This window comes from Mytilus trossulus, chromosome 1, assembly GCF_036588685.1.
Source record: "Mytilus trossulus isolate FHL-02 chromosome 1, PNRI_Mtr1.1.1.hap1, whole genome shotgun sequence".
Classification (NCBI taxonomy): domain Eukaryota; kingdom Metazoa; phylum Mollusca; class Bivalvia; order Mytilida; family Mytilidae; genus Mytilus; species Mytilus trossulus.
Window position 1 is genome coordinate 105119578 of NC_086373.1, and position 72089 is coordinate 105191666.

Consider the following 72089-nt stretch of genomic DNA (forward strand, 5'->3'; position numbering starts at 1 on the left):
GTTACATTTGAGAATTATTTCAAAACTAAAAAATCATACAAATTTGACATTTTTAAACTGATTATTATTTGTTGTAATTCAAAAACCCTATTAAGAGCTTTGGTCACATAGAAAACACATATCATGATCCAGTTTTCCTCAAGTTTCCCTAAGTTTACAGAGTTATGGTTCTTGATTGATTAGAAAATAATAAGAAAGTGCACTTTTATATGTCATTTCCTTGCAATACCATTCAACCAATGCCTATCAAATCTTAATATGTTGTTATTGACGAAAAAAATTTTGGTTGCATTCCATTTTTTCAGATTGATGAAAAAACAAAGATTGTTCCTGCCATTTAGGAGTCATGGTCCATAATTGCTTTAACAATGACACATGTACATGTATGAAAACCTTAGATTGCAAAATGAAAATGACTTCAAAGTGGCTTTCTGACAACTGTAAAATCTATGTTACTTTAATTACATTTCAAGAAATGTTTACAATATAAGTACTGAGAATTGTTTACTTAGGTAAATTCTTTTCTTCAGAGTTCATCAGGAAAAAACAAAATATCTATACAAATAGATATAGGAAGATGTGGTGTGAGTGCCAATGAGACAACTCTCCATCCAAATAACAATTTAAAAAAGTAAACCATTAAAGGTCAATGTACGGCCTTCAGCACTGAGCCTTGGCTCACACAGAACAACAAGCTATAAACTTATAAAGGGCCTCAAAATTACTAGTGTAAAACCATTCAAACGGAAAAACCAAAGTTTACATTCATGAGATACGCTGGGAAATAAAATTCATTCAGTTTAACATGTTTAAAGTAAGAATAAATACTTGAATGCTTGTTCATATATAAATAAAGGTTATACAATAATATACATGTAAATAAAATGTATATACAAAATTTTACATGTATATAAATAAAAGTAAGTCTTGGGTTAAGCATAAACTATCCTTACAAAATATTAGTAAACAATTAAACAAATAATATATGATGGATTTCATTTAAAGACATGACACAATTTAAACATTTGTCAACTATTGCATCATGTCTATATTTGGTAAATTGTAAGAGTACTTTACAAACAATGTGTATCCACTGAACCATGAAAAAAATTAATAGATGAGCAGTACTATAACAGTACTAACAGTACTATAAGTTGGCAAAAATCGCCAGGACTTGAATGCAGTGTGAGAGAGGATTATAGGGTGCATCGTTTCAGTATTCAAATTAGTTAAATGAGCTTTCTTCAAGAACCCCAATCAATACTGCTGATATGGCAATGAAAGGTGTCTTTAGATTATGTTAGTTATCTTAGATGATGTCTCATACAAAAGTTTTTACTGTTATTCAATGCATTGCATCTATTTATTTGCCAATTTTTTGGCATTTTTTAATATTCCATACATTAAAGATGTTGTGTAATTATCTGAATTCCTTGCCATCCAAGTTATTGTAAATTCAGGCTGGTAAATGACTTCAATATATATGCAAACTACCAATTTTAACAGATACAATTTGAACACAGTTCATTTCTCTATCATAAAAATAAAATATTCCTGAGAAATAAACCCTTGTTTTACAAAAATAAATAAATAAAGAGACGAGGAATGATTGATTGCCTATGAGACAACTATATAATTTGTTCATGTGCATAAAGTTCTAAATAAACATCTAAAATGTACCTGTAATATTGTTCACTGTCAATGATGATAGCAAAATAAATACAAAACATAAAGATCATAATGTGTTATAGTAAGCATGAAAAACAAAACTGGTCCTGCCAGTCTATAGGAATAACAAACTGTGGAATCATTATTATTCGTAATATACCAATTTTTGTGGGTTTCGTGGGTACAGATGAACCAGGAATTCAAATGTTCAAAGAAATACATATTTAAGATAGGCCTTGTATACAGAGATTGGCTAAACCACAAAATCAAATATCAAGGAAAATGTAAGTTTTCATCCATCCGCCAAAATTGATACCCACTAAAATAAAAGAATCCACAGTAGATTGACTGGCTTAACAATAACATAGACTGACTGGCTTAACAATATCAATAAATAAATAATTAAATAAAACTCTATAAAAATCAACAATAAATATTTATAGAAAAGAGAAGGTGGGTTAACATTTCTTCCATTTTAAGTTATGACCAACAGTCTTGCTATTCTGATCATATATATACATTGGACCCAAAACTATAACAAGTATAAGACGGTGGTAAAATAAGGTACCATGAATGACATTATGACATTTAAGTGTAAGCATTTCCTTGATATAACAGTGATTAACAATGAAACTTTTGAAGAGTTTTCAATTAATGTCTGGACATTTTAACTGCAAAAAATTTTGAATTTATAATGAAATTTTGACTACATGTATTGCAAATAATGGCTGAGTAACACAATTAAAACATGCAATCTACCATTTAAACTGTTTTGTACCAAAAGCAATTAAAGATTTTCACTGAATCCATTTACAACAAAAATAATGCAAAACGTCATAATTCATAATATGATGGGGAAGAAAAAACTGATGAGCTCATTCAGAATAATGTTTGGGTGACATGTCTTCCTGCAGACTGCCATCTTGCTACTGTTAATTTCTATTTTCTTGTCCTTTATTCTGATCTTCTTAAATCTCAAAATATATTTAAAAGGTTTTATAGTGATTTTATCTCAATCAAAATATTAGCTCAAAAATAAAAACCTTGTGACAACTGAAGTCAGTCTACAGGAGCAGGATTTTCTCATTGTGTTAAAGACCCTATGGTGGCCTTTGCCTGTATTTTTTACTCTTTGGCAGGGTTGTTGTCTCTTTGACACATTCTCTTTTCTATTCCTTATTACAGGATACAAGTAGTTTGGGTAAGGTTTCTCAATCTTAAATATATTACGATTAACAATGGATTATGAAAAAGATTGAAAACATGATATAATTGTGTCACTTTGTCCTGATTTACCCTATATAGTTAAAGTTTGACATTTTTTTTACAAGAATATTTAGCCAGTCATCATCTCATGCTGCATTTAATCTAATACATTCTTGTACATGTATACTGTGGATAAATATATTCATGGAATACCACTCATAAATAGAAACACGAATTTATATTATATTTATATTAGATGTTCATAGAAATATAAAATATATCAAGGTTGTTATGCAGACCTTGTCAAAACATTTAAATTAAATATCATCATAAAAATGTTTCCTCTCAATCCAAAAATAATGGTGTCAAACTAGATAAATGAACCCCCAGTATATACTATTCAAGATACTACTCTTGAAGTGCCTAACAAAATATATTTTCATAACTGAGTGTAGCCAACAATGGAAACTATCAGTGGTTGATATTGAGACAACTTCCATCGCTAAGGTCACAAGTAAATCATTTCAAGTCTTCAACTAGCAAAAAAACCTATCCAATTACTTCATATTTTAAATAAGGTTAATATTAACAAGCAATAGTCAATTAAATAAGTTAACAATTATCACACCTTGATTTATAATCAATTAAATAAGGTAACAATTATTACATCCATATATATATACATGTTTATAAAATTATAAAACAACATATCAGATAATTGTAGAAAACAACATATAGAGATCTAAATACTGGTTCTTGGTAAATGCTTTATGTATACAATAATCTAAAACTATACTTTAATTTTAAAGCTTGTTTCTGATCAACATAACCTTGGTCTCATTCAAGCATGATTCCAAGTGAATGATAATGTAAACAGTATTACAAAACTTTTTGTCTTTAAAACATTTTTTAAATGACTTCTCAATATAAGTTAAGTAAAAAGTTTGTGTGAAAGTTACTTCTCAGACATATGGTTGGACCCCCTTCCCCCTTTATCTTGGGTTGGAACCCTCTTTTTAAAATGGTTGGATCTGCCCCGTATTAATTACGGTACTTTTGTAGAAAATATGGTAATTTTGTAGAAAATATGGTACTTTTGTAGAAAAAAAAGACCCACAGAGTAATGTTAAGAGAATAACAATGACAACTATACAATGAAATAAAAGTGATGAGAAAACAAATCAATTAATTTTTTCTGTCTTTGTACATAAAAAAAAACCATTAAATAGGATTTTATTAGTAGAGCAATTCATCTTATGTATAATGTTCGATGGATCACTTTATGTGTTGATGATACTACATGTAGCATACATAACATCAAATTCAATACATTAAACAGTTAAGTAAGTATAAACAAGCTTCATATTCTGTGATGTTCATTGATGACACTGAAGATGTGTTTTGCTCTTCAAAAAACCAATTCCAAGCATTGAAGATAAAATTACCACTGGGCTTTTAAAGGTTTAAATGGTTTAAGAAAGTTTTGTGGACTATGATAGTACATAATCAAATATTGTTTGTGTACCATTTAAACAAAATTGTTGATCTAGTTGACAAACTTAATCAAGTCTTTGTTTTGGGACCCTTAATTACAAAGAACCATGTCAAAGATAGACCCCTTTTGTATCAAAAAGGGACCTAGATATGTATTACTAAGATCTTGTAATATTTTGACAAATAAAAAAAAGTTCTCTGATTATGCACTTTGATATGAACACAAAGGTTACACTAAAATGTCATTTTAACATAAATATAAGGTGTATGTCTGGGTAATTATTTTTTTCTACTTCCACATTATGACTGCACATCTGGTGCATTAGATTTTGTACTATTAATGTACATGTAATTATATGAAGATATTCAGGTACAATAGTTACATTTGAGAATTATTTCAAAACTAAAAAATCATACAAATTTGACATTTTTAAACTGATTATTATTTGTTGTAATTCAAAAACCCTATTAAGAGCTTTGGTCACATAGAAAACACATATCATGATCCAGTTTTCCTCAAGTTTCCCTAAGTTTACAGAGTTATGGTTCTTGATTGATTAGAAAATAATAAGAAAGTGCACTTTTATATGTCATTTCCTTGCAATACCATTCAACCAATGCCTATCAAATCTTAATATGTTGTTATTGACGAAAAAAATTTTGGTTGCATTCCATTTTTTCAGATTGATGAAAAAACAAAGATTGTTCCTGCCATTTAGGAGTCATGGTCCATAATTGCTTTAACAATGACACATGTACATGTATGAAAACCTTAGATTGCAAAATGAAAATGACTTCAAAGTGGCTTTCTGACAACTGTAAAATCTATGTTACTTTAATTACATTTCAAGAAATGTTTACAATATAAGTACTGAGAATTGTTTACTTAGGTAAATTCTTTTCTTCAGAGTTCATCAGGAAAAAACAAAATATCTATACAAATAGATATAGGAAGATGTGGTGTGAGTGCCAATGAGACAACTCTCCATCCAAATAACAATTTAAAAAAGTAAACCATTAAAGGTCAATGTACGGCCTTCAGCACTGAGCCTTGGCTCACACAGAACAACAAGCTATAAACTTATAAAGGGCCTCAAAATTACTAGTGTAAAACCATTCAAACGGAAAAACCAAAGTTTACATTCATGAGATACGCTGGGAAATAAAATTCATTCAGTTTAACATGTTTAAAGTAAGAATAAATACTTGAATGCTTGTTCATATATAAATAAAGGTTATACAATAATATACATGTAAATAAAATGTATATACAAAATTTTACATGTATATAAATAAAAGTAAGTCTTGGGTTAAGCATAAACTATCCTTACAAAATATTAGTAAACAATTAAACAAATAATATATGATGGATTTCATTTAAAGACATGACACAATTTAAACATTTGTCAACTATTGCATCATGTCTATATTTGGTAAATTGTAAGAGTACTTTACAAACAATGTGTATCCACTGAACCATGAAAAAAATTAATAGATGAGCAGTACTATAACAGTACTAACAGTACTATAAGTTGGCAAAAATCGCCAGGACTTGAATGCAGTGTGAGAGAGGATTATAGGGTGCATCGTTTCAGTATTCAAATTAGTTAAATGAGCTTTCTTCAAGAACCCCAATCAATACTGCTGATATGGCAATGAAAGGTGTCTTTAGATTATGTTAGTTATCTTAGATGATGTCTCATACAAAAGTTTTTACTGTTATTCAATGCATTGCATCTATTTATTTGCCAATTTTTTGGCATTTTTTAATATTCCATACATTAAAGATGTTGTGTAATTATCTGAATTCCTTGCCATCCAAGTTATTGTAAATTCAGGCTGGTAAATGACTTCAATATATATGCAAACTACCAATTTTAACAGATACAATTTGAACACAGTTCATTTCTCTATCATAAAAATAAAATATTCCTGAGAAATAAACCCTTGTTTTACAAAAATAAATAAATAAAGAGACGAGGAATGATTGATTGCCTATGAGACAACTATATAATTTGTTCATGTGCATAAAGTTCTAAATAAACATCTAAAATGTACCTGTAATATTGTTCACTGTCAATGATGATAGCAAAATAAATACAAAACATAAAGATCATAATGTGTTATAGTAAGCATGAAAAACAAAACTGGTCCTGCCAGTCTATAGGAATAACAAACTGTGGAATCATTATTATTCGTAATATACCAATTTTTGTGGGTTTCGTGGGTACAGATGAACCAGGAATTCAAATGTTCAAAGAAATACATATTTAAGATAGGCCTTGTATACAGAGATTGGCTAAACCACAAAATCAAATATCAAGGAAAATGTAAGTTTTCATCCATCCGCCAAAATTGATACCCACTAAAATAAAAGAATCCACAGTAGATTGACTGGCTTAACAATAACATAGACTGACTGGCTTAACAATATCAATAAATAAATAATTAAATAAAACTCTATAAAAATCAACAATAAATATTTATAGAAAAGAGAAGGTGGGTTAACATTTCTTCCATTTTAAGTTATGACCAACAGTCTTGCTATTCTGATCATATATATACATTGGACCCAAAACTATAACAAGTATAAGACGGTGGTAAAATAAGGTACCATGAATGACATTATGACATTTAAGTGTAAGCATTTCCTTGATATAACAGTGATTAACAATGAAACTTTTGAAGAGTTTTCAATTAATGTCTGGACATTTTAACTGCAAAAAATTTTGAATTTATAATGAAATTTTGACTACATGTATTGCAAATAATGGCTGAGTAACACAATTAAAACATGCAATCTACCATTTAAACTGTTTTGTACCAAAAGCAATTAAAGATTTTCACTGAATCCATTTACAACAAAAATAATGCAAAACGTCATAATTCATAATATGATGGGGAAGAAAAAAGTAAGTTTTTCATAATCCTTAATTACATGTAACAACTTTTTCTTAGTAAAATTTGTAGAATTTTGACAAGATAAAAAAAAAATCCAAATCTATTTCATCTGTTTGTAAACCTACTTTTTTAAAGGAAAAACAGTGGTTCAAAAAGCTTGACAGTAAAAATAACATTACAATACTTTATACATTGCAAATATACAATATGCTCATATTTATGTTTTGTCTGAAAAATGAGTCAACTGTACAAGTGAATCGTTGAAATAATTAAAAAACTCAATTGATTTATAATCCTTATAAACAGATGGAAAACAATAAAATGTCTAGTACTACAGGAAAAGGGGAATTCATGAACATGCTTCTACTTTACATTGTTAATTGTTTCAAATTGTTTTATTTTTTCAAATTTATTAAACCACATTTTGTAAAATGTGAATTTGTGTAGTGGTGTACAGTTGTTATAGTCCTTTATACAAAACTATTTTGTTTTGAGAATAAATTCTGATATAATGTACTCTCAATAAAAGATAACGTAATACAATGAATAAACATATCACAAAGCATACCTTTAACAATAACAAAACAATAATTCATCTAGAAGAAGAACGTCAACTCTAATGGTCCCTTGTTTGCTCATCAAAGAGCTAAAAAAAAATAATAATAACAAAATTGTATATTGACTTGGATTTGAGTTTCTTATACATGTATCGGGGAAATTTTGAACAGCCAGAAGTTGGACAGATATTTTTTTTTGTTGTAATTTGTATATTTTTGACATAAGGACAGAAAACAATCAAGCAGGATTACAAACATATACAGTTTCCAGTATGGGACAGATAGTTAGTCTCTTGGTCTTTATCCCTTTTTTTAAGTTGATAAAACATATTTTAACTATAAGACAATTGAAAAAAAAACAGAAATAGTAAACAGAAATTTCAGAATTCTGTGATGTAAAATGAAAAATAACTTTAAAAATAAGATAATTAATGAAACAAAAAACAATATATATTCAACAAAAGGCATTTGTAGAAAACTCCCCTGTTACTCCTTAAAATTTCCCCTCAAATACATTCCACTGCTCTAAACAAAATGTATAAGAGAATGGTGAATATTTATGAATTGCACATTTAGTAAATCAATAAGGGACCAACAAAGCTACAGTTCACACACTGTACTTCATTGAAATGAAAAAATAATGTCGTAAAGGAAACAGAGTTTACATATTGCTATATCATGTATATCTAATGCTGTTTACCATTATGATGAAGCTGGTGTCTTTCAGGTAAAATCTTAAATCTAACATACATATGAAAGCCCAAAACTATTATAATATTACCAAGTAAGACTAGTAAAACTGCTCCAAAAGAACCCATAAAAGTGGCATGGTATGGACTCATATCCATTTCATGTAAATCTACATATACAGCATCCAACTGATTCAAGGTTACAAATAGTATACATATATGAAAAATCTGGTGGCTGTGACCTAAAAAGTCAAACTTCCCTGGGAAGAATCGTTGTGGTATATCTGATCCAAAGAAAAACCCGGCAAACATGAACCAAATTATCTGCTGTATATGGTCATGTATACTAGAATCTGGTTCATTTAGAAAGAAATATAAGTAGATTCTATGTAGTATTGGCAATATTAAGAAGGTGTAAATACTGGCCACTGGTATTAACTGCCACAGTTTTCTGGTAAAGGGATAAGGTCTTGTGTAACGGACCTTTGAGACACTATTACAGAATGTCACCAACCATCCTAGGAATATTCCTATAGGAATGGCATAGGTATCAATCATGCCACCTTTCATGCTATTCTTGATACAGTAACTGTAATGTAGCATCACACTACCGAAACCAAACAGACCAATTCCTGCATAGTCAATCATAAATCCTGTGTAATGGACCAGCTCGGATTTGTTCGAGAAACAATGTGCAAATGTACTGCACATGTACATCACGGTCATAGTGAATAGACCTGCATACAGTGACCATTTCTTTGGATCTGTAACACCAAACTCAATAGCAAAGCCTATCACCCGGGAGATTGTAAGGAGAACCCCAATCAAATGTGTCCAAACATTCATACATTCATTGTGTTTTTGAAATAAGCTACAAGCATAGTAACTCCATGGCTGGTGTATATGTCTGAATCCTGTCTCTACATGGGGTTCATGGTACAGTAATGGTACTTCATGTTTTGTTGTGGTTGGCTTCAGACCTTTGGTCAATCTATGGATGGGCATTGTTTGGACTACAAAATAAAATAAAATATCATTTTAGGAATTTCTCTTAAAAAAATCCACTGAATGTGACATTGAAAGAAAAGAATACTGTATCATTTAGATTGTTTAATATATGACAAACACTAATATAAATGATAGATGTTTAATTTTATTTTGATGCTTTCGTTTACATAAGTTAGACAGGAACAAAGGGCTAGTCTTGATTCAGTACAGTTCATTAAATTCCGATCTGCTATATAATTTAACCATTCCTGATCTTTTCCCATGATTTTTGGTATTAGCGTTTCCTTTTGTCAATTTCATATATACTTTATTTCGATCTTCCTTTTGATTTTCACTTAAGTTTATTTTTTTGACTAGCGCTTTAACTCCTTCCAAAAATTTCCACATTTTATATTGTTGTGAAGGACGCTCACCCGAGATATTAGTTTACTTGATCAATTGTAATACCCCCCAGTACTGTGTAATTAATTTCTCAGGTAAAGTGTTTTGTAAACAAACGGAGATTGTGATGCAATCTGATTTTTATCAACAAATTTCTACTCAGATCGCTGGTGGTCCAGCTGACAAAATCTACTGGTCTGATGCACATTCAACTGGTCCCTGACTATCGGACCAGCGCTAATTTCAACCCCTGTGTGTCACTAACATATTTATGGTAATTTTACAAAGAAATTTTGACCTGAAATTACCTGCATTTATAATTCTCTTGCTTTTCATTACTTTCAATAGAAATAAATAAACAATCAGCACTTATTTTTATAATTTATAAACTTTGGACAGAAGTTTTTATGTTTGATAAATAAGTAATTGAAATTCAGTTCTCCTTCAATGTATGTCAACTTCACAAGATAGAGGTCTTTGTCTGAAGCAAACTGTCGTGTAAAAAAAGAAGAAATAATAACTGCAAATTGATATATATATAAGTCAGGCTCAGTTGAATGAAAGATTTTCAATTTTAAAGACCAAGTTCACTTGGCGATGAGTCTTTTTGCACATCATGTTCAATTAACTTTTTGATTCTTCTGGTGGTCTGCAATATGTTTGAAAACATGCTTAGTGTGTGAGACTCTCAACAAAATAAATATATGGACTGACTGTTATAATGAGTTATAAGACTCAGAGGTACATGTGTATTGAAAAAGCTAACATAAATCACACCTTGTGTAGGTTATAACCGTGGATTGAGGATAAAGTGTATTTATTAAATTTATTGGTGCTTTGTTGATAACTACATAAACAGGTCATATATTTAACTTGAAAGTATTGTCAGACTCAGCTGTCATAGCTGAGGGGTAGATCTCCCTCTTCAAGTTTATAGAGGTTGGCAGGTACATGTATGCATTCTAGTTGAAGCTCCAGTCTGGGTACCAAAGGTGTTTGGGAGGATAAAAATCACCCTTCTGATGAATTGAAATTTCCAGTGCCCAGTCAGTATCAAAACTGAGACCCTCAACACTGTAGCCAAACCTACATATCACAGAAGGCCCAGACTGCACATCCCGAGCTAGTCTAAATAATTATGACGTCTAACATCGCAGGAAGGTGTCAAAGCTAACATTTTAAAAAGCCTTGCCCTTCCAGAAGTCATAGTTATTTGGACTCTAGCGGCAAGAGCTTGTCTTTTAGATCTTTTATTAGCGTATTTAAGGCTGTAGAAAGTTTGGCCTTCAAAAGTCAACATATTCATTGACTTTATACAAAAAATTCGCCTTTTTAAAACATTGAATGTTTCACAAATAATACGCGACAACAAAGCAAAATCATTTCTTAAAACACTGTGTAGCGCTTTGGCACAACACACTGCAAAAAAAATATTTCTGATTGATGCAGTGGTATTGTCATAAATTGCACTGGAGTGATCAGTGGTACAGCAAACATCGAATTCCCTCACACAATGCTATCACACACTATATTAGTATAAGGGAATTAAGCCGGGTGGATGTTAGTATTGTTATACAAGAAGTCGATGGAACCTTGTTCTTATTTGGTACAAAAGATTCACATCTTGTCTTTTTATATTGTAAGGTTATAGTGAATCAATTTACCTTACTGCAATCGTAAAATATTGCAATACTCCCGGGCTTCACTTGAAAGCCTTCCGCATTCGCCTAGCTTTGGCAACAGGAAAATAAAATGTGTTGTAATATTGCGTCATACGAAAAAAAAGATGGCGGAATAGAAGGTTCACCTGCACAGCACTCCCAATATTTTTAGAGTTTTAGTTGTTTTAAAGCACAAAAGGTTTTACAAAAAACTGTACAGTTTCACCCTACACACTTTCTCACGCTTCGTAGTGCATTTTAGAGTTTTAACCTCCTGCAACAAATGACATTTTAAGGTTTTAAATGCGTCATGGTTGAACAATTTTTACCGGTGCTTTTATCCTAAACCTGTAGATAATCCTGTGTGTTCGCTTTTAGTGTATATATTTGACATTTATCGTTTTTAAAAACTTTTATTGATGAGCACTTCGTAAATAGCGCACTAAAAAATATATATTTATTGAGAAGTAACTTTTAAAATACAAAACCGGAAGTGTCAAACTTTTAAATATGGCGTCTCCCATTACTGTGCGGAAGACAAACAGAACGATTGTACGCAAAGAGATATTCACACCCAGTAGAAATGAAACATCGATGAAATATAAACTTAATGAAAGAACAGCATTACTTAAAAAGATAGATGCTGCGAAAAGAGATTTTGATGTTGAAATCGAACTTAAAAGAGGTACTTTGGTGATGTCGTTTACACCAGCTGCATATGAAGTATATAAAAGGGCTATAATCAAATATTATGATGAACATCAGAATAAAACATACATTAAAACTGTCAAATCTAGTAAAACTAGCAATAAGACAATTGGAAAAGCAATAGTAGAGGAATCGTTTTCAATTAGACAGAAAGAAAATATGAATATTAAATGTAGACAATGGTTTAGAATCAACATGTTCAATACTACTAGTAGAATGGATATCAATGGGCGTCAATACCAGCAATTTATTTGTGAAGACCTCCCAGAAATCATAAAGACTATAGATATGGCAAATGTGAAACAAATCAATGAAAAGATAATAGAAATATGCGAGCTTGTACTTTCAAATCAGGCAGTGACTGAATATAGTAGTAAGAACCATAATACAGAAGATAATGATTTAAAATGTGAAAACCCAAACAAGTTACAAATAATAGGTAGAAGAAAGAACATTACTACGCCTGAAATTGAAACTAATAAAACACAAAGTGAACAAGAAAATATTGACCCACAAATTAATCATATCAAATGTCCAGCATGTTTTTATGATGTCAACAATGAGGACTCTGTTGAATGTACAAAATGTTGTATGTGGTTACATAAAGAATGCAGTAATCTCACTGAAGAAGAATTTGAAAAACAATCTGAAGACACCAACCTGACATATACTTGCCCATTGTGTGAAAACTTAGAAGATATATTTATAAATGAGAGTTTTATACAGTTTGAACTAGAGAACGACCGAGAGGGAACAAACACACCTCTTAATATAACATTCAATATTGAAGAAGAAGAAGAAGAAGAAAATGTGCACATAGCTAAAAACAATAGCAATCAACAACAAGAAAATGAATCAAAAACAGAAGTACATGTATCCTATAATCAACGAGACAATCAAGAACAACTGGTAAATGATATAAATGAAGAGGAAACTAAAGTGAAAACAGTGGTGCCAGATGAACTAAATGAAAACTTACCCACTCACGTAAGCGACCATCTTTCTCATAGCCCGATAAACCTTAAACCGAGGCCAAAAAAAGGGAAAAAGAAAGAAACTATAGAATTAGAACAACAACTCACAGCTAGCAGAGCAAGAATTATCATGCTAGAGGAGCAAAACAGGGACTATGAAAATACAATCAGCCTCATTCACTGTAAATGGAAACAACAAACAACAGGCAAAGAAAAAGATGAAATTCATCAATGGCAAAATTCTGCCTTACAGGACATAAAAACTAAAGTGCAAATGCTAGAAGAATCAATATCAGCCAAGTTTACAACAATGAATATGGAATTCCAGCACAAATTAGACATTCATGAGATAAAACTAAAGCATGAACTTGAGATCAGAGATCTAAAAACTGAAATAAACATGATGAAACTTCATGATAATAGACCGAACTATGAACAACATGAGAGTAAATGTGCATGTAAAAATAACAATGAAAAATTAGTGAACAATTCTCAGCCAAGCTTACAAAATCATAAATCGTTGATAACTGAGCACAAGACAGAACCACTAATAAATCAACAAAGATATGTACAAAATATAGAAAATACTCAAAACAAGAACCAACATTATATGATGAATCAGCCACAAATGCCTGCTGCAGGACAAAATCAGTTGGGACCTATATTAACAAAGGTATTTCCATTTCAACATTCACATGTACCCATGCAAGGTCAATATCAATTGAGACCAATATTGACACAGAGATTTCCAGGGCCATATCAACAACCACAAGAAATACGTAATATTCAAGGACAAAATCTCATGCACCAAGTGAATTCTTATAGAATGAACAATCAACATAGTAGTATACAGCAAGCAAATATGCCTATGGTAAATCACTTTGGAAATGTGCGACAAAATGACCACCAAAAATACCATCAGCAAAATAAACGAGATTTCCACCAGATACCAACATTTTTAAATCAAAGTAAGATGAAAGCACCAGAAAGTATGACACTGCCAAATTTAGAGAAATTTAAAACGCAACAACCACGAGTTATTCCGACAGGAAAATATCCAAGAGAACTTCTTAAAAACAATACACACAAGTTGAAATCAAACTGTGATAGACCCAAACAGAAACATTCAGACTCAAGTGAAAGTGAGCAAAACACTAACATTCAAAGTGTAAAAGTAACTGAAAATAATGCAAACTCAGGAAATCAAGAACAAAGAGATTCTACTTCTTTTTTAGAGCACGGCCGAGCCTCAACCTCGAATCATCCGCAAAAAAGGAAATCACTATAGGTACATTAAATATACAAAATGCTAAGTCAAATGAACTTTATTTGAAACAAGTACTAAAGAGATGTGAAATTTTATGTATTCAAGAACATTGGTTATATTCATCTGAGAAACATTACCTGAATGCTGTCAGTAATATGCATGAAGTAGAGGCAAAATCAGTTGATGACAATATCGACACTTCAGATATTATATGTGGAAGAGGTTATGGGGGGGTGGCTACGTTCTGGAGAAAAGACATTGACAATGCAGTGAAATATATGCCAGATGGAAATGAACGCATAATTGTACTAACAGTGAATACGAAAGATCACCCAATATGCTTGATAAATGTTTACATGCCATCAGGAAATGAAAAATGTGATGAGAAATATAAAGATATGCTAGCTCAGCTGGAAGAGATAATTGAAAAATATCAGGAAAAATATCAAATAATGCTTTGTGGAGATTTAAATGCGTCATTGCATAGAGACAATAGATCAAGAGATATGATTTTAAAACAATTTTTAACCAACAACGAATTGGAAATGGTACACAACTATCCAATTAAACCAACATTCTATAACCATAATAAAATATCTAAATCACAGATAGATTATTTTCTTCACAAAAAAGCTGAGAAGAATATAAGGTACACAGTATCTATATCAGACATGGAGCCTCTAAATGTTTCTGACCACACAATTGTCATAGCGAAAGTTGTAGGAACATTGAATAGAAAACAACGGCAAATAACAAAAATAGTTAAACGTCCTGATTGGAGAAAATGTGATAAACAAATATACCAAGAAGCCATCACAACTAAACTGAAAGAAATAGATCTAACTGAAATTCAAACAACTTCAGAAGCAATCGAAAATTTAGAGAATATCCTACATCATGCAGGAAACCTTTCTATCCCAAAGTATAGAAAACAAACAGTTGTTACAACAAAAGGCAAAAGTATTTGGAACCAAGATATAAACAATGCTTCTCGAAAATCTAAAGAAGCCTTCTACATGTGGAAGCAAGATACGCAAAATTACGAACTCAAGAATGAAATGCAAACTGCAAAAAGACGATTAAGGAGTGCACAACGTAGGGCACATGCTTCGCAAAGAATAGCACTTACAGAAAAAATTATGAAATCAAGCCAAAGTGATAACAAACTATTTCATAAATTAATTCAAAACCAACGAAGATCTGATACTTCAAATCCTGACATTATGGTATTCAATAAAAACGCCTTAGATAACCCAGAGGAAATTTCAGATGGATGGAGGGACTATTTCTCAGAACTTTTTAATAACAACATTGAGAATGAGACTGGTGCAGAAAAACTTAACCTCGTAAAGATCCAAAATGAAATCATTGAATCTATAGAAAAAGAAAATCTACAACCAATAGAACGAGCAACTGTAGATGAGGTCCAGTCATCAATCTGTAAGATGAAAACAGGAAAGTCACCAGACGTTAATGGAATTAGCTCAGAGCATTTCAAGTATGGACCAGAAGAGATTATACCATTTATAGTATTTATCATCAATTTAATCTTTGACAATCTAGATGTGCCAGAAAAAATTAAATCTGGAACAGTTACTCCAGTATTAAAAACCGGCAAAGACAAGATGTACCCAGAAAATTACAGGGGTATAACAGTTACGAATACTTTTTCAACTGTACTTGAAAGCATATTAAAAGACAGAATTGAACCAACTCTACTTCCAAAACAAAGTAAATTACAACGTGGTTTCACAGAAAAGGCATCATCTCTAAATACAGCGTTTATTGTTACACAAACAGCAGACTGTTATAAGGAACTTTTGAGAGAACTTTTTCTACTTACCCTTGACGCCCAAAAGGCCTTTGATAAACTCAATCATGAGATACTTTTTAATAACTTATATCATGACGGAATTTGTGGTGGAATTTGGATACTTTTACGTAATCTATATAGAAATATGTCTATACAAGTGAAATGGAATAATAGTCTCTCAGGTGAAGTGAAAGTAACACAAGGTGTAAGACAAGGAGCAAAATTGTCAACAATGTTATATAAGAGATATAATAACAATATACTGAAAGCATTAGAAAGATCTGAAATTGGAGCTGAAATAGGAAACATAAAAGTAATGGCCCCAACGTGTGCTGACGACATAGCTGTATTGGCAGAAAACCAACATGAAGTACAAGCATTATTAGACATTGTTGAAAACTGTACAAAAAGAGACCTAGTAACTATAAACCCAGACAAGTCAGATTTGGTACCGATCACTAAATGTCAAAGTAACTTTTCGGTATACCTTGGAAAAGATGAGATAACCCAAAAGAGTGAAACAAAACATCTAGGACTAATACGAAATAGTAAAAACAAGCTGAACACTGAAGATCGACTAAAACTAGCAAGGAAAACTCTGTATGCTTTACTTGGACCTGGACTACATGCAAGGAAAGGCATGTCTCCAATAGTAGCCTATAAAATATGGAAAACATATGTCATACCACGAGCATTATATGGAATAGAAGTAATGAATTTCACTGAGTCAGATATCCTGAAATTAGAGCGACTACAGTTGAAAGTATGTAGACAAATTCAGGGTCTTCCAGACAGGACAGCAAATATTGCCACTTACTCACTTCTAGGAGTGGAGCCAGTCGAGGTTGTAGTAGACCGACTGATATTAACATTTCTAGGAAATCTCCTTCACAACAAAGAAACTTTAGAATTCAAAATTTTAGAAAGACAATTAAGTATGGCAAAACGCAATGGACAAAGTTACATTATTAAGGTTATTCAGAGATTAGAGAAATATGGTTTACCAGAAATCGAAACATTATTAGAGAAGGAATTAGATACTCTGAAATGGAAAAAAACAGTAAAGAAACATATAATACACTACTGGGATGTTAAGTGGCAAGAAGAGAAACAACAGAAGTCAACCTTGAAACTACTAAATATTCAGTCATATGCTATAGGAAATGCTCATCAGATATGGAAATCTGTACCAAACTGTCATATTGAGGTGAAAAAAGCTGAAGTAAAAGCCAGACTGCTTACAGGAACTTATACTTTACAAGTTAATAAAGCCAAGTTTAGTAATAATAAAGAAACAGCAAAATGTAAAATGTGCCAAAATGATACAGAAGATTTAGAACATTTTTTATTGATATGTGATAGATTAGAGGATGTACGAAGAAATCACTTGAACACTCTAAAATGCTATATAGAAAACATTAAAAAAGGAACATACGAAGATCTTGATAATAGACAACTAATGAAACTTATTCTTGACTCTACATGTGAAAGTGTGAGAACATCTATTCGCTTAAAAAAGGACAACTATACTGATATTGAACAAATAACAAGGACATTATGTTATGGACTACATGTGAGGAGAACTTATCTCCTAAAAGATGAAACATAAGAAGTAATATTATAGACAGTGTGTAAATAGACTTAAAGTATGCCAAATGAACAATGCTTTTAGTATACGCAATAGCCAAGGGTGGTGGGAAACTGTACAGTTTAACGTAAGTTGTAAATATATATATCCTTTCTTAGACTATACTTTAAAATTTATGTATCCCTTTGGGAGTGCTCCTGAGAGAGGAGGAAATTACCAGTAACAGTAACAGTCATACTCGGATACGGCGACGTTTAATTTCCGGAATTGCGTTCTAGCCATATTGATTTTACAGTTCGTTTTGTTTTTGTATTGTACAGTACACCAGTGTCCATTTGGACCACATCTTTTTTTTTTAAATCTGATATAATTCATTGGCTGTTGTTTGTTGCTGTGTAACATCATGGACTTTCTATACTAACTTAGTATAAAAAGTCCCTGGTTACATATTTGTTTTTCATTCATTTTTTGTAAATAAATTTAAAGGCTGTTAGTTTTTTCCTTTGAATTGTTTTGTATTTGTCATTTCTGGACCTTTTATAGCTGACATTGCCTTATGGACTATGCTCATTGTTGACCGTACAGAGACCTATAGTTGTTAATTCCTGTGTCAGGTTTATGTACCCTTCTGTAGCCATTTTTGTACGAACTTTTCAAACTTCAATTGTATCAAAACTACAAATATAATGAAAAATGGAGATAGGCCATTTTGTACATATTCCAAGGGGAAACTTGATGCTAAGAGTACTTTGTGGCAAATAAATCAAGATTTTTATAGAAAATCCACAGCCTTTATCCTTGTACTTTCATATTTGACAATTTGGTGACTGATAAATATAGGATTATTGCATGCAGTGCTAGCATTGATTTCCTTAAAACAAGTTTATAAATGTAGTTATTGGTTAAAACAAATATAAATATGGCCAAAATCAAGTACACCTTTTAGGGTGTGCTCGACTTTAGTGACTCAGCAAGAGGTGTTTTGGAATTTACAGGTTGCTTAGAACTTTTTGTAAAAAATAAACACTAGCACATCATAGAAAATCAAGTGAGTAATTTATGTTTCAAATTGTATAACATAAATCTCTGATAAAAGGCTGTGGATTTTCTATAAAAATCTTGATTTATTTGCCACAAAGTACTCTCTTTCTATCAAATTCAATGAAACAGTAAAAAAATAATGCTTTGCATCAAGTTTCCCCTTGGAATATGTACTAAATGGCCTATCTCTATTATTCATTATATATGTAGTTTTGATACAATTGAGGTTTTGAAAATTTGTACAAAAATGGCTACAGAAGGGTACATAAACCTTAACAATTGGTCTCTTGTGAATAGTTGTCTTAAATGTATCAAAAATTAGATTACAGCTTAGCTATAAAAATGGAAGATTTTATGGTACATGTATTACAAGAAATAATAGAACATGTACTTTTTGTAAAAATGATATAGAGGATGAGTTTCATTTCATCCTCAAATGTCCACGTCTTCAAGGTTTTAGTACAATTTATATTAAGCCATTTTGAAGGAAAAAAACGTTGATGTACAAATTCATTAGACTGATGAGTACTAACAATGTAAAAGAGTTGTGTAATTTAGGTAAATTTATATTAAGATCTTTTAAGCTTAGATCTGAAATGTTAAAATAATGTTTGTTTATAACTACAACAACTTCTGCTGTCACATAGTCTATGTATGCATATGTATTATTGATGTTGATATAATTGTATACCTATAGTTTATGTAGACTTTAGTAATAAAGATATATACATTGACAAATCAATCATACCACATCTTCTTTTTTATATTTTATTTTATTTGTAATTTGTAATTTGTAATTGTTAATTTCTGTGTCATTTGGTCTCTTGAGAAGAGTTTTCTCATTGACAATCAAACCACATCTTTTTTTATATTTTATTTATTGTTTAAAGATTCTCCCTATACATTAATGTTTTTAATGATGGTGTACAAGATTATGAAGGTTTTAGCAAATTATAAGTATTTATGTAGGTCTTGTATAGCTGATCATTTTTGCTCTTTATAGTAAATTGTTTCTGTTTACCTTTTATCATTTTAAAGATAAACAATGACGTTGCAAGCCTTACAGTGTCTGTCCATTATCATTTTAATTTTCAAAACAACTTCTTCATCATTTGGTTTCTGGTGGAGATTTGTCTCCTTGGCCATCATACCAATCCTTCTTTGTACTAGGATGACATGCTGAGTTGGATTTTAAATCTGCTAGTTCACAAGGTTAAAATTTACAGGAAGACATGTCACTCTACCCAGACACATTCTATCCACCAGAAACCAAATGACGTAGATGCCTACAACTATAGGTCACAGTAAGGGCCTTCAAAAATCCAATTCAGTATGCATGCATAATTGATTTTCCATAGGCAGTAGTGGTAACATTTTCTTAGGTAGCTCAGACCATATCCAAAACTTGGATATGTGTGATGGCTCGTTTTGAAGCTGAGACATTTTACACATCTGTGGTTTAATCTTCAGGAAACCAAGTGTGATTCATTTTTCCATAAAAAAAACACATCCTGGAAATCCTTTCATGTTGAGCTCCTTGTGGTAAAAAAATCTTTTTTTTCACACAATAATTTTTTTGAAAATTTCATACTTTGAATACATTGAATAAATCCATAGTTTTTGCACAATTATTCAATAGTCCTTTCTTTCCAAATCAATATAAATGGTTAAGCTCAGTCACTTGTTAACATGTCCTATATCACAACATAAAGATTTTGTGCTAACGCATAACTTTTGAGTTCCTCAACTAGAGGCGCATGTTCCTCAACTAGAGGCACATTAGGGATATTGACAAGCTATAAAAGGCCCTAACATGACAAAATGTAAAATAATTTAAACAAGAATGTGTCCATAGTACACGGATGCCCCACTCGCACTATCATTTTCTATGTTCAGTAGATGGTGAAGTTGGGGTCAAAACTTTAATTTTGAATTAAAATTAGAAAGATCATATCTTAGGAAACATGTGTACTAAGTTTCAAGTTGATTGGACTTTAACTTCATCAAAAACTGCCTTGACCAAAAACTTTAACCTGAACTTCACACTATCATTTTCTATGTTCAGTGGACCATAAAATTGGGGTCAAAACTATAATTTGGCATTAAAATTATAAACTATCGTAGATGGGGCATAACAATAATATCAAAAGTCTGGCTTATTACACAACAAAAAACAAAAATAAATACATTTGTATGATATGAAGCAAAAAATGACAACCACTGAATTACAGGCTCATAACTTAGGACAGGCACTCAACCTTGCCTAACTCATGGTTCATGGTTCAAAACTCAGTTGGAAAGGGTTAGACTTATCAGATCTGTGCTTAGAGCAATGAAATGTGGGGCAAAGTTTTATATGACTGCATAGGTTAAATCCTGATCATTTGGAGTAAGTATCGACACTACCATTGAATTCAATGTATTTATTTATAAATGAACAACATTTGTTAAGTTTTTAAAATGCTCCATAAATAAATTGAGTATAAGCTGATATTGGTAGAAAACCATTTATTAAATTAATTATATCAATTTTTAACCATCTAAAAATAGCACAATGCATGAACAATAATCACTAAGATATATATATCTGAATCAGAAAACTAGAGGCTCTAAAGAGCCTGTGTCGCTCACCTTGGTCTATGTTAATATTAAACATTGTACACAAATGAATTCATGAAAAAATTGTGTTTTGGTGATGTTGATGTGTTTGAAGATCTTACTTTACTTAACATTTTTGCTGCTTTCAATTATCTCTATCTATAACAGTAGTTTCTGTGGAAAATGTTAGTGAAAATCTACAAATTTTGTGAAAATTGTTAAAAAATGACTATGAAGGGCAATAACTCCTCAGGGGGTCAATTGACTATTTTGGTCATGTTGACTTATTTTTAGATCTTACTTTACTGTACATTATTGCTGTTTACAGTTTATCTCTATCTATAATAATATTCAAGATAATAACAAAAAAACAGCAAAATTTCCTCAAAATTACCAATTTAGGGGCAGCAACCTAACAACCGATGATCCAATTCATCTGAAAATTCCAGGGCAGATAGATCTTGACCTGATCAACAATTTAACCTCTGTCAGATTTGCTCTTAATGCTTTGTTTTTTAGGTTATAAGCCAAAAACTGCATTTTACCCCCATGTTCTATTTTTAGCCATGGCCGCCATCTTGGTTGGTTGGCCAAGTTACCGGACACAATTTTATACTAGATACCCCAAAGATGATTGCGGCCAAGTTTCAATTAATTTGGCCCAGTAGTTTCAGAGGAGAAGATTTTTCTAAAAGATAACTAAGATTTACGAAAAATTGTTAAAAATTTACTATAAAGGGCAATAACTCCTACAGTGGTCAACTGACCATTTTGGTCATGTTGACTTATTTGTAGATCTTACTTTGCTGAACATTATTGCTGTTTACAGTTTTTCTCTATCTATAATAATATTCATGATAAAAACCCAAAACAGCAAAATTTCCTTAAAATTACCGATTCAGGGGCAGCAACCGAACAACGGAATGTCAGATTCATCTGAAAATTTCAAGGCAGATAGATCTTAACCTGATAAATAATTTTACCTGTGACAGATTTGCTCTAAATGCTTTGGTTTTTGAGTTATAAGCCGAAAACTGCATTTTACCACTATGTTCTATTTTTAGCCATGGCTGCCATCTTGGTTGGTTTGCAGGGTCACCGGACACAATTTTCAAACTAGATACCTCAATGATGATTGTGGCCAAGTTTGGTTAAATTTGGCCCAGTAGTTTCAGAGGAGAAGTAAAAGTAAACGCAGGACGACGACCACGACGGAAGACGACAGACGACGGACGCCAAGCGATGAGAAAAGCTCACTTGGCCCTTCGGGCCAGGTGAGCTAAAAATCTAAGTAACATTTAAAAATAAAACAGCAGCTTCTCATTTGCATTTTGTATCAAAGAAAAGACATAAACAAGTGAAACTGCGAGCTACTGCTCACTGATGATACCCCCGCCACAAGTGGATAATATTAATAGTGTAAAAATATGCAAGATTCTCGCTACATTGAAGACCTGTTGGTGACCTTCTGCTGTTGTTTTTTTATTTGGTCGGGTTGTTGTCTCTTTGACACATTCCCCATTTCCATTCTCAATTTTAAGTGTTCGGTAAACAGGAAGTTGTCAAGTGATCAATCTGAAAACGCATCTTACGGTATAGCTGACTTATATAAATCCTGAAACCAAATTTCAGAAATCCTTGTATTGTAGTTCCTGAGAAAAATGTGGCGAAAATTTTCAACTTGGCTATCATGTGTAAAATCATACAAGTGTTCGGTAAACAGGAAGTTGTCAAGTGATCAATCTGAAAACGCATCACACGGTATAGCTGACTTAGATAAACCCTTAAACCAAATTTCAGAAATCTTTGTATTGTAGTTCCTGAGAAAAATGTGACGAAAATTTTCAACTTGGCTATCATGTGTAAAATCATGCAAGTGTTCGGTAAACAGGAAGTTGTCAAGTGATCAATCTGAAAAGGCATCACACGGTATAGCTGACTTAGATAAACCCTGAAACCAAATTTCAGAAATCCTTGTATTGTAGTTCCTGAGAAAAATGTGACGAAAGTTTCATGGAACGGACTGACTGACGGACGGACTGACGGACGGACGGACGGACGGACTGACGGACAGACAGAAGTAAAACAGTATACCCCACCTTTTTTAAAGGGGGGGTATAATTTTAAAGTGGGGGTATAATTACAAAGCTGAAACAGGAGGTAAATCTTAATGTTAAAAAACTCCAAACAAATAAAATTGATCAAGTATAAGCAATTCAGCGTAGCAAAATCCCCCACCATTAAATTTTTGTAGAAATCAAACAGAAATTTAATTTTGGACACTTTTGGACCCTTCTGGACCCTGGTGTGATCAAAAATTTAAAGAGTGGGCCTCAAATCCAAACTCTAAATACATTATTAGATTCATCATATTGAAATCAATCAAAGTTTAATATTAAACCATAAAATGGACCACTTGAACACACATCATAACATAAACATGTTTAACAACATGACACAACATAGCATATACATGTTTAACAACATGACACAACATAACATACACATGTTTAACAACATGACACAACATAGCATACACATGTTTAACATCATGACACAACATAACATACACATGTTTAACAACATGACACAACATAACATACACATGTTTAACAACATGACACAACATAGCATAAACATGTTTAACAACATGACACAACATAACCTAAACATGTTAAACAACATGACACAACATAGCATAAACATGTTTAACATCATGACACAACATAGCATAAACATGTTAAACAACATGACACAACATAGCATAAACATGTTTAACATCATGACACAACATAACATATACATGTTTAACAACATGACACAACATAACATACACATGTTTAACAACATGACACAACATAGCATGAACATGTTTAACATCATGACACAACATAGCATAAACATGTTTAACATCATGACACAACATAACATATACATGTTTAACAACATGACACAACATAACATACACATGTTTAACAACATGACACAACATAGCATAAACATGTTTAACATCATGACACAACATAGCATAAACATGTTAAACAACATGACACAACATAGCATATACATGTTTAACAACATGACACAACATAACATAAACATGTTAAACAACATGATTCAACATTACATATGGGTGTAAACATCCACAGCATAATTCAGTGGATGTCATTTATTGCTGTATATCATATTTTTTGTTTGTTTATTGTTTTGTATAAAAATCAGGCTGTTAATTTTTTTGTTTGAATTGTTTTACATTTGCAATTTCTAGATCTTTTATAGCTTGCTATGCTGAGTGGGTTTTTCTCATTATTGCAGACTTTACAGTGACTTATAGTTGTAACCATCTAAGCCATTTGGTCTCTGCTGGATATTGATTCCTTGTGAACTAGCACATCCAAAATTCAGTTCAGCATGCCATTCTAGTACAAAGAAGGGTTAATATTTGAATCATATTAACATGTACTGAATATGTCTTTAATTAGCCCCTGGACATAACACAGTTATCTATCATCATCAATATGGTTGCTGATCAATAAATGCCAGACCATGTATTTTTTTTTAATTTTCCAGAATTCTGATAGCAGGAAATGAATGTTTTGAATGACTTCAAGTAAATACAAGTAAATGATAATTTTTATTTTGTGTTTAATCTTTGACATTTGTCAGATCCTTTTTCTTTGTTGTTTTCAGTTTTTGCAATCCTAGATCCAAACTGTATTGCTCTCTTTGGGAATGTTGCAGTTTTGACCAGTCCTAGTTTCATGGCACATAATCGTAGCAGCAGTTTCTCCCCAACACCTCTGGGTAATGATAAATCTGCCTAGAAAAAAACAAGACATTAGTTGTTTTACATGTACATAATCAAACAATGTCCAAATATTTCTTACATACTTGTAACATTAAACTTTGAAATAAAAGTTATGAATTGGTTTAAAAATATGAAGATGTGGTATGATTGTCAATGAGATAACTCTCCACCAGAGACCCAATGACAAAGCTGACAATTATAGGTCACTTTACGGCTATATATCCTGTTATTAAGAAGATGAAGATAATATTTAATGATTTTTTTGTTGTTGCAAAGTGATAAACATTTAGGTACCCATACACTTGGTGTTTGTATCTAGAATTCATAACTTAATTACTATTTTTTGAAAAGGTATGCAACAGGTAATTATATTGGTTGTTGATGTTTCACACCCCTTGTAGCATGCATAGATGTATTGAGACAAGGAGTTACAGAAAATTTGAAATACCTTATACTGTATGGGAAGTTTTTGTAAGTAGTTAACAACATTCTCATCAATGAATGGAAACCTTGATTCTTTACCATGGTCAGTTATAATTCTGAAATATACATACATTAGCAATTAGTCTGACAGAGTGAAAGAAAGTTTTCTTGTCAATTTGCTTAATTTGAAGGCTAAAGGTAAAAATTCAAGGACCAGAAATTTGTCATAACTGACAGCTGACAGCATAAAGATAATATTATTGTGTAGTCATGCAAAGAACACTACTCTAATTGATATGTAAAGTTATTTAATTTTTTATTTTGTCATTTTAAGAGTAAAACATATTGTTAATTTATAGTACATGTTAAAAAAGTTTAACAATTGTGTTCAGTGAAACAGAAAGGAAAAGAACTCTGTATGTAGTCTATGTACTCTCAGTTTTACCTATTTTAAGATAGTTTACCTATCATCTCTTCCCAGATTTCTGGCTGATATTCTGTTTACTTCCATTTCTATTTCTTCAAGTAATCCTTCCCATCCATGCTCCCTAAAATTTTACAACAATTCTTGATCAGATAGCATCCAATAGATAAGCATTATCATTAATTTCAGAATATTCTATAAAATAGAAATCAAGATATCAATGAACTTTCACAAATCGTTCTTCCTTATTACACCTAGCCAGAAAATGTTCAATGAATACAAAAATTCAAAACTAACTTTGTGAAATTCCTACCAATCAGACTTAAGCAAAAACTTAACATTGTAATTGCTTATTAATATAGTTTAGTTTATGGACCGTGACATAGGAGATAAGACTTTGAAATAGTTTTCTAACTGATGAACTTTTAGTAATGCAACTTTATAGAAAATATGTTTAATCCATCAGAAGTACATTTAGTTTGATTCTATCAAATTGACTTTTAAAAGCAAAAATCTTAAATATTTTTGAAGAGACAAATATCCACCAGAGTTCAAATGACATGGATGTAAGTAATTATGATTAGTTTGAATACTTAGAAAATTGTTGATTGATTGATTTATTGATTGATCTTTATGCCACTGTCAGCACTCTGTCTGGACTATTAAATCTTAAAAAAATCCATAGCACCAGATAGCAGCATATAATTTCAAAAGAGAAGGTTGCAAATATTTTACTACTTGTACTCAGTTTAGACTTACATGAATTTTCCTCTATGTCTTGAATATCCAGCAAGTTGTTCATCAGCACCCATACCACATAATATAACCTACAACATAAACAAATGTTATTGAACTTCAAAAAGATTTACAACTCAGAGAAAAACAAATTTTATATTCAAGACAAGTTTTAAAATATACAAAATGTCATTTATCAAAGACAAATTTTACATCATAACAAAAATATAACTGATCCAAAAGCAGGTTTAAAAAATGTAATTGATCAAGAAAAATATTATGACATAAACTAATACAAAAAAGTTTTACATCATTATCAGAATACAGTCGTAGTGATAACACAGCCTTTATCTTACTGTATAAAACTTATGAAAACATCTTAAATTTAGAATGCCCTTGAAAGAATTTTTAGGTTAAAATTAATCAAAATTAAAAAATACTTGTGGCTATGTCTGGAGTGTCTTGTTTTTTAGCTGTAGTACCTTGATTCCCGTTCATCTAATTAGTGCTTCTGTTATTCAACTTGTAATTTCCTTACCTTAGCAGTACTTCTGTATGCCTTCCCAACCTGTTCAGTATTACCCAGAATTCCACAGCCTCTTGAAGCAAACCACACAGCACAACCAATACTATCATCTAATACACTCTCTAATGGATATAATAAATGTTGTATATGGTTTGTCCTGAAAAAGGAAATACAATTAAAGAAAAAGTTTAATAGAAGTAATCACTTTGCAAAAGTGTGAATTGATATAATAAGTAAGAGTTTGTGTGCTGAAAAGTCTTTATGCTATAAATGATTTTTAATAATACCTAACTTATAATGAAGCTTTTTTAATGTTGAAAGTCTTTGATCACAATCTTCCTACAAGAAAAATAATTTTTTTTTTTAGTTTGACTGTTTCAACAAATACATTTGATGATAAGTCTACTTTTCAAAAGCACATAATCTTTCAATATGTCTTGGTTGGGTTATGATTAAATATTGTCTTCCCCTCTGTCCAGTTATGATCATTTAGAATTATCTTTTATTTCTGTTAAGAGTGGACTTTAGACTTCAATGTCCTTTTAAGACTCAGTTCAAATATAAGATTCTTACCGTAGTTCTTGAAGCTCTTTTATGGATACATTCACCTGCAAAAAACAATCAATAATTTTCAAAATTGATCCTAGACCAAGTTTCATTTATTAGGACTATGACACAATGCACCCCATGTTTTTTTCTATAATTCTGGTTATGAGCATTCATAATTAAAATCAATTGATATGCTATGAATCTAGTAAACTAAACTTGACCAATCAGCGGCCTGCATGTGTTTTCTGCTCTTTGGTCAGGTTGTTGACACATTCCCCATTTCCATTCTCTATTTTAACTTAAACAAAAAGTTATATCTGATTCAAAACAGATAAATGGACAGTTAGACAGGTTTTATAATTGTGCTATATTTTCAAATATATAAATTATGTCTGTGCCTTCAGCTAACTGACTTCTGTAAAAAGGAAAGTAAATAATTTTATTTTCAGTCTTTTTCATCTTGACTTTATTTTCTCATATATACCTCAATAAAGTTCCACTTTCTGTTTGGATTGAGTTCCTGTAAGGCTGTATAACCTGTTACCCTGTCTGGTACCTTCCAATTGGTTGCTGTAGTTTCTGTCTTGGGCCTGTAATTAAATTTATCATAGAATTATAACTGAAGAAGAAAATGATATGGCAAACCAGGCAAAGATGCATAAAGATAGATAAGAATCCTACAAAATACTGGGAATTATTTCATATACCAAAGGAACAGCACTTTTATTGCTTTACTTCATAGTTAATGATGATAAGCTACCACTTTCTTTGACTTGAGCATCTGAAGTATGTTTTACTGCTGATTTAGAGTATAGAACTGCATGATTTCAATATCAGCAGGTTAAACACTTCAACTAGCTTTATTCAACTACTTGCATTCATTAGAACAGAAAATGTATCATTGTTTTCCTTGTATATGTACACGTTTTAATGTTGTGTGGTTTACTGTTACTTTAGGATCAAATATCATTTCGGTAAAGGTTTTAGTGTTAAAACAATAGTTAATCCTCACATATGTTCTAATGACATTGCCTGCCCAAAGTTGTGGACTTCATCAGTATTTATTTAGCATTTTTTTTTTACTCTTAACTTTTTTAAACATAGGACACATTACAGACACTTCTATTGTGTTGCATACTGTATGTCTACCTCTAGAGTCTTTGGGTTGCTACTTACTGATGTATAATCAAGGACTTCTAATATCCGTATTTTTAGATTTTAAATACCAACAAATCTGAATATCTAAGTTAGATTCTAACAATGCGAATTCCCATTGTTTACCTTTCGCCCTTCTTTTTCTGTGGAGACTTTGGCTTTTGTTCAAATGCAACATTCATTAGATCTACAGGTTCATCTTCAGGCAAACATCTGAAATATGTAAACAAAAAAATAAAAAATAAAGGAACGCAAAATTAACCAATTCATACGCCAATAATCTGAATTTATCTATACAGGCAACATTTACCAAATTATGGTGTCAATTAGATCTATACAAAACATCTAAAAGATGAACAAAATTCTGCAAAATATGGCATTATCATTTCAATTTAGGGAGAAGATAAAGGAAAAGAAGAATTAGAAAAGCACACTACACTTTTTTTTATTAATTATGCAGAAATAAAGTTTAATTCAAGGTACAGTTTATCATTAGAGCAAATGATATATCTTCTTGTTTCTTACAAGGCATTGAAATCTTTAATTAAAAGTATTTTTACTTATCAACCAGAGCAGTGATTACAGCAGAATCTATCCCTCCTGAAAATAACACAGCTACTCTAGCATTGCCAACTATCCCTGATTCTGACCATGGACTTGCAACATCAGGTGGACAGTCTTCAGTATGTTTTACATTTAATGGTAATAAATTGTCCTCAGCAGATTTACTTGAACACTTTTCACTGATGTCAGATTCTGAGTTACGAGACTTTTCTGAATGAACATGATCTATTAAACATGTTACTTTATCACAGTAACCTTCTATTTGTGTACAATCCTTATTATTACTTGAACATCTTTTTGTAACAGAAGCCTTCTGACACATTTCAGAACTTTTATCATCATAATGCAATTTTTGCTTTTCTTGACAGCAAACATCCGAGTTTCTGGTCCTTGGTAAATCCACTTGATTATATACACGTAAAGTAACAGCTTTTAACAAAACCTCCATAAGTTGATCTGATAGTTTGTTCATCAATGCATCAGTCTGTAAGACATTTTCTAGATATGATTTAGGATCTATAATATCCTCTAGTATTTCTACATTGACATTTTTCTTAGTGCCTGTAGATGTATGTGAAGAACTTGGTATGTAAGCTACTTCAGGGACAGAACTGGATTCTGCCTTAGCAGTTGCTTCATTGACAGAGCCAGATGGTTCTAATGTATCATCCTTTTTAGATATAGAACTAGAAATGCTATCCTTATCTAGTTCTGATTTAGTCATTAATTCATTAGCATCAGTGCTAATTTTTTTGCTGGGTGATCTTATACTGCAGTGTAATTGTTTATTTAATTTAGGTATTGACATAGGTACCATCTGTGCCTTGTCGAATTGGAAATCAAAATTTGGAGCTAGAGTAAATGGTATACAGAAATGACTAGGGTCAGATGACTTGACAAGGAAAGCTGTTCCTGGCCAAACAGCCTCATCTCTAGGATACATTGTCATGGTTACCACATCACTGCTTACATGCATGGAAAATAATCCAACCGATGGCACTTCTTGAAATTCCTGAAACAGAACAATTACAAGCTTTTACTCATAATGGGAAATTTTGAAATGTAACTAATATTTAACTCCTAATTCATGGTCTAGTTTTCCAATACATTGTATAGATTTTCATTCTTTGTCAATAGTAGTGTTATCTGAGAACTTTTAAGAAAATTTAGACTACAACAACTTTTGAACCCTTTCCTTGATAGTTCTTTGATGATTAGAGCTATAACAACTCCCAAGAAGACTGCTCAGCCCTAAAGGTCAGTGGACTAATAGTCCGTCATAATACCTAACACATATATCAGTGGCGGATCCAGGAATTTTCATAAGTGGGGGCCCACTGACTGACCGAAGAGGGGGCCCGCTGCAGTCACGCTTCAATGATTCCCTATATAAGCAACCAAATTTTTTCCCAAAAAGGGGGGGCCCAGGTCCCCCCCCCCTAAATCCACCTCTGTATATGTGTGATAAGACCTATATCTTTTAAATAATTTTGATTTAATCTGCATCAAAATAATAGCTTCATTAGAATTAAATATTTAAAGCACACCAACTTTAACATCATTCCTATAAAACTTTTCCATTTATAGGTTGCACTTTTTAAATATAGCTGTTTCTCAAACCAAGCCTCTTTTGGGGAGATTTAGAATATTCATAGATAATTAATTTTGTTAACATACTGGTTCTCAGTTCTGACCATTAGGTTACATCTCATAGAGTCATAACTTGGGAATGTTACCAGTAAATATACATGTGAATCTTGTTTATATTGAAAACTGTGGTAACCCTGCAGTCGAGGTAGGGGTAGCTAAGAAATTTAGTGTTAGTTTAAACTCTTAGAAGTTCGGGGCAAATAAACGTTGAAAATACATTGTATGTCACACAGCCCTATATTTTGACCTTTGAAAAAAATAGTAGTGCATATGCACTTTCCATTCTGGGATATGATTTTTTTCAAAACTTCATAGTAAAAGTGATACAGTTTTAGCCATAAAGAGAGTTCCTATGTGTCATTTTGGTCTTTTGTGGACAGTTGTTTCATTGGCAATCATACCACATCTTCTTTTTTATATATATCCTATGGGAAAATGCATTGTCAATATTTACAGAAATGCCACCTATAAGAAAACATTGAATACACCACCTACATAATCACTTATCCTGACAGATGACAACATGAACACATCATCAACTGCCCGTGGGAGGTGCCATAATAGACTTCTTCTTCCAAACATGTCTCTACCAAAATACACAGTCTGTGTGGCATTCTGAAATAAAAGTTTATCATTTTGAGCGTGATAACATATCCGGGAAAACATTTACATTAGCAGTGTAAATCAAAATTAGTTTAAAATGTCATGTTCATTTACAAATGAAATAAATGGGGAATGTGTCCTTCGGACACAGAGGATGCCCCGCCTGCATATAATGTTGTTATAAAGGGACATAACTCAAGATCTGTAAAAGTGATGCTACCCAAATTTGAACTTGATCTGAGTTTTGTGGTTATAAGCATTGTGTATATCTAAAGTTAGAGAACAGAAACGAAAAATTCAGCAATATTTCAATTTGTAAAGGGGCATTACTCTAGAACAGTGAAAGCGATGCCTCCAAAATTTGAACTTGATCTGTGATTTGTGGTAATAAGCATTGTGCATAAGTTTAATAACATTTGGTTAAGGCAAACTATAGAGAACAGAAATGAAAAATGCAGCAATATTTCCATTTGTAGAGGACCATTACTCTAGAACAGTAAAAGTGATGCAACCAAAATTCAAATTTGATTTGTGTTTTGTGGTTATAAGCATTATGTATAGGTTTCATCAAATTTGGTTAATGCAAACTTAAGTTAGAGAACGGAAACGAAAAATTCAGCAATATTTCCATTTGAAATGGAGCGTAACTCCAGAATGGTAAAAGTGACTGACGCCACCAAATTTCATACTTGGTCTGTGTTTTAAGGAAATAAGCATTGTGTATAAGTTTCATAACATTTGTTTGAGGCAAATTGAAGTAAGAGAATGGAAACCAATGAAGGTTAGTATGGACAGAAGTACAAATGGACACACAGACAGTCAAGGGTATAACTATACTAACTTAATGCCCCCTCCACTACAGGGGCAGAACAATGTCATCTGTTTTATCACTGCACAGGTTTAGGCTACATGAAACTCTAATGTGCTTTGACATTTTACTCTCTTCAAATTACCTGCCAATATATAAATGACCAGGGTCCTTCTACAGTTGCCATGGTTTTCAGTAGATGTTTTGGTGATGCATCTTTGGTTAGCAATTGAAGTAAAATATCTGTGTCATTCTGTTCTTCTCCAATCTTAAATTACAAAAATAAAATATTTCATCTTTTAAATAACAAACTTTTTTAGAATGTAATCAAATATTATATTACCAACCTAGCTTTAAGTTGTAATGTAGTGCATCATTAAGTTTATTTTTCGTCTTTAGTTGTGCAATTATTACTGTTTCTAATGGTTTTTCTTTATAAAGATTTTGTTTGGTTTTTAACTATATATATATCCAATCATATACTCACTTGTATTCCACCAAATATTTCCCCATTCCATAAAAGTAGGTCACCATTCTGATGTTGAAGAGGTTGTGATGTGAGTTGACCTCTAAGATGAAGGACATGGCCTGTCAAGGTCAATACATGTTTGTCTGATATTGTTACTTCCTTTGTGTTTGATGAGTCTGGTCCTCGGTGACAAATCTGTCCATACTCCATACAGTGCTACAATAATTGTTAATAACTTTTGTTAACATTCTCTTAGTAACAAAAATTACCAATTACATGTATGGAGGGGATGGGGGTCATGTATATAGTAATTTAAACTAAAAATTGTTTTTTTTATATACATATATATATATATCATGCTAGCTTTGATAAAATTTGTTTTATGTATGATGTAACACAGTAGTAATTTAAAGTTTTATTAATTTGTGTAAAATGTAAAGACAATGATGACACACATGTTTTTTGTATGTTAAATTTAGTCTTTTAAATGCCTTTGGTATGTAATAACAAAAGTGAATATATATATACTTATTCTGATAATGATTGAATTTATGTTGAAAGTCTTTCAAATAAACTTTTAAGTATACAATAAACTTGACATTATCAGTTATTACTGAAAATGAGGTCAAGGTAAGACTTCACCTGCTGTTTATCTACCTGTTAATGTATGCCCTTACCATAGACAAGGGGGGGGGGGGGGGATTATTTAAAATTTACATGTACCCTGGACTGTTTATCCTTTCATGTATGTTAGTCCCATTACGTTTCCACATTCGAAGTCAAAAAAACAACCATTATCATTTAAAGGGCAATAACTACAAAAAAAGAAGCTAGATCATGGTATCTGAATATACATGTTTACTCCAGTCACAATTTCTCTTTTTCTCATAATTTTTAAGATATACTAGTAAGACATTTACCCCTGTGTTCTTTTGTTAATGAAAAGAGCATCCTAATGGTCTTTTGAAGTTTGGTTTGAATTGGTTCAGTATTTTAAGAGTAAAAGAACTCTAACAAAAATTAAGACAGAGGGAGGATGGACACGAAATGGTGGCAAAAAATCATGGCCTTTTGTTGGCAAATGCATTATGAAACTATTACTATTTTTAAAACTTAATTAATTAACCTTTAGATCACTGTAATCTTTCTCATTTCTTTCTGTAAACAAACAGCATATACCACACATTTCTGTAGTTTTGTTCAACCTAAAAAAATAAAGAAAATGAAATCAGAATAATACTAATACAAATGTGTATCTCAACAAAGTGTTATATCAAGGACTAAAGCGATTACTATATATTCATAAACTGTTATCACAGAGATATGTCTCACCTTTTTGTAATTTTGATTATGCAAATGTTGAAATCAAAATAGCAACACTTTAACATCTTACTCAAGTTATGCAAATATTCAAATACTGTGTTACATGGCTAAACAATCTCCATGTAAATGAGATGCGCCAATGCTAGTACAACTGAATACCAAATTATATTGACTTATTATAAGTCGTTCCCAAACCTATATACAAACATTAACTTAAACTGTTCTACCTCAGGCATAGATAACCTTAGCTGGCAACACTTTTAGGAGTTTTGGATCTCAATGCTCTTCAAAATCATACTTTATTTGTAGTTTTTTTTATAACTTTTTTGGATTCAAGCGTCACTGATGAGTCTTTTTTAGACGAAGCACGCATCTGGCATATATATAAAATTTAGTCCTGGTATCTATGATGAGTTTATTATGTAAACTATGTAAAAGTTTCAAAGTCAATGAACCATGAAGAGGGGGTGGGGCTATATAATCTCCATGGAAAGGATACTTGCAAATGCCAATAAATTTGCATACCAAATAACATTGACTTAACATTAGCAGTTCATCTTAAACTGATCTAATCACAAACTAATACATGTAAACTAGGATAAGTTTCAAAGTCATTAGACTGTGACTGAGAGGCGAGGCCAAATATTCTCAATGGAAATGAGATGTGTCAATGCTTATACAACTGAATACCATATAAGACATATAACATTGGCCTGCCACTAATGGTTCCCCTTGAACTGACCTAATCACAAACTAATACATGATAACAAAGAAAAATTTCTAGGTCAATAGACCATGACTAAGGGGCAGAGCCAAATTATCTCCATGGAAATGAGATATATGCCAATGATTGTACAACTGCATACCAAATATCATTGGCCTACCACTTGAGGTTCCCCATAAACTGACCTAATCACAAACTAATACATGTAAAATAAGCAAAATTTTCAAAGTCAATAGACCATGACTAAGGGGACAGAGCCAAATTATCTCCATGGAAATGAGATATGCCAATGCTTATACAACTGTATACCAAATATCATTGGCCTACCACTTGTCACAAGTTGTGGTTCCTTAAATATACACTGAACTAATCAAAATCTCATACATGTAAAATAAGCAAAAGTTTCAAAGTCAATAGACCATGACTGAGGGGGCAGGGCCAATAATATCTATGAAAATGAGATGTGCCAATGCTTTACAACTGCATACCAAATATGATTGACCAACTACTTGTGGTTCACCATAAACTAGATCTAATCACAAACTAATACATTGTTGACGCTGTCACCGCCGCTGACTTCGCCGCCAGAAACATCATACCTATGTGTGATTTTACGTAATTGTGGACAAATTTGCATACTTGTGTAAATTATACGTCTATTCATAAAGATAATTATAAAAAATTCTGTCCCTTTGCCTTGTACAATTATGGCATGTTTACTGGAAAAACTATCATAGATTAACATGTTAAAATATAAGTTGATTAATCTTATGGTCAATAGTAAAAGGTATTTTATGGATAGTCAACATTCCTATGGATAGAAAAAAGGTGCCTGTGACTGTGTAGCCGAGATGCTTATTTCTGTAAAATCTTACACATGATCAGAAAGGTACAATTCATTTGCTGTTTTTAATCATAACAGTGTTCGGTTTAAATCGTCAAATAAATCACTGGGACATCTTTAAAAAGTATTGCGTTTTCTCTTTTTCCCTGCTGTTGGTTCAAATATAGAAGGGGAAAGAAACTTGTCGAGTGTGTTGGAAAATCTGTAAATCGGTGAAGTGTTAATTTAACAATTTACTAACAACCTAATAACTTTAAAGTGTCTATTTTCCACTTTATAGACAACCTGTTTCCCAAATTTTCCGTAAGTAACTGTATATCTGGAATGATTCAAGACATTTGAAATATGTTCTTTTTTAATCTATACAGTTTTTTCATTCGTTATATATCGGAGCACTCCCACTTGGGATATATGGGTTTAAAATATTCAGTTACACAGATATTTACAGTCAGGGGTGGGTGCTTAATTTAAAAAAAAAACTTTATATGACTGTGAATTTAAAAAAACAAGTGTTTTAAGTTGTGTGCTATTTACATCGTTTATAATTCTAGCTAGGTTAAAAAAAAGTGATTTTAATAACCGTTTTGATTCCCGGTTTTAAAGAGACAATGGGGGTTTTCTGCCATATGTTTAAGGTTTATGACTCCTTCTGTAGCTATTTTTGTACGAACTATTCAAACTTCAATTGCATCAAAACTACAGATATAATGAATAATAAAAAGATAAATGTTGATTTATTTGCCACAGAGTCCTCTTTTTCTATTAAATGCAATGAAACAGTAAAAATTAATGCTGTGCATCAAGTTTCCCTTTGGAATATGTACAAAATGACCTATCTCTATAATACATTATATCTGTAGTTTTTATACAATTAAAGTTAAAAAGAGTTGATACAATAATGGCTACAGAAGGGGTCATAAACCTTAATAAGTGAAATGATTAAAATATGAAAGAAAAAGGATAAAACCAAAGGATAAAAGTTAAAAAATAAGTTGACCAAACAAAACAAAAAGAGAGGGGTTGGTTTGTGTCAGTATGTTATAAGCTTATAAGACAAGATTACCAAAAATAAAATATATCAGTAACTTGATTGCAAGGTCTAAGCATACAATTAGATGTAAGCAGCTAATCTAGTTTAGCAAGCAACAGAATATGGAGTTGAGTTGGCAAGTTTGTACAAGTGATACAGTGCACCCTTTTATTTCATTGTACTTGTTTTCTGAAATCAACAAATTTCTCATCAGTTTCAGACAACTTCATACCTGAAATTCTACCTGAAAGAATGATAAGAGGCTAGCATAATCCCAATCGTTTACCTACTCGGTCATCTCGCTACGCTAGTTATTTCTTTGTGCAACTAGAATGTATCTAAAGATGATTGCCTCTCAATAAATAATTCAAAGTTTGGTGACTATGATGAACGCATCCATTCCAATTTCCATCAAACTTTATGATAAATTATATATATAAAAGACTCAGTTAAGTCTACCTCATATTTTTATTTACATCTAGAATTTGACAATGAGGGTCGGTTGACGAAAAAAACTTTACGAAACAAAGCTTCCCAATTGTGAACTTTCTGTGTCTATATAGCAACATTCCAGCAGCCTGCATGGTTTCCTTAATAGAGGGTTACTGCTTACAAAGAAGCTATTGGTCCAAGAGTTCCAAACGGTGAGGCTGACATCATTCCTTCAAAAATTCCAAAGACACCTTAACTTATTGGTTAACTGTTATGAGATATGTTTCACTAATGACTGTCAAATATGTTCCAATTGTCGTAACCACAAATGCGTCCACTTTTCATCGAACAGTTTTGCAAGTTATACTGGACTTCACAGGGTGCATCAAACTCAGATCAAATCGAATGATGTTAACTTTATGGACAAAAGATTCAAAACATTTGACTTTCATCAATTATAAAACATAAAAAATGAAAATACAAACAAGTTGATATAATGACAACACAAGAACACACAATATATAAAGTATAAATATAAATATGTCTAGCGGGGCGGCTACAGTGCAGGCGATTTGGCCAGTGTCACGATATCTCAGTAGCATGGGTTCGAATCCCGGCGAGGGAAGAACAAAAAATTGCGAAAGCACATTAACATATCTAACATTGTTGGATCGATGTTTAGACTAGTAAAATATAAATATATATATAGTATACATACAGGACTTGTTTATAGATATAAATCCGACTCGAATGATACATGATTATATCACATCTGGTGTATTCATAATAGAAGCTGCCGCTTACAACGATAGAAAATGTGTTAACTCTTATGTTTTACTGTTATACCACTGTCCCAGGTTAGGGGATGGTCCCGCTAAAATTTTGAACCCCGCCACATTATGTATGTATGCGCCTGTCCCAAGTCAGGAGCCTGTAGTTCAGTGGTTGTCGTTTGTTTATGTGTTAAATATTTGTTATTCGTTCATTTTTTTATATAAATAATGCCGTTAGTTTTCTCGTTGGAATTGTTTTACATTGTCATTTAGGATCCTTTTATAGCTGACTATGCGGGATGGGCTTTGCTCATTGTTGGAGGCCGTACAGTGACCTATAGTTGATAATTTCTGTGTCATTTTGGTTTCTTGTGGCCGTCGGAGAGTTGTCTCATTGGCAATCATACCACATCTTCTTTTTTGTTTGTTAAATAGTTATCAATGGTACCAGGATTATAATTTAGTACGCCAGTCGCGCGTTTCGTCTACATAAGACTCATCAGTGACGCTCAAATCAAAATATTTATTAAGCCAAACAAGTACAAAGTTGAAGAGCATTAAGGATCCAAAATTCCAAAAAATTGTGCCAAATACGGCTAAGGTAATCTATGCCTGGGATAAGAAAATCCTTAGTTTTTCGAAAATTCAAAGTTTTAATAACAGGAAATTTATAAAAATGACCACATTATTGATATTCATGTCACTGACACCGAAGAGTTGACTACTGGCCTGGTAAAAACCAGGGAAAGTGTTTCGGAATATATTGGATATATCTAAGCCATTCATATTTTATAAAATAATAAGTATATCTGATTACTACTCGTTCTATTGTGGTCGAAGATTTCTGTTCATTTAAGGGAAACAACTTGTTAGTAAGTGCAATCGTTGTTTTGAAGTATAGTATTGAGGTCTAGAACGGGTAAATAATACTTCTATCATGCTTGCATTTGCACCGTAGCGTTCGTTGTCAAATATCTTTTTGTTTTGTTTGTTGTCCAATATTTTGTATTTTGGTATCATCAGTTCATGGCAGTGTTTTTATACTTAATGGGTGTTTTCTCAATTTACAGACTGGTATGTAACGTACGAACTTTATTTTTCAACGATTGTCATGATGAGATTGTATTTATCATTACAATCGTCGACAGAACCGTTGAAGGAGAAGAGGTTGGTATAGAAATAACGGACTATACAAGTATGAAACTCTGCAAGTCTAAAAGACCATCCGACGACCCGAAGAACTGACTTGAACACTCACAGTGGCCTCTGGAGCTGACTGATAGACTCACGGCGACCTTTATGACTTACTGGTAGACTCCAGGTGACCTAAATGGCTCAGTGATTGAGACGCTCATGGTAACCTGTGGGGCTGATTGGGAGGGTTCTGGTGGCCTGCAGGGCCGATTGTAAGACTCCCTGCTACCCGTAAGACTGACAAAGAACATATATCTTTTTTGTATTTCCGTTTTCCTGTATTTTCTGCATAATTTGAGTTAAAAGTTTCCAAAACTTGAAAAAGGGGTCTGCAGTCAAATATGTTTTTTGATCGAAACCTCAATTTCAACACAACGTGCAATGCTTTTGTATTAAAAAAAATCTTTGTACGATCATTGAACATTATAAGCATGAGCAATTGTTAACCTAATGCCATAAGTTAACCAACGTGCTTAGTTGAAGTAGTTCCAATATTTGTATCATTTAAAAAAAAAAAGCTATGGACCTAGGTGTTGAAGAACGGATATGTGTGGTGTCTAGCCCTCAACAAGTAGTGGAATAACTCTTATGTTCAATATCACTGTATATAAGCTGAAGACCGACCGTGCGAGGGCTGTATATAGCCAGTCAAGGTCGTTAAACACTTCCAGTTGTTGTGAGCTGAAGTTTCGTTATAGTATAGATATATCTGGTCTGGTCAATACATTAAACAAGTTTTCTGTATATACCAAGGATTTGGTAGTACAAGTTGGGTGAACAAATTCATACTATAAGAGACAAAATCTGCAAACGTAGTTTGTCCGATGGCAGAACAAAGGGTTCGTTGAAATCCTTGTGTCCACGTCTTGCCTCATTTTTGAAAACACACAAATTAGAATTACATTTTTTTGTGAATAAAAGAAGAAGGGGTTAACCTAATAACACAATAACCACAATAAACCTTTAATCAACACAAGGTCTTCAATAATATAGGTTCCTATACCAGATGTCAAGCTCTCCAACACTGTTAACGATCTGATTCTTGTAATATATTTTTTGCACTATAATTCACCTTTGTTTTATGATATTGGTTGGAAGATGTAATTTCCAACCAATGCATAATTTCGTATAAGATTGAGAGTGGAAAATTTTAATAAGGATTTAAACCAGATATTTGGAAAGAGAAAATTTGAAGAAGCCGTTCCAATACCAAGAACTCCCACATTTGGATCCACGAATTACTCAACTTATTCCAAAAGAGTAATTTACTACATGTGTACTAGATGTACGTTCACTTACAGCAATGAACGTTATTCGTGAAAAACAACAAACAGCAGAAATATAGTTTCATATTGTATTACAACATAATAAGTACACAAAATCTTATAAATATAGCAAAATACATTTTCATGTTAAGGTTTCAACAATCGTTCATAACCAACTACTTTTTCCTTTTATCGAAAATACAAAAATCACCCGTTTTTCATCGAAGAAAAAGGAAATGACAACCTCAAGTATTTGTTCTTTATATTTCCGTTTGACCTTGCTTTAAAATTAACCAAAACTTGGAGGTAAACGAAATCTAGAAAAAAATCATTGGATGTTTGAATTAATACAAAGAAATGAAAACAATATCACAGAGGGAGATACTTTGAAAAACCGAAAAATGTAGGATACATGTATCACTGAAATACAACATGATTTCCATGACAACAATAAATAATCTAGAAATATATACATAACCTACTCATGAGATCATGTTGAAAACCTTATAACACAATGAAGAATGAATTTGTTCGTATTGCACTGGGTCCCAGCCCGAGATTCTAGAACATCACACAAAATAATTATACAAGTTATATTACAATAGGATTTCTGTAGATCCGTTCAATAATAAATAAATCAATCAAACAATCTCTCAAGTTTGTTTCCATTCAGCACTTTTATTCATCAACATTTTATTTCATCTTCAAAACTCAATCATACTATGTCACATATCTTTCCATTCATAATTAACATTCTTTCCATTCACAAATACTTTCTTTCCATTTATAAATACATTCTATCGAGCATACATTCACTTTATCTTTTCTCAGAAAACACACTCACACATACACACGCGCGCACTCCACACTCGTTCTTATTAAATAAGTTATCACAATGACTAGATTAACTCATCTTAAGTTGAAATATAAATCATATTTCGTATTCAATAATATAAATTAAAATAAATTAAATAAATTAAAACTAAATATTTAAAGTTAAATGTACAATCATCTTTTCCACACATTAAAAATGGACATTTTACGAGGAATCTATGCTATTCCCAAACAAAGAAGTCAAAGATTTTTATGACTGTATGTGCATGAATTATGCAGCAGCTGGCAAGGTTACTGTCGTTAATCAATAGTTTATAACGGACTTGTCGCTGTGTTGTTCAATACCGTGACTGCTTATAAATTATGAATAATATGAACAATTAAACTGGATGAAATTATAATTGTATTAAAATTTGAAAATGAAATTTTTAAAAAATATGCAAACTGATTTTTTTCTAGAATTTGGTAATTGCATCGAAAATAAAATATAACCGTAAACAATGTTTTTCCTCTCTTGAAATAATGAAAATCTTATACTGAATAAAACATGCTACATTTTGTTACCTACATGTACTGTTGTTATAATTTTTCAAAAATCTTTTGATTGTTTTTGGTAGAGGGAGAATGTCAATTTCGTTTTGTCTCTTTACACTGGACAGAATAGTAGCACGGCATCGGTCCTGTAAACTCAAGTACGCTCGACGACGAATTCCTAATGTCATCTCTGTTTTGGCCGCAGTTGACGAAACTAAAGGAAATAAGTCCTCGTCAATGTTGTTCAGTCCTGAAAAACCAACACCAAGACTTACACCGTCCTTGAAATATGTTAAAGTTCCTTCGAACCAATCAAAAAGCATTCCCAAAGTAGTAGCTTGATTTTCTGTGAAAGGTTTCGTGAATTCTTTACACTGTCCGTTATGCCAAAGAAGTCCTTTATGCGAAAGTCCCCAACTGTGTTCATCTTCTCCTAACATATTAACAAATGAATCTACATGTAATCTAGCACTTCTCGTTCCTATTCCAAACATCATACTGGTTCCGAAGATTCTCTGGGATACTTTGATTTCCCAGTAATGTCGTCCATAATTCAGTGGTACACTGCCTCGGACACCCGCCGTACCATTAGACCAGTTTGGATGGAAGTGTGCAGTTAAGTATCTTTTTCCTTGTACCTTGACTTCGTGCGATTTATCCTTTTTATTCCAGGTCCATTGTTCCTCGCATCCATCTTGGATGATTTGATGTCGAGTGCAAACCATCCTCCGGATCAATACTTGTAATGCTAACGTCACGTTAAATCAATACACTCATAATCATAAAATCTCTATCCCAATAAATCTCAATGTTTATGGTAAATATTAGCTACAAATCGTTTCAGTAGCATATAATGATCTTAAACCTTCCAGATATCGAAATCTAATGTTTTAAATTTGAACTGTCAGATCCCTCTTATAACAGCGACAGTTGTCATCGACCGTTATTTTCTCCGAGTATCACATGTCTATTGTGAACACAAAGAAAATATTCGCTACCATTCAATAATGCCGTTATCATCCCCTGGTTTAATAATCTTAATACAAACAAACTCTCGCGACGGCCACGTGCGGTGGCCCCGTCAATCGATCCCCGTGATTGGTCTACCGAGACAAAGGGTGGGCTATTGATCGTTAACAGCTGTTTGATTTCCCCTAACTTTTATGATTTGTAACACGCTTTATTATATTCATATCTCGCCATGAATTAATTAGAAATATAAAAATAAATAATATTAATTGATTGATAAAAAATTTAAACACTGCAATTAGGAAAAAAAGAAGAATAAATTGAAAAGCGATGAATTAGAAAAATATACAAATAAACATAGCATGGGAAAATTTAACTTTAATTTCGCATAATATAAAAGAAATTTTGAAATCTCATTTTTTATTCTGTGAAATAGTCTTTAAAATTGATTGTAACAAATACTTTTAAAATGAACATTGGCTTATTGTGATAGCAAAATTATGGTCATAATCTTTTCATTTATAAAAACTTTTTTTGAATATTTATTATGGAGAGAAGAAAAATATGACTTTTATTAATTAACAGAAGAAAAAAATGTATAATGAAAAGTGTAAACATTGTCGCTGATTAGATAATGTCGGGTATGACAGGAAGTGTCTACTTTATCTTGTTAATTCTACCCAGCGTGAGAGAAGACATACCACAGATGTGGTTTTCTGGAAAAGGGTAGGGGGTTAAGTGATTTGTCGTAATCCGATAAGCGTTTATTCATATTTAAACATAATGCTAAAAATACCCGATTTCATGTGTCGCTGTCACACACTTCTGATAAGCATGAGAAATCAAAATATGAATATGTAGACTAGTCCTACTCGTGTAAATGAGTGTAGTTTGTTTGAATCGATATGGCATTCAATGTGACTTGAAAAATATCACCTCTAAGCTTTGCATCTGCTTCTATCTGTCAGAGTCTACCCGCAGGAATTATGACCCAAAACTGAAATAGCCTTTAACCTCTTGACCACAGTGACCACCTCCTATAGAAAGCCAATCCGGCATCATTGCCCAATAAGTGCTTCGCGTCGAATAGCGAGCAAGGATCTCGGGCTAATATATAGAGAAACCTCCTTCTGTACATTGGTAAAGTTTAAATTATATGATATACATTAGAAATACATCACTATAATTCTTTTTTTTTTTTACCTAAAATTGCATTTTATCATGTATTAACTATTATCAAATATTTTCAACCCGTGTGATGTAGGATTTTCGGGAAATCAAAATATTTTTCCGATGTCTGATATTTCAAACATTTAAAATAAAATGGAAATTTTTTTTTTCTTTCATTTTAGAAACCATGAAAATATCAAGCATATGTCATTGCATAAGGATGTAAATATTAATAATAAAAAAAGCTAAAACCCTGCGAGTGGTTTATTGTGTTAGCTGGCATGCGGGTATAAACTGTCTGATGACAATATTACATGGGCAAGAAAGGTTGATAAATGGTATTTAAAGTGGATTAAATATTAAACACAACAAAATGAATAAATGCTTTTGTAACTTGTCATTAACATATGCAGATATTTCCAACACTTTTTCTTTCATGTCATTTTCACCTGTTTTGTTGACAATATAACAGATGTCATCTGGTCGCGTGCCGCTAACGGGACAAAAGATCCAGGTAGAGTGCTAAATATGGTAAACAGGCGTGACCTGAACGTAACACGTGCGATCGATACAGTTTACCGTTACCGAAAAGAGAATCAATAATGAAGGTATTGTCCGTTACCAATTAAAGGGCACCTGGTCTTTGTTGTATAATAGAACAAAGGTGATAAAATTAACGTTATATTTATCAAACTTAAAAATCACACAGTGACGAAAACAAACCAACTGTTATAAGTGTGTGATTTGTGTTACTGACAACAGACGTGTTTCTCACAACCTGTTAAAACTGATATTTTAAACTTCCAGATTATATTCATCTCATAACTTTATAAAGTCCATATTATTTCAAATAATAGCATTATTGATGACAAGGGTTAATTTTAACAAGTGATGTGATAAATCTGGGTCTTTTACTAGTCCCAGGAAATATCGTTTTCACCATTAAGAACTTTTGGTTTAAAAGCTTCCTTGTGAGCAGCATTCCTCTATCTGAAAGGAAATCATGATTGAAAATACAAGCCTGGGATATCGTATCAATTGGGAGATATACACTCGTATATACAGGCGCTGCTTGAATGTTGCTACATATAGACATGGAAAGTTCATAATTGGGAAGCTGAAATCATCTCTTTCGTCCTCCATATCGTCTTGTCGTATTGAAGATATAAAGCAAACTGTACTACAATTTTTTTTTTTTTACAAAAACTCTAATATTTCAATTCAATTCCGTTAATAAAGATTTGATTGACGATTTTTACCTATAATTGTTAGTGTTTGTGTCATTTTGGTCTTTTGTGGGTAGTTGTCTCATTAGCAATCATACCTCATCTTCTTTTTTATAGACATATTCGTATATCAAAGGAGTGGGTTCAGTAAGACCCCTTTTTGGCCCAAAAATATAGCAGTTTTACAAAATTGTGATAATGTAATCGTCAATCTATTTATTGAGAAGTAGAATGATTCTGCTGCATAAATATGGGCTGTTTTTGACAATACAATGCACATATATCGTGTCCTAGCATCATAAAGTCATGCTAAATTAGTGAAATCTTCACAATTTTAGCATTTTAGTAAAATTTTAGACGGTTTCTGTCTAAAATGAAAGTGGCCGCATTCGTGTTCATTCGGCATAATACTGAAATGTAAGTTGTATTTGATGATAATACGTTGATATATATAAAGGTTGAGGATGAACACGGATGCGGCCACTTTCATTTTTGACAAAAAAACATCTGAAAAGTGACGATTTTTGGCAAATTTGATAGATTTTTCATATTTAAGCTTGAATCGAAGCTTTTTTAATGACTAAATCAGTTAAAATCTTTCACAAAAAATTGAAATAGATACTTAAGTGTTTAAAAACTGTCTAAAATATTTCGTCAAATGAACTTAAAAATCGAGGCCAAAATCGGTCCTTACCGGACCTACTCCTTTGATGATTACTTTTTTTTTGCAATTTGATTTTTATCTTTTATAGTTTTTAAAATAATAGTCAAAATGATAAAAATGGTAAAATTTGCCATTGAAGGATATATCTGTTCGTGTCAGATTTTTTCTTTCTATAACGGTTTTCAAAATAATAGGCAAACTTGCATTTACCAATACGTTTTTTTTTTTTTTTGCCATGTCGGCAATCTTGGTTTGCAAGCAGTGTCATTGGGCACATTATGAACTCAGGCATTTGAAAATAGTGAAATTAATTAATGATTGAGTGTAAAAAAAATCGTTGGAAGTGAACTGGTGAATTTAAATCTCTTCATAGTTTTGATTTTTCTACCATATATGGCAACTTTGTCTCATATTCTTAATAAGAAAAAAATTATACGCCTTGTTAGTGGCATTTCAAAAGTTAAAATGCGAATATATAAGTTCAAATTATTTTAGGTCAGTTTTATTAACAACAAAGAAAAGAACTATGTCAATTGTACATGCTTTGTTACTATAAATGACTATGATTTTTACTACATTTTTGTTCGCTTTGGAAATTCCGTATATCGTCAAGTTATCGGAATTCCAATGGAGAATAACTGTGCAATACTTATTGCGGACCTGTTTCTGTATTGTTATGAGTTACAATTTATTACTAAAATTAGCAAAGACCCATCGCAACAACATCTGATACAAACAATCTGATTTAAAAGAGAGGAATTGATGCAAAATATATTAAAATCATGTCCAAACTTTGAAAATTTAAATATTGATAACAAATTAATTTGGATAATGAATAATGAGGATCCCAATGTACTATTTGCATTTTACAAATATATATATACTAAGAATTAAAGTACACCTTAATCTGCAATAACTAATTCATTATAACTCTTTAATATGAATTTGGATACCCTGTTAAGCCTGCACAGATCATAAGAATTTCAAATTCTTTGGCACCGTCCCTTGATGATCTTTGCTGGCTGGACACAGAATCTATAATCTTAAAAATATGTTTTTAAAATATATTTTCAATAATTAAGGAGCTTGACTCATCTGCATTAAGTACAAGTAGGGACTCCCCTTTAAGGACCGAATCTTGGTGCTTTCTGCAGATAAGTCATATTAAATATCCTTTATTAAATATACTTTGTTATTTGCAGTATACCTCATAGTCAAATGTGGGAGTGCTTAATTGCTTTGTTTTTATTGGGTTCTTTTTGTATTATTTTTTTTTTTTATTATTGACATTTCTCCGCACAAACTACTAATGCCTCATGTTTGTCTTTTCAAAGTGAAGATACACTTACCGGGTGCACTTGAGTCATTTTCAACATAGTTTTCATTGAATAATAATACATTGCTACTATTTTGTTGAGTGTATTTTCTGTGGTATATTATTTTATTTTATTATTTTTATAACACTTGTTACATATCTTTAACTGTGTGTGTATTGCTTATGTTATTGTTTATAATAATATTGTCTGTATCATATCCTGGGGCCCTAATTTGGTAAATAAAAATATTCTATTCTATTCTATTCTATTCTATTCTATTCTATTCAAACATTTAATAATACTGTAGATATTAGGATGATACATTGGCTCTCAATAAATTAATGACGACTTCAGTATGTAGATCTATGTACAGTTAAAAAAATTATCCTGTCGACGTTGTTTTAAATAAAGCCAATACTTACAATGAATACTGTCCTTTACATGGACATCGTACGCAAATATCAATTATTATGCAGACTTCTTATACGTTTAGGTTTTTCACATCCGATCTTTTATGGTAAAATTATAATCTTTATAAAGCACAAACATGTCTCGGCTTTACCTCAAAAGCTAAAACAACCTTTAAACAGACTTATTAAGAAGGAATATGGTTACGATACTGTATTGAGGTAATTGAAGATAGCATATTTTGACTTTAAAGGGAAACTTCGCAAAAAAATCAAAAATTGATATTATGTCCATTCTGTATAAAAATGCTCAAATTTATAAATATTAAAGTTTTATTCCGCTAGATAAGAGATCACCATCGATTTTAAATTTTGAGTATCAGTTCTCGGCCTTCCGCCATTTTGTTATCTTGTCAAAATAAAAATCACGATATGTCTATAAACCACAAAGAAACAAAACTACAGTAACCGATGTAGTCTTAATTACGTGTCGATATCTTGTCAATCGTACGGTTGTTTTATCTGACTAACTTACTTGATACGGACAATGTTCTTATTTTTTTAATAACCATATAGTCTGTTATTTTTAAACTGTTAATATTGGAATCGGTTAAAAAGTCAAAGTTCAAATCATAAATAAGTGTTGCGTGAAAATTGTTTTCGAAAATCTAATTCGTTCATAATTCTTTAAAGTAATATACTTTATTCAAATAAATTAGGATCTTCGCTCCACTGATCACCCGCATGGCTTAAGGTATTACTCCCAAAGGTATTGTGAGGGGTGTAAGGTGACACGTCCAGGTATTCAAGCGATTTCCTGTCGGGCTTGCAAGTTCATGCATCGTTTCACTTCTGTAGGTATTGATCAGTGTACACGGCCGATAACTTATAACTGAACCATCAGGTGCATGTATAATATACATCTCTGTCTTGCGTGTCCGAAAGTGATATAATATACTAGTCATTACTTAACTCATACGCTTGTTTATAAATAAAATTTCTGGTGTAAAGAATATTATTTATAAAAAAAAAAGATACAAAAAAAAAAAATCAAAAAAATTGAAGATATATACAAATATACGTATTTTTTCCAAGGGTAAATTTGGGAAAATCAGAGACATATAATTACATGTATTATATGTCTCTGGGAAAATGTAATATTTACTCGTTGTCAATAGTAAAGGACATAAAGTCACAGGACATAAAGTTACAAATTTGATAGGACGAAAAGTCACAGGACAAAAAGTCACAATTATTTTTTTGACAATTGTTTGAATATGTAAGAGAAAGATCTTGAAATATTTTCTTTTTATTACATCTATTTATTTTTCAGTGTAGGACATTGTTCATAAGCTTTGTTAAATGAAAAGTTATCAAATTTTAATCATGCAAAGGGGACATTTCTTGGCACCATGAACCCATTTAAGTACAAAGTCACTTTGACATTTTGTTTTCAGAACAATTATTTGTTCATCATTGATATTTATTGAATAAATTTTGATTACAAAGTTGCTTTATATATAAGAGTTCAAGAAAAAAACAAAAACTTTGTTTTTAAAACTATTTTTTCTTGTTTAAAGAAAAATACTCTAAAAACTGAATTGTGACTTTTTGTCCTGTGACTTTTTGTCCGTGACTTTTTGTCTGTGACTTTTTGTCCTGTGACTTTCTGTCCTACATTCGTTGGATCATTCCAGAAATGTTGATTAAAAAAATGTGCGCACTTGTCGACGTATCATTTATACGCCCGGATAGAAAGTTACGGAACTACAGCGCAATTTAAAATATATACATGTATACATTGAACATAAGAAAGAAACATACATTTTGTGCAAATTGGGGTAAAAGTTTTGTAAATAGACTAGTCCACGTATACTAACAGTATGTAATCATCCAATTCCATAGACTATTGTATACCAAAAGAAGAAGAAGAAGAGGACCAATTTTATTTAAATACAGGTCGATCTATAACTTGCTTTGGTTCATCGAAGTTATGAACATAGTAAAATCACAGATTTATATATCAATTAGATTGTTCTCGAATAAAGAAAGAAATTCGTCATCACCACAATTGTTCCGACATATGCAACTGGACGTACACTAATAACCCCCAAGGGATGTGAATATTTTCTAGGAAAGCTATGGGGTATTAAAGTTTCAAATCATTTTCGGGATTTATTTTCTTTCTTGATATTCAATGACAGCAAATTTAAAGAATAAACTGCTTTTCAGATATTTGTCCGCTTTAGGGGTATTCTTGACAGTTGAACAGACTTATAATTACATTCAAAAATAGGGAAAGATGACATTAAATTCGTTGTCTTTTGTTTTTAAACATCTTTGGTCAAATAGTTATTAAGTATTATACGTTGTGAGACGAAGACTATTTTAATAAGGATGTCCCCGATTATGATTAAATTTGGTTGACGTTTTTCACACTTGATAAAGAATATCTATTCGTAATTTTTCGATTCCATTCCAAGAAGACCTTAAATTTGCTGTCAATTTTTAAAAAACTTCTCAAGTAGAAAAATGTTTTTTCTTTATTCGTTCATATTATATTCCGCTTCGGTAGAGTTATCTTCAGTGAGTTCCAGTTATTAATTTATACGTGGCTTTTAAAAAGTCTAAATCTAAGTGTTCTCATTCATTTATTTGCCTAATAAAGACAAATAAAAATACTTTGGTAAAGCTATTTATAATTTCTAAGTTCTCCTTTTTATTACACATCAATCAAGGACAAAAGGTGTAAATCATTTCAATCGGACATATGATTTAAGTTTCCCGTCTTTAACCGAAAATTGTGTATTTCTTAGTAAATTAACTTATTTGAATTAAAATAAATAATAGCACCAAACATAATTAAATAATTCCACGGCGATCAATTTTTATTTGTCACCAACTTGAATATATATTTTAAATATGTATATTGAATGCTCCCTTGTCTTATAATTCACTGATCCGAACCTGGCAAGATGTGCCCGAGAGGCGTGGTTAAATAACGAAGTGCAAATAACAATTTACCTTTCAACAAGCCATCTACGAGTATTGCCACAGAACTTGAATACACACATCGTATCAACCAAGTCATAGCAGAGATAGTAAAAGGTCAATAAGAGTACACCAACATATTGTCTTTACAGATTATTGTACTTTACTTTGTTCACCTTATCAGTCCGAAAATATATTAATTAAAAATAAATTTATAACTTTTTGTGTTGTCTACAAAAATAATTCGAATATATACGTTTAACATAGAAAATTTATCTCATGAATATGTACAATTGAACGTCTGTGCGTTTTATCTTCTTATTATCGGATGGTTATTTAGATAAAGCGTAAGTCATCGGCGCGCTTACGATTACGTTAAAATATGATTAAAAACCAAGACTTTTAATGATTGTATTTTAAATCCCGGCATGCAAAAACCAGGAGAAAACGTCACGACCTACAGGAAGTAGTTAATATTTTTTCATTAAATTTTGAATTTCTCCTTTATTACTGCACATATAGCAATAAAACTTTGTGAATATATATATTATGTCATAATGAACATATTTAAACCATAAGTGAAAAATCGTGAATTTTCCCTTTAATATTGCTGTGTTTATTATTTCTACATTGGCCAGAGAGCCGTGGTGTAGTGGTTAGTGCATCGGACTACTAACACAAAGGTTCCTGGTTCGATTCCCGTTTGGGATGAAAATTTCAGGAACTCAATTTTCGGCTCTCCCTTGACACCATCTGCGAGTATGGTCTTGAGGAAACGACGATAGTCCGTCGGAAAGGGACGATAAATGGCTGACCCGTGTTAAAAGAGAGCCAAATCTCTTGCACGTTAAAGATACCCTTGTAGATTTCGAAAAAGAGTAGGCTAATGCCGCTACAAGGCAGCACTCGCACCCGCAAAGTGGAAAGGGATTAATATTAGTTGCAAAACTTGTTTCCCAATCCACTATAAATAAATATGTTTAAACTAAATTGGCCAGAGGTATAGGGGAGGGTTGAGTTCTCAACAAATATGTTTAACCCCGCCGCATTTTTTTTTCCCTCTGTCCTAATTCAGGAGATTAAAGCCTTTGTTAGTTTTGCGTTATTTTTAATTTTAGTTCGGTTATATAATTCTGAGTTTAATATGATGTCCATTTTCACTGACCTAGTACACTTTTTTGTTTAGGGTTAAGCTGAAGCATGGCTCCGAATGCAGGATTTTCTCTTCGTTTTGATTTGACTTGATTTTAGATTTTTTAACGCAGGAAGCCGGAATGCCTGGAGAAAAACACAGACCTTCGATAGGAAAACTAACTACTACTAAATAGTATTTCTCAGCATTGAAGACCCATTCCATTGGTGGCCTATGGCTGTTATCTACTTTTTGGTCGGGTGTTGTCTTTTTGACATATTGTCCAATTCCATTCTCAAACTAATTAAGATACCGTAATGACGATTGTGGCTAAGTTTGATTAAAATTTACTCTTCTAGATTCAAAGGATAAGACTAAAAAAAGTTGACGAACGACGTATGCCAAGTGATGAGAAAAGCGAAGATATGGAATAAAGGAATATTTAGATCAATTGTTTTAAATTCGAATGTTTTCTGGATGGTTAATGAGATGGCGTCTCGACTAAATGTTGATATATATTTATAAATTGTCTTTGTATTGCTATATGTGATTGTCCCGACTGCATATACATCCTCCATACAGGCGTTTGGTAATCAGAATGATACCAGCAATATCGATGATGAGTACTTAATTGTATATAGATAATAAGTAACAATCTTTTAGGAGTTGCTATGAAAAAATAGGTGCTAAAAATTGTCAGTAACCGAGTTTCTCAGATCTGTAAAATAGTGTTTCTTTGTTGTTGGATGTAATTGTAACTGGTCACGTCCACTTACTTTTTTTGTTATGTCCATCTTAAGAGTTTAAATCTTTTTCAGCTGATTTTTTATAGTTGTTCTTATGTTAGCGCTAACATATTAAACCGTCACATGCTGTATGTATGTGCCTGTCCAAAGTAATAGATCTGTAATTGAGTGGTTGTATTTCTTGCTGGGTTACATATTTGTTTTACCTCCATTTTTTAGCTCACCTGGCCCGAAGGGCCAAGTGAGCTTTTCTCATCACTTGGCGTCCGGCGTCCGTCGTCGTCCGTCGTCGTCGTCGTCGTCCGTCGTCGTTAACTTTTACAAAAATCTTCTCCTCTGAAACTACTGGGCCAAATCAAACCAAACTTGGCCACAATCATCATTGGGGTATCTAGTTTAAAAAATGTGTGGCGTGACCCGGTCAACCAACCAAGATGGCCGCCACGGCTAAAAATAGAACATAGGGGTAAAATGCAGTTTTTGGCTTATAACTCAAAAACCAAAGCATTTAGAGCAAATCTGACAGGGATAAAAATGTTTATCAGGTCAAGATCTATCTGCCCTAGAATTTTCAGATGAATCGGTCAATCGGTTGTTGGGTTGCTGCCCCTGAATTGGTAATTTTGAGGAAATTTTGCTGTTTTTGGTTATTATCTTGAATATTATTATAGATAGAGATAAACTGTAAACAGCAATAATGTTCAGCAAAGTAAGATCTACAAATAAGTCAACATGACCAAAATGGTCAGTTGACCCGTTTAGGAGTTATTGCCCTTTATAGTCAATTTTTAACCATTTTTGTTAATTAATCTTTTACAAAAATCTTCTCCTCTGAAACTGCTTGGCCAAATTAATCCAAACTTGGCCACAATCATCTTTGGGGTATCTAGTTTAAAAAATGTGTGGCGTGACCTGGTCAACCAACCAAGATGGCCGCCACGGCTAAAAATAGAACAAAGGGGTAAAATGCAGTTTTTGGCTTATAACTCAAAAACCAAAGCATTTTGAGGAAATCTGACATGGGATAAAAATGTTTATCAGGTCAAGATCTATCTGCCCTAAAATTTTCAGATGAATCGGTCAATCGGTTGTTGGGTTGCTGCCCCTGAATTGGTAATTTTGAGGAAATTTTGCTGTTTTTGGTTATTATCTTGAATATTATTATAGAAAAATAAACTGTAAACAGCAATAATGTTCAGCAAAGTAAGATCTACAAATAAGTCAACATGACCAAAATGGTCAGTTGACCCGTTTAGGAGTTATTGCCCTTTATAGTCAATTTTTAACCATTTTTCGTAAATTAAAGTAATCTTTTACAAAAATCTTCTCCTCTGAAACTACTTGGCCAAATTAATCCAAACTTGGCCACAATCATCTTTGGGGTATCTAGTTTAAAAAATGTGTGGCGTGACCTGGTCAACCAACCAAGATGGCCGCCACCGCTAAAAATAGAACATAGGGGTAAAATGCAGTTTTTGGCTTATAACTCAAAAACCAAAGCATTTTGAGGAAATCTGACATGGGGATAAAAATGTTTATCAGGTCAAGAACTATCTGCCCTGAAATTTTCAGATGAATCGGTCAATCGGTTGTTGGGTTGCTGCCCCTGAATTGGTAATTTTGAGGAAATTTTGCTGTTTTTGGTTATTATCTTGAATATTATTATAGATAGAGATAAATTGTAAACAGCAATAATGTTCAGCAAAGTAAGATCTACAAATAAGTCAACATGACCAAAATGGTCAGTTGACCCCTTTAGGAGTTATTGCCCTTTATAGTCAATCTTTAACCATTTTTCATAAATCTAAGTAATCTTTTACAAAATCTCCACTGAAACTACTAGGCCACAATCATCTTTGGGGTATCTAGTTTGAAAAATGTGTCCGATGACCTGGCCATTCAACCAAGATGGCCGCCACGGCTAAAAATAGAACATAGGGGTAAAATGCAGTTTTTTGCTTATAACTATGAAACCAAAGCATCTAGAGCAAATCTGACAAGAAGTTAAATTGTTAATCAAGTCAATATCTATCTGCCCTGAATTTTTCAGATGAATTGGACAACTGGTTGTTGGGTTGCTGCCCTCCAATTGGTAATTTTTAAAGAGATTTTGCCGTTTTTGGTTATCTTGAATACTATTATAGATAGCGATAAACTGTAAACAGCAATAATGTTCAGCAAAGTAAGATCTACAAATAAATCAACATGACCTAAATGGTCAATTGACCCCTTAAGGAGTTATTGCCCTTTATAGTCAATTTTTAACAATTTTCATTAATTTGGTAAATTTATGTAAATTTTTACCAAATATAGTTCTCTGTTACTAATGGGCAAAGTTCATGATAGATATAATTGTAAGAAGCAAAATCGTTCAGTAAAGTAAGAACTTCAAACACATCACCATCACCAAAATACAATTTTGTCATGAATCCATTTGTGTCCTTTGTTTAATATGCACATAGACCAAGGTGAGCGACACAGGCTCTTTAGAGCCTCTAGTTTGTACATGAATTTGGCAGTTAATTTTTGAATTGTTTTACATTTGTGATTTCAAGGCCTTTTAGAGCTGAATATGCAGTATGGGATGTACTTATTGTTGCAGGCCCTATGGTGAACTACAGTTGTTAAATTTTGTGTCATTTGGACTCTTGTGAAGAATTGTCTCGTTGGCAATCATACCACATCTTTCTTTCAGTATTACCATGATCAATGACAAAATGAGGTCAAGGTCAGATCATGACAGACAATGCACACCCCATAATTATTCCATATACCAAATAGGCAATTTATTGCTGAGAGTATCTAAGGAACATACATAACCAAAAATGCTTAATATTGGTAAATTGATGGTGAAGGTCAGTGGGTCTTGATTTATGCAACTGTTGTCCCTGGAAAACTTAACAAGTCAAAATCATGTGACCTTATGAATCTACAATAGCCTTTGAAGTCATACATGTATCAATCTTGCAATACAGATGCCACTGCCAAGCAAATCTGATAATCACATATCAAATCCCTTTTGATGTTGAAGGCCTTACTTTGACCTATAATTGTGTATTTTTTATACATTGTGGCGTGGATGGAGAGTTGTCTCCTACCACATCTTACCTATATTAGGTAATGAAAACATCTGCTCTTTTGAACAGGGTATGTCTATGATAAGGATAGGCCAGTACATCTCTTCAATCTGGATCTTAGTTTGTTTAAGGAGACAAGGTTAGGATAGAACATCTTCTTTGGAATTGAATATGTTTAACTAGACAAGATAGATATATACCCATTATTAGTGTTTAAACACTAAATGTTCCCAAAAATATTAAACAATACATTGCAACAAGATTGTTTGGTAAAAATATATAGGAATGTGGATTTTGACATTCTTAGGATGTTTGCCCAAGTCTGATTTTTCTCTACTATGTTTTTTAAGACATTTGACAATAATGCATATCTAACCCTATTTTCTATTATTAGCCATCATAGCTATGTTTGTAGAGTGACTAGGAGAAAAAACCAAAACTTCATACTAATTATCCTCAGGAACATTCACTCAAAGTTAAGTTGGAACTGGTTCTGTAGTTTTGAAGAAGATCTTAATTTAGGAAGTTCATGATGGACAAAAGACAAAGGAAGGATGATGAAGAGAGGACAAAAGTTCGCATAGCTAACCAGATGCTCCGCAGGGCGTAGCTTTATACGACCGCAGAGGTTGAACCCTGAACAGTTGGGGCAAGTATGGACACAACATTCAAGCTGGATTCCGCTCTAAATTTGGATTGTGATTAAATAGTTGACACAGCATAGGTTTCTGACACAGAATGAATGTATTCAAATGAACTTAAATTTTTTGTTTTCTCTTAGAGCAATTCACTATGCTGTTGAATATTAATCCTCTCAAAAAAATGTTTGAAGAAATTTTCTTTTTATTTATGAAATTTCAAATGAGAAAAATTGAACCCAATTTTTTAATCACATCCCCCTTTCCATTATTCCAAAACTAATTTCAATTAAAATATTCTAATGGAGTTTGCAACAATTACTACTCATTTAAATACATCATAAAATATTAAGATGTAAAAAAACTGCTTGTTAACACTGAATGGTAAAGATTATTTAAATTTATCAGTTGGTAGTAAAAAGTGAATATACATTGTATATTGTATATAACAAAGATTTAAGTTGATTCTGGACAAAGAAAGATAACTCCAATTAAAAAAATTCTTGCAATAAGATATTTCTTGCTTACTATTCTGGACAAAGAAAGATAACTCTTAATTAAAAAAAAAATACTATTTCACAATATTGTGAAATTAGATATTTCTTGCCATTGCACAATACTGTGCAATTGAAAAGACTTGCTATTGCACAATACTTAAAATAATAATTTTAGATCCTGATTTGGACCAACTTGAAAACTGGGCCCATAATAAAAAATCTAAGTACATGTTTAGATTCAGCATATCAAAGAGGCCCAAGAATTTGATTTTTGTTAAAATCAAACTTAGTTTAATTTTGGACCCTTTGCACTTTAATTTAGACCAATTTTAAAACTGGACCAAAAATTAAGAATCTACATACACAGTTAGATTTGGCATATCAAAGAACCCCAATTATTCAATTTTTGATGAAATCAAACAATGTTTAATTTTAGACCTCGATTTGGGCCAACTTGAAAACTGGGCCAATAATAAAAAATCTAAGTACATTTTTAGATTCAGCATATCAAACAACCCCAAGGTTTCAATTTTTGTTAAAATCAAACTAAGTTTAATTTTGGACCCTTTGGACCTTAATGTAGACCAATTTGAAAACGGGACCAAAAATTAAGAATCTACATACACAGTTAGATTCGGCATATTAAAGAACCCCAATTATTCAATTTTGATGAAATCAAACAAAGTTTAATTTGGGACCCTTTGGGCCCCTTTTTCCTTAACTGTTGGGACCAAAACTCCCAAAATCAATACCAACCTTCCTTTTATAGTCATAAATCTTGTGTTTAGATTTCATAGATTTCTATTTACTTATACTACCGCTATGGTGCGAAAACCAAGAAAAATGCTTATTTGGGTCCCTTTTTGGCCCCTAATTCCTAAACTGTTGGGACCGAAACTCCCAAAATCAATACCAACCTTCCTTTTGTGGTCATAAACCTTGTGTTTAAATTTCATTGATTTCTATTTACTTTAACTAAAGTTATTGTGCGAAAACCAAGAATAATGCTTATTTGGGCCCTTTTTTGGCCCCTAATTCCTAAACTGTTGAAACCAAAACTCCCAAAATCAATCCCAACCTTTCTTTTGTGGTCATAAACCTTGTGTCAAAATTTCATAGATTTCTATTAACTTAAACTAAAGTTATAGTGCGAAAACCAAGAAAATGCTTATTTGGGCCCTTTTTGGCCCCTAATTCCTAAAATATTGGGACCAAAACTTCCAAAATCAATACCAGCCTTCCTTTTATGGTCATAAACCTTGTGTTAAAATTTCATAGATTTCTATTCACTTTTACTAAAGTTAGAGTGCGAAAACTAAAAGTATTCGGACGACGACGACGACGACGACGACGCCGACGACGACGACGACGACGACGACGACGACGCCAACGTGATAGCAATATACGACGAAAATTTTTTCAAAATTTGCGGTCGTATAAAAAGTAAAAGATAAATTATAAGTCTGAACACTTCTCAACCTTTATTACAATTTCAATTTTTGTGTACACAAATTTTGAATACATATCAAATGTCAATTTCAACCCAATGTGTAGTGTAATCTGTATCATTTATTCTTATCAACAATTAATATCTGATATAATCATTTATAATGCTTAATATATATAGGTAATAGCTGACCTCACTCCTTTCCAATTTATAACTTTCATGAGTAGAAGTAAATTTTAGAAGACAGTATACAATTACTTAATCAAGTTCATACAAACTTTAACTACTAAGGAAAAAGAATTTTGCATTGAACATGTATAGCATTTACTATAAATTGGTCTTAAAAAAAAAGGTTTCTTGTTGCACTATAAAAAAGAAATGTGGAAAGGAAGTTGGACTCTTTCTTCAAATTGGACCATAATTCAATAGCTGCCAGGGTTTCTAAAATGGTCTCAATAATTGATCATATTTTAGACCTATTTGTACAAAGCACTAAATAACCCTTCAAAAATAATGTTTAGGCTGAAATAACAGCTCATTTGAGGGAAAAGTTCATTAATATGTACAAGTTGGCCTGGATTGCACCAATAAATAAATTCTTTTCTTGTTTCTGAAATTAGAAAGACAATAGAATGAAAACATGTATTCTATAATCAAATAACAACAAATTACAATAAATTGCTTCGTTGAGCGCAGCTGGATATGATCGCAGGCAGAGGTCCAACCTGAACAGTTGAGGCAAAAATGGACACAATATTTGCACTTGATATTGGTCAATACACTATGCTGTTGCAAATTGACACCCACCCAACGGAATTTTTATCCCCAACCTTTTTTTTGTGGTTATAAACCTTGTGTTTAAATTTCAAAGATTTCTATTACTTATACTAAGTTATTGTCCGTAAACCAAATGCCTTCAGACGAGAACGTGATACCAAAATATAACAGCAATTTTTTTTTTAATCTTTTGAACTGGTTAGACATCTATTCCACTCATACAACCAACCTGAAAAATACTGGTATACAATCAATTTTTATAAATACTACCAGCTCACCTTATTCATATCAGAAAAGAGGAAATGTGTTTTCAATATTTTCTGCAAAATATCTATTTTAACAAACAATAAAAATTCATTTTTCAGATAATAAATATTCCTCACTACTGCTATAATATCTCTTTTATAAATATAATAAGAAGCCATTCAAAACTGTTCATGATATAAAACCTCCTAAATAATTGATTTCCATTATTTCCATTTTGAAAATGTTTGAACACAATCTAAATAAACTCTTACTTATTTAAATGTTGCATTCCCTAACCTCACATAAGTGATCATATCTGATTAAATCCTATTTCCTGACCCTGTTAATAACATATAGTTACTCCTATATTTACCCTTACCCATTTTATATCACGTTCCATTTGCAACTTCCATGTCTTCTTCTTCCTCAACAACTTCACCTATAAAGTAAATCAGTATTAAAGGAAACATTCATAGTGCACAACAAATGTCAAACAATGGGTATAGTCTTTTTTTCTAAAGGCATTCTGAATCCAGCTTTTGTAATTGTTTTCCCTCTTACAACATTCTTAATATATTTGCCGTATTAAAATGAAAGTAAAACTAATTAGCCCTATTGCAAAACATGATACACATAGATAAGGCATGACAATTAGAAATATTGTATGGTTGATAGGCATTCTCAGGAAGAATATATTCCTTTAATAAGTTCTTGAATGTTCTTAGGGTCTAGCTTATGCTGAGTTATTGTTCACTAGACCTACTGAATTAACTGATAATTTTCTGGCTTATAATTTATACACCTGTCAAGTCAACTAATTATATAGTCAAATCAAAGTAGCTCTATAAGAAAAAAAATGCTGGTGGACATATTAATAGCTGTGAATGTTATTGAGCATACTTCCCTTCAACTACTGTAAATTCAGAAATTATTGTGAGGTTTTTATTATTGCCAATAATGCGACTGAGTTGTAAACGCAATAATTAAAACTCGCATTTTGTAATTTTTTAACTGAATTAAGTGTGACTTTTCTCAAAATCGTAAAAATTAAAATCGCATTCAAGTGTAAAATGACAAAATCGTAATAATAAATGCATGCAATAATTTATGAATTTTCAGTATCTTTTTCATAACCCTATGCAGTTGATTTCTTTTCCTGGAATACAGCTCAATATTAAGGAGTTCACGTCACTTTCATTACTTCCGCATCACAAGACCTGTCTTACCTCTGAGTCTTCGGATTTCTTTCCCTGGTATATGGCCCGTCTTCAACATCTGATTAAGTCTTTCAACTTCGTCTAATGTTTTGGCATTCGCAATCGCATTCTGTAAAGGACATATCATTTAATCGGTATTAAGGTTTTATAACATTAACATGTAATCATCATCTCTCTTTGATATATTTAAGGATTGTGTCAGAGTCTGAAAAACTTCACCATAAATTTTGTAAATATATCCTTGGTGTTACTAAATTGTGCACTAATATAGGAGTTCTTACAGAACTAGGAAGATATCCTCTTTACATAGACATGTTAAAACAAGTCTTCATGTATTGGCACAGACTTGAGAATTCCCCATCAAACCTGCTGAATAATGCATATAAGGAGTATATGCATTTACATAGCTTAAACAAAGGTAATAATTCCTGGTACACTAATATACTCTTTTATGGGGAAAAGTTGAACTTTAATTTGGCTTATTGTAAAACCCTAAGTAAATATAAATTTAAAAAATCACTTAAACAATGTCTCCGAAACAGTTTTCTTGAGACTTGGAAAGTAACCAGAGATTCTTATTTACAGGATAAAGGTAAATTGAGTACTTATTTCAAATTTAAATTTCATTTGGTACAGAAACCTATCTATCCTCTATGAATAAAGGCAATTGTCAAATTCTTACTAAATTTAGGTTAAGTAATCACAAATTAAGAGTTGAAACTGGTCGTCATGAACGCAGGGTAAATATGTCAGGTAAATTAGAGAGTATTCCACGATGTGAAAGACTTTGTCAATATTGCAACTTGAATGTAACTGAGGATGAACACCATTTTTTATTGCAATGTCCTCTATATGTAACTTCAAGAACCATTTTACTTGATGATTTATTTATGGAATATCCAAAACTAAGAATACTTAATTCGCAAAACCTATTTATATGGATTATGACAAATGATGATGATAATTTTATTAAAAAATTATGCAAATTTTTAACTTCAAACTTAGAAGTGAGAAATAATACTGTCAAGTGAATTAATACAGGTTTAATTGATAATATTGGGTGAAGAGTTATCTTTCTTTTGCTGAACTGACAATGTCGTATATATATGTACTATTGTTTTGTTTTCATATGAATCATATTATAATGTTTAATTTCATATTGTTTCTAAATATGTATTTTAATTTATGTTTTGTCTATTATCCATTTTGTTTGTAATTCATATGCCTATAAGGGCCCTTTGATTAGGAAATAAACATATTTGATTTGATTTGATTTGTAATGGCTACTAGTAACTTGTACTAAAGTTATAGTGCAAAAACCAAAAGTCTTTGGACGACGACAACGACGCCAAGGGGATACCAATCTTCGACCAAAAAGATTACAACACTCCCAAGACCAGGATCATTGTAAAGGGTTAAGTTAAAGTCCTGTGATCTTAAACATATATAAAATTAGTGAGGATACAGTAGCTGTAAATTATGAAATCAGTCATTGATACAATTTGTAACGGAAATCGAACAGGTTGAACTCGGGGAATTTATAAATTCACCTCCAACCATAATTTGATACTGAACTAATATTTTTTCCGTCATGATTAAATTAGTAATTAAACCACAATAAAAGAACCAAGTTCCAATATTTCTGTCTTTTAAGATACTTTGTCTGTCAACATTATCTTGAAAACAAATATATTACAGAATGTAAACGCAAGAGAGGTTTCAATGCAATTTTCTCTTTCAATAACATTTCAAATGGAATGACTCTGATAAAAATAGTTGATCAGCATTGGTTTTTTTTAAGAACTTGTAAGAGACATTACTGACTATTGCTATAAGTTCAATAAAAATCTGCCAAGAATTCTAATGCGAGTGCTTTTACAAAAACATACTGATGGATGCCTGGTTTTTTCTTTGTCTCGTGCAAGTGTCATACTAAAAGATTGAAAAGATTATTTTGTGAATGCATTCAAATATTTATAAATAATGTACCTTTATTAACTCCACATCCTCTTTTGAAGGACCTGTCCTTTCCACCAACTTCTCCCCAGGAACAAATGTTTTACTTCTTTTACCAATGTCCTGTGCTCTTTCTTGTCCCTTCTTTCCCTTAAACATTTTTATTGCTGCTTCTCTTTCCTACAACAGTTAATAATAACTAAATGATTGAATGTTGTTTCATTTACAAAGGGAAACGAGAATCAAACGATTGGTACCTATGTAAAAAAAAAAGTGATATGTTTTTGAGAATTATTAAAACAGTTATTAAAAAGCAAACAAATAAAAAAGCTTTAGTTTATATTTTGTATAATTCAAGTAACCTTTTGCTTTACTTCTAATACTTAATAATACTAAAGTTATTTTTTTACTATTTGGAGAATAAAGAAATTCATATTAATTTTTTTATTTTTTTTTTGTAATTCCCAACATAATTTTCCCCAGTAGCTATTATGCATACACATTTATTCTCATGAAATCTAGTATAAAGGCTTTGGTGTTAATCAACTACTTTTATCAACAGTTTTTTAACAGCATGATAACTTCAAACTAAGTACAAATGTATTAACTAAACCTTTTCTGGAGATAAACACTCTCAGCTGTTGTTTATAAATTTATTTCAGGAATATGTTGAAAGCATCTATCTTCTATTTGATTGTGAAATAAAGGACACAGGAATAGATGGATGTACTTGAAACAAATTTCTGATGATTTACAACAGGGAGGAAAGGATAGTTACTACGGTATTTACCTTTTGTTTAATTCTTTGGAAATCTAAAACTCGTAGTTGAGGTATTTTAAACACAATGTATAATCTGTAATGTTTCTTTGTTGTGACAGGGTTTCGTAATAAACTGAAAAAAAGAAAAAAAACCAGTTTAATTCTGTACATTTTATTCTTAACTGAGTGTTCTGTCAGGTCAGTATCTTTTTCCTACTTTTTATTGTCATTATGAATGAAAAGAGATTGAGCAGAAATACATCTAAAGGCTAACATAGTTTCAACATTAGGCAAGTGCCTATGAATTGTTATATTAAAAAAAAATTGTTATCTACATGTAGGTTAACCCACTGAATATGTTTGTGCCTTTTGAAGTAATAAATTTCGGCAGTAATCCTTTTGTCTTTTTTATATCATTACTGTAGTCAATGGTAGCAGTAAACCAACTTTTAAGATGTTTCGACCATCAGCCTTTTTCAGTTTCTTTATTTTTCTTAAAGACTACATGGCAGACATTTTTTTCTATCATTAAGATGTTATAAAGATGGCCAAAACATCTTCAAAATTTGGTTTACTACTACAATAATGTAGTATAGTATGTTCCCTTTTGGAATTTTTAAAACAAGTTTTTTTATATCAGTTTATGATCTTCTTATTTGTTTATCTTTGTTTTTCATTACTGTTTTTAACTCTGTTACAATAAACAAACTGATATATTTTCTTAAGTACATTTAAACAATTTTTTTAATATTCATTTCAGAATTAAAGGGGTTTGATGAAATCATTACCACCATATCAAATGCTCATCAAAATGAACAGTTCTGTTTCTTTGGATTTAACTTTGAAAGGCTTATGAGAGGGAAGTTATTTTGAATATATAACCAGTGTTCCAGCTAGACCGTTTTCAGAGGGCGCGGCTCCCGCCCTTTCCCCGAGTGCCACCCTGTGCCCTTTTTACAGTTTCCAGGGCGCCTTGCCTTTATTTGAAGATCAATTGTATATTAATTTGTTCATATTGATATGATATGCTATTAAATTACTAAATTTTACCTGGGGAAAAGTTTATGACCTTGTTTACGACCCCCAAGCTAATCAACGGTTTCAACTGGTGTCATAATCTGTTGTTATAGGTAATCCGTTTATCGGATGGGTCATTAATGATCATCAACATTAATTCATTCAAATAGAATCGGTCAGTCGGCAATTATCTTTGATGAAATGTGCATACAACAACTTTGGCACAATTTGCAATGTTTACCGTAGTTCCAAGGAGGAAACGTAATGACAGAAAGTTGAAAACCATAATAAACTCTTTGAAGACATAGTTTTACTTGTTTTCCGTGAAATAAACAGAAAATTCAGACGTATTTGTCATTGACTGCCCTCATTTTTGATACGAAAATAACAAAATCGGCCGCCATATTGTGATCCTATTTACATCATATTTATGTACTGTTTATAATCCTAAAAACAAGGAGCACACCGGAATAAAGAAAGATAAATCAATCTGATTTTTTCCTAGCATTGAGTAAACCATTTTACATATTCTAAAATATGTCTACATACTTCTTGCTTAAGAATATATATGTTTAGGTTTTATGAGTTATGGGAAAGTCAAAGAGGGTCTTAATAGCAGTGTTGGTAGGGGCCTTGGTCATCTTTTTTCTGTATTCTTTATTTTTGATACAATTTTTCACTGTTGCTAATATATCCTAACATTGTGCATTTACTGAGCACAGCTAATTTGTGTTGTATTGCCATTAAGCACAGCAGGGGTAGAAAGGTGAAACTGGTAAAATGTCCCAGACCATAGAAACAAAATGAAACAGGTCACCTTTCAAAACAGACCAGTGTTCTCCCCAGGATTTTTGGATAGCGCTGTGGTAAGCGCGTGATTTTCCACAATTCTCAGTAACTTTGTCGCGTCGCGCGGTTGGTTTGTAATTGATTTTTTATGTGTTTTTCCTATATTATGCTATTGATGTTTTCTCTTGTAATGATGTCCTCATCATGCTCATGGAAGTTACCCTTGGTTTGCTAATGTTATTGTCTGGATATAGACATGATAGAAGAAAAGTCTTTTTCTCCATTGTAAATTCATATAATCCTCATATTATTATCTGTCTGTAAAACCCAAGGAGAAGTCTTTTCCATGGTGGGTCTATACCAGACTGCCTATGTGAAGATTTCTTATTACTAACAGGTGATGTTTCAGTACATGTAGGACCAACAATAAAGTCATTGTCAGCTTCTGTGAGAAAGTTTTCAATGACAAGATTGGTATTTTTTACATTTACTTTTATAAACATTCCTAGCAAAGTGCAACTTTGCAATAAAAATTTGTAAGGGTTCCACGGAACACAGTGTCTCGCCTATTTTTGCTGTAAATTGCAGGCTCAACAACAATGAGGAAAAAAATCATTAAAAATATTCCTCTTGTTACTATTTTATGATTGTAAGAAAATCTAAGTCCATTTAAAAGTAAATTACAGAAAAAACAGAGTAATTTTTTTACAAACTTTACTTCTGGATTTAATCATATGATCATAAATAAGCTTCTGTCCGAGTTTGGTACAAACCCAGAATAGTTTAAGAAAGTTATTAAAATTTTAAAAACTTTAACCACAGAGTGAATGTAATGTTTCCCCGCAGAAAAACTAAGTCCATTTAAAAATAAAATATGGAAAAAACGGATTTATTTACTTACAAAATTTACTTCTGGATACTATCTTATAATCATAAACAAGCTTCTGTCCAAACCCAGGATAGTTTAAGAAAGTTATTAAAATTCTAAAAACTTTAACCACAGAGTGAATGTTTTGTTTCCCTGCAGAAAAACTAAGTCCATTCATAAGTAAAATACGGAAAAAATGGAATTTTATTTTTACAAAATTTACTTCTGAATACTATCTTATGATCATAAACAAGCTTCTGTCCAAGTTTGGTACAAACCCAGGATAGTTTGAGAAAGTTATTATAATTCTAAAAACTTTAACCACAGAGTGAATGTTTTGTTTCCCCGCAGAAAAAACTAAGTCCATTTATAGTAAAATACGGAAAAAATGGAATTTTATTTTTCGAAAATTAACTTCTGGATACTATCTTATGATCGTAAACAAGCTTCTGTCAAAGTTTGGTAGAAATCCAGTATAGTTTAAGAAAGTTATTAAAATTTCAAAAACTTTAACCACAGAGTGAATATTTGTTGACGCCGCCGACGGAATGTAGGATCGCTTAGTCTCGCTTTTTCGACTAAAGTCGAAGGCTCGACAAAAATGAGTATAGTATTTAAAAGGAAGAAATGAACTTGCCCTTTCAATAATGTTCAAATGTTATCAAAGACTTGCTTAAAAAAAGGCTAAAATATTCCAATTATGAATTATGAATATAACATGTATGAAAGAAATCCTATAAAAATATTTTAAAGATATTTTTTATTTTAAAGTTAAATTACCAATCAAATACATAATGTATGCCAATTGAAGCAATTACCACCTTTAGAGGTTGTGCTTGATAATTCTATAAACATTTGAATACGTGCCACAAGATAGGTTTGTCAAGATTTGACAATACTTCTTTTAGGTCTTTCCCTCCCAAATTATCTCCCTTACTGGCTGACATTACTTCCTGTTTACATTTGTGGCCTTTTTAGCATTAAATACTATTCCTAATCCAAGCCATCCTCTGTTTACATTAAATTTAAGGCAGTATTTAAATAATATATATTGATGATCGGTTGACAAATATCGATATTTCATATATATCTACACAAAATTCAGGTTCGACAATTCGGTTGTAAACGTGAAAAAGTAATGATATAGTCATAGATGGTTCAAGCAGAGACATATAATATATGTGTATTATATGTCTCTGGTTCAAGCAATGGTCGAGACCACGTTGTCAGAGAAGGGGGTAACACTTCCCTTATATTTTTTAGAAATGAACTTTTCAGCACCCGAGACATGCATTAAATGTCTCTGTCCATTCCTTTCATAAGTTTCCGTATCTCTTAAAAGCGAAAAACTCGAGGGAGGAAAGGTTAATTTGGCAGTAAAAGTTTTGCAAATGGCGCCATTTTGATCATTTATTGAACTGGTCCCTACGATATTTGACATCATTGGGTAAATAAACGATCTCTCGGATAAATAAACCAGTCGATCACGTGATCGGAATGTGTACAAAATAATACAGGATGTTTGAAATTCAAAAACAATAGCGCTGATTTTTGATTGGATAGCGCCGCGGTCTGCCCAAATACCACCCAATGAATTCAAATAGCGCTGAACATCACGGCGCTAAAACGGCCTGGGGAGAACACTGCATACTGCATATAAAGCTCAACTATGCCAAGCAATGATCTAAAAACTTGTGTGACAAGCTGCTTGACAAGTTTTTCAGGCTGTAAAGTAGAAAGATAGAGTTCTATATAGGCTAATGATGTTGTTCTTGTATAACCTGTGATTCAACAAATAAACACAATGTTTGATTAATACCTTTTATTAAAACATGCCCTTTTCATATTATCATATCACGTGTTAAATGCCCTTTTTCAGGATTGGCACCCTGCCCTTTTGAAATCCTAGCTGGAACACTGATAACAAATGGAAATAAATAATTCCCGTTGTTTTTTGGAAACCATTCAGACACCTATATATATATATTAAAAAACATCAGTTGTTCGACCTGTTAGTCAAATGCGTTTTGTTTAAATATACTTTTTCACTTTTTTTTGGTCCTTTGGAAAATGTTGTTTGTGCTGTTTTTAGACCCTTCTACAACGAAATTTGTTTTACATGCACATGTATTAAAGTTGCGGTTTTTATCCAACGCAATCATAGGTTTGAATGTAGTTTTCAATTTAGACTCGTTTATATATATATATAAGCTACCTGAGATAAGTTAGTGATTTGAGGAATCCAAGAGACCTTTCTGGCAGGGTTGGCAAAAACCTGAGTTTTATGAGTATTGCCAAGCCCAGTGGGAAATACTGGGAAAACCCGGGTTTTACTGGGTTTTAGTGGGTAATACTGGGCAATACTGGGTAATATCAAATACTTGTCTGAATTTTAAAGAGGATTCAGTGATAAACACAAATTCAATACATTTAATAAGATATTTACACCCTATTTTGTTTGTTTAGCATTTGTCTAGATTGGCAAACTGCAAATATAAAGCAAAAAATTTTTTTTTTTCAAATAAATATAACTCCTTTTAAGAATTAACAATTACATGTAAGAAAAATTACATTTAAATAATGTCACTAATTAATTAGTAATTATTCAGATTAGAACACAGATTTGTTTATGTAACAATAATCAGCCATTATAATTCTATAAGTTTTATTGGCATGACCCCTTAGGGTGTTTATTTAGCAATATGAATGTATGACAAATAAAATTAACAAGTCACTTAAACACTGCAATAAAATTTAAATGCATGTTTCAAGGTTTGGATTATTAAAACAATGCTTGATAATTAAAAAGGTATCTTTAAATGTACAAATCTTCTGTTCTGCCTACATATAGAATTAATAGAGAAGAGAATGAAATTGACATTTCAATCTTCTAGAAATGACTGTCAATGGTTATCTGTATAAAAAGTATATATTTAGCTGTTATACTATGAAACTGTGCCAAGTCTTTACTATTTAGTGTTAAAATAAGCATAGAAAATCATATTGCCCAGTATTGCCCACTATTACCAATATCTGGGAGTATTGCCCAGCCCGGGAAAACCCGGGTTTTCCCACCCGGGAATTCCCGGGCGGGTAATACTTTGCCAACCCTGCTTTCTGGTACCTACCTGAGATAAGTCAGTGATTTCATGGAACCAAGAGTGTCCAAATCTCCCAATTCTTGCATACTGTTATTTGATAAGACTAATGTTTCAAGACTTTGTATACTTTCTGGTAATGTATCAGATATTCTCCTGAAAAAAAGTGCAAAAGATCATTAACAGTCTTGTTTACAGATTAAAAACTATAAATTGCTCAGAATGACCTTTTAAATATGGAACAGATAAGAAAATATGTTTAAATCATGATAAAACGTAAAGGAAAACACAAAAAACAAATCATATAAATGCTCAGCGTTCTTCATATCAGTCACAATTAATCCTTCAATTATGTTTCAGTCTATGAACAATGCTATAAAGACTATTGACGCAAGGTGTTTGCTGTTAACCTCAGAAATGATAGCATAAGTTTTATACATCCATTTTAGGATTTCAAATTTCAATATGGAAATTCATAGAAAATGAAAATTTGAATTGTAACAATACTTGTAAGTCTTAAAATTTTACCTCTCATTGATTCATTGTTTGTTCTGTTGGCTTGCTTTTAAAAAAAAATCATCTACCAAACATTTCTTTTTCATATATCTTCATTGCATTGTTGAATAATTTCAATTTTAAACACGTGCTAATTTTGCTTTGATTTATCTGAGAATGGATTTGCTTTAAATTGTAACTTTAAAATGATACTGAATTTAGTTTTACAGTATGAACACATCTGAATGGTGTATATATATATGTCATTATAAACTACTTACGCTACTCTGTTATTGTTGACTAACAAACATTTGAGTCTTTTGAGCAGTGGAAATCCATCCAATTTCCTGATATCATTGTCTGATAAATCTATTGTGTCAAACTGGTCCTAAAATATACAATAATATACATGGACTTTTAAGAGGAGAAAGTTTTTGTTAACTTTAAATTGTTAATTTTCAAATGTATTATAATAATCTGGTCTTCAAAAACACTTAATTTACAGTTAACATGGTTAATTCTGGTTATAATATTTGCATAGACTATTTCTTAGACAAAATTATGCATTTAAGGGGAGTATGATTGTATTTGAATGTCAAATTAAGATTTAAGGGGAGTATGATTGTATTTGAATGTCAAATTAAGGAGTCAAATAACACAGTCAAGGGAATACAGAAAGAAAGATGAACATTTGTAATCCACTAACAACATATTGAAAGCTGATTATAAGTTATATGTCTGGTCTATTATTACTTCATGAAGTTTAAAACATTTTGTTTTAGCTTATACTTAAGTATAATACTGTAGTTTTCTTTGCCTTGGATACAAAAATAAACCCAATTGTTCTGAAAAAAAGATTGGTTTCTATGACCTGTATGATCAATGTGTAAATGATTACGCTTTGTACACAGGCACAACAGCCATTTTGATCTTGTTTTTCAAATAATCTTGATTCCCTTTTCAATTCTTTGTACAATAATGTTTAACATATAAATAAACGGATCTTTAGTTACATATGATCTCTAATTTTTTTTTTTTTTTTAAGTTGTATGGTTGTTTTTTTTCATTTTTTTTCAATCTGATACATACCAAAGTAGCTCCCAAATTTTCAATAACTGGAATTTTGTAACCTGAAATTATAAGGAAAAATATGCCTGTAGTTATTATCATAAGAATGCAGGTTTCAATCATTTTGTTCCTACAATGTACAATCTGTGGTTTGTATAAAAATTTCAATTACAGACAAAGATAAATGTTCAAAACTAAACAATATTTGATAATCAATTAGGATAGGAATATGATGTTTATCATGCAAATAATATGGATCAAACATTAACTGAAGACAATTTTAATCATACCTTTATGAAGCAGCAAGTTTTCATTAAAATTAAATGTTTTGATGACCATCATGTACTCTCAAGTAACTAGTTCCAATTGTATGTGACACCAAGTCATTTTTTTGTTTCATCCTCATTTAAAGGAATTCACTGTGTATAGCTGACAGTAAACTTGAACAGTAATGACTATATTAATAAAATACAGTAAAGACTATTGACAAATGATCTTAACCACCTCATGAGGAAAAGTTGCTTCTCTTTATGAAACTGATAGGCAAAAGTCGTGAGACGTAAAAGAGAAGTGGTATGTTGGGTCATTGCCCTCTAATGTAACATTTTCACTCATCAGAAACTATGTTGATAAACTAAAAAGCAATAAATAAATCATCATTTAACAAAACACGCTGAAAAAGGTCTGCTGTTCTATTCCAGTTATTAAACTAGAGGCTCTAAAGAGCCTGTGTCGCTCACCTTGGTCTATGTGCATATTAAACAAAGGACACAAATGGATTCATGACAAAATTGTATTTTGGTGATGGTGATGTGTTTGAAGTTCTTACTTTACTGAACGATTTTGCTTCTTACAATTATATCTATCATGAACTTTGCCCATTAGTAACAGAGAACTATATTTGGTAAAAACTTACATAAATTTACCAAATTAATGAAAATTGTTAAAAATTTACTATAAAGGGCAATAACTCCTTAAGGGGTCAATTGACCATTTAGGTCATGTTGACTTATTTGTAGATCTTACTTTGCTGAACATTATTGCTGTTTACAGTTTATCGCTATCTATAATAGTATTCAAGATAACCAAAAACGGCAAAATTTCTTTAAAAATTACCAATTGGAGGGCAGCAACCCAACAACCAGTTGTCCAATTCATCTGAAAAATTCAGGGCAGATAGATATTGACTTGATTAACAATTTAACTTCTTGTCAGATTTGCTCTAGATGCTTTGGTTTCATAGTTATAAGCAAAAAACTGCATTTTACCCCTATGTTCTATTTTTAGCCGTGGCGGC

The 72089-nt window shown here is 31.8% G+C and overlaps 4 protein-coding genes across 5 annotated transcripts in view; all 4 read right to left on the reverse strand.

The window, feature by feature from the left end:
- Positions 1-3866: 3866 nt before the first annotated feature.
- Positions 3867-11674, reverse strand: LOC134695527 (membrane progestin receptor beta-like). Its single transcript, XM_063556810.1, has 2 exons — positions 11569-11674; positions 3867-9528 (listed from the first exon to the last, which is right to left on the reverse strand). The coding sequence occupies exon 2, from the start codon at positions 9518-9520 to the stop codon at positions 8513-8515; it is 1008 nt and encodes a 335-aa protein (XP_063412880.1). The 5' UTR covers positions 9521-9528; positions 11569-11674; the 3' UTR covers positions 3867-8512.
- Positions 11675-22769: 11095 nt separating this feature from the next.
- On the reverse strand, positions 22770-38408 carry LOC134695532 (asparagine synthetase domain-containing protein 1-like). 2 transcript variants are annotated; one of them, XM_063556824.1, is made up of 14 exons: positions 38340-38408; positions 34395-34473; positions 33287-33484; positions 32945-33067; positions 31884-32003; positions 29735-30750; positions 29301-29387; positions 28504-28609; positions 28044-28078; positions 27483-27627; positions 26969-27036; positions 26250-26333; positions 25811-25901; positions 22770-25374 (listed from the first exon to the last, which is right to left on the reverse strand). In XM_063556824.1, exons 1-14 carry the CDS (start codon positions 38378-38380, stop codon positions 25189-25191), a joined length of 2379 nt encoding a protein of 792 aa, XP_063412894.1. In that variant the 5' UTR covers positions 38381-38408; the 3' UTR covers positions 22770-25188. The 2 variants fall into 2 exon arrangements, with proteins under 2 accessions (XP_063412894.1, XP_063412900.1); XM_063556830.1 differs by lacking the exon at positions 38340-38408 and adding an exon at positions 36191-36356 and having other exon boundaries at positions 22772-25374.
- A 2520-nt stretch (positions 38409-40928) lies between these two features.
- Positions 40929-43287, reverse strand: LOC134695547 (SPRY domain-containing SOCS box protein 3-like). The gene has a single exon (XM_063556837.1). It carries the CDS (start codon positions 42944-42946, stop codon positions 42248-42250), a length of 699 nt encoding a protein of 232 aa, XP_063412907.1. The 5' UTR covers positions 42947-43287; the 3' UTR covers positions 40929-42247.
- Positions 43288-59903: 16616 nt separating this feature from the next.
- LOC134695563 (U2 small nuclear ribonucleoprotein A'-like) overlaps positions 59904-72089 on the reverse strand; it is a 15911-nt gene continuing 3725 nt past the window's right edge. Inside the window, exons 2-8 of the mRNA XM_063556838.1 lie at positions 70814-70854; positions 70006-70112; positions 69260-69385; positions 63488-63590; positions 62731-62877; positions 60751-60850; positions 59904-59963 (exon numbers count right to left, since the gene is read on the reverse strand). Of these exons, the coding sequence (XP_063412908.1) occupies positions 59914-59963; positions 60751-60850; positions 62731-62877; positions 63488-63590; positions 69260-69385; positions 70006-70112; positions 70814-70854 (674 nt within the window). The 3' untranslated portion in view covers positions 59904-59913. The remainder of the gene's footprint in view (positions 59964-60750; positions 60851-62730; positions 62878-63487; positions 63591-69259; positions 69386-70005; positions 70113-70813; positions 70855-72089) is intronic.

Coding starts and splice junctions, on each gene's coding strand:
- LOC134695527 (XM_063556810.1), bottom strand. CDS start 9,520: ATGCCCATCCATAGATTGACCAAAGGTCTGAAGCCAACCACAACAAAA.
- LOC134695547 (XM_063556837.1), bottom strand. CDS start 42,946: ATGGTTTGCACTCGACATCAAATCATCCAAGATGGATGCGAGGAACAA.
- LOC134695532 (XM_063556824.1), bottom strand. CDS start 38,380: ATGTATCATTCGAGTCGGATTTATATCTATAAACAAGTCCT. Junction 28,610..29,300: donor CAGAAAAAGAAGGGCGAAAG/GTAAACAATGGG, acceptor ATTTAATTACAG/GCCCAAGACAGAAACTACAG. Junction 27,037..27,482: donor CATACAGAAGTACTGCTAAG/GTAAGGAAATTA, acceptor TTTATGTTGTAG/GTTATATTATGTGGTATGGG.